Raw genomic sequence first — 72,089 nt, 5'->3', positions numbered from 1 at the left:
TTCTCTAGGAGCAGTCGAAGGTGGTGGACGTGCTGGTGACCCGACTGCTCTAGTGATATATATCATTTAGTATTACTGTGTACATAGTTGTGATTAGAATAGAAGTATTGAATATATGTTCTATTGAATTAAAATACAAATTTCTTTATAATATTTTTAAGGTTGAGCCAGTAAAACTTGCAAAAAATGTCTTCATAATAAGCGCTTTATTAGAATTTACAATTACTTCTCATATTACTTCACTTAATGTACGAATATGGTATTAAAAGGCAACCATGCCAGGCGTCTGTTGTACTGGCTTGCTGATCGTTTGTGTTAAACACGTTAGTAACCGATTGACAACTTACTGAACAAAGAGGAGGTTAAGTTGTCAGGAGGCAGATTAGAGAGAACCAACATTGTCAATGGAACTAAAGTAAAGTAGACTTATGGTTTTAATATTTGTAACAATATCCTATAGGCTTTTAGCGTATGAGAATATGAAAATAACTTGGCTACAGTACCTTAGTCAGAAAAACACCAATACTTTTTCACTAATTATAGTACGCCATAAATAGAAGTAGAATATAAAATATAAAGCACACAAATAGTAATAACTACATTATTCACACAATACAATATAATTATTTAGAAACTCAAATGAGTTTATGTATGTACAATAATTTTGTTACCTATACTATGTAATATGTTAATAAGAAATAAATAAATAAATAAATATGATTGATGATTCCTTGTTGATTAACAGCTATTGTTATTACCGAGTTATGTGTATAGTGTATTATGAATTTGATTAGTTTTCCAGTTGGTGTTCCAGATCAATAAGCCAACAATTCTCAGTAAAATATGAATTACTATCAGTTAGAAATGACAGGAATGTAATAATCTTGAAATTTAAAAATTTGTATGTTAAATTTCAGAATCGTATAATCTGGCAGGATGTAATAGTGACATAGATATTGAACAGGGAGCGTTCATTAAACAGGAGTGTAAAGATGAGATAGATGTGGAAGAGCATGAGTTACCAGGTAATGATGTTCAACGGAATATACTATTTAGTTGTTGATACAGGTTTTGTTGTTGTATAATTACTGTTGCTATTTCTTGATGGTAGCCATAAAAATAGGCCAAACAAGGAGGTGACGAGGTATAACAACACAACCATAACCACATAGCGTGATAAAAGTACACACATCAAAAAAGTCTAAGCAACATGTACTAATTTAAATTGTCGGATGGTTTTTCACATTGTAACATTGTATTTTATTTTTAAAATAATATTTTCAAGATCCCATGATGTAAAAATAACAGCTGTTGTCTTTATTAGTTCTTTTAATAACAGAAATTAACAATATTAGAATATACTGCAGAAACTAAGGTACATAAGCAACTAAACATTTTTTTAACATAATGAAATTTCTAAAATCGCTTTCGAAAATGAATTTATTGTGAAAGAATAGGATAATTTAATACATGTATGGGCTCCTCTGCTATTCAGAACTTGTCGGCAACGAATTTTCATTGAATTAATGAGACTGTTTATGTCATCTTGCGGTACTCGCTCCCAATGGAATTGTAGCAAATCCTTCAGCTGTTGGGTTGTTGTCACTCCGTCCAAGTCCTTCAAAACACGTCTCTGGAGCATGTCCCATGCGTGCTCGATGGGATTGAGGTCTGGCGATTGTTCAGGCCAAGGCAATACCCGGACGTTCTCCGTTAAAAAGTATTGTCTGGTTCGCCGAGCTGTATGTGAACGCGCATTGTCATGCATTAACGTAAAATCGGAGCCAAAGGTACAAGCAAATGGATGGACATAAGGTCTAAGAATATCCTCAACGTAATTTTCAGCGTTCATGTTTCCATTTACAAAAACGAGCTCAGTTCGCCTGTTCTTCATAATACCCGCCCATACCATAACTGTTGAGCCGCTGTATAGATGAACTTCCTGAATGCACCTGAGGATTCAGTATTTCCGGGCCGACGGTACACTCGCACCATTCTTGTATCAGGCCTAAACACGAATCGCGACTTATCGGAAAACACAACTTTACATTGTTCCTGGGTCCATGTTCTGCGTTCTCTACACCATTCATTTCGACGAGCGCGATTCCCGTATTGACGTATCAGTGGGCACCTAATTGGGCGTCGAGCTCGTAGGCCGTACTCATGCAGTCGATTTCGCACAGTTTGGGGACTTACATCAACACCACTTGAATTTTGTAGCCTCAAACTTATCTCTCGAGCGGTTAACATCGGCTGGCGTCTCGCAGTCAGTTGTATGTACCGGTCTTGGCGAGTGGTTGTACTCCTTTTTCGGCCTGAATGCTGTTCAGCGGGTTCCCTTGTGTTATTGTAGCACTGCTAAAATGACAGGAATGTATAAAACTTGAAATTTAAAAATTTGTATGTTAAATTTCAGAATCCTATAATCTGGCAGGATGTAATAGTGACATAGATATTGAACAGGGAGCGTTCATTAAACAGGAGTGTAAAGATGAGATAGATGTGGAAGAGCATGAGTTACCAGGTAATGATGTTCAACGGAATATACTATTTAGTTGTTGATACAGGTTTTGTTGTTGTATAATGACAGTTGCTATTTCTTGATGGCAGCCATAAAAATAGGCCAAACAAGCAGGTGACGAGGTATAACAACACAACCATCACAACATAGTGTGATAAAAGTATATTACTAATCATGGAAGGCAGCTTTAATGCACCCGATCCCTAAGAAAGGTGTACGCTCGGATCCAACTACCGCCCTTGTCATTACCTCCATTTTTTCCAAAGTAATGAAGTCGATCATCAACCGCCAGCTCTTGGGATACCTAGAGGAGCACCAGATTCTTGCATACCTCACCCATAAATGGGCGCAAGCGATTGAGTCGAAGGGAGAGGCGGTGGTTTGGACATAGCGAATTATAATAGCATTCGATCGGGTGTGGCATAAAGCGCCGATAGCGAAAGTGCAATCCTATGGCCATCCCGAGAGCTTGTGCATATGGGTCACTAGGTTTTTGGCCGATCGGAGCATCAAGGTTGTTATCAACGGTGCATGCTCCGACTTAAAACCTATAAAGGCTGGTGTCCCGCAAGGCTGCGTGCTATACCCTACATTGTTTCTTCTGAATATCAATGATATGCTGCAAATCAGCTGTATTCATTGCTATGCAGACGACAGCACAGGGTATGCTTCCTACACCGACCGTGCCAACATGTCCCGGGAAAGCGTCGACGAGAACCGGAACAAACTTGTGTCTAAAATCGAGACTATGATATGCAAAGTCGCGGAATGGGCCCGTCAAAATTTAGTCTAATTAAACTCCAACAAGACATAAGTTTGTGCGTTCACCTCTAAAAATTCTCCCTTCGTCGTATCCCCTCGATTCGAGATCACTCCTCTAACTACCACAGCCTGTATTGATATACTTGACCTCTACCTCTAAAAAGCTTGGCGTTCGCGAGACAGTACTTCACTAAAAGCCACCGCCTGCAACTATATTAGGCGGAAATTCGGTCTCACATAGACTACTGTTCTCACCTCTGGGCGGGTGCTCCCCTGTACCAGATTCTTCCATTTGACCGCATACAACGAAGAGCGGCTCGAATCATCGACGATCAAGTCATCTCCGATCGGCTTGATTCTTTGGCGTTGCGTAGAGATGTAGGCTCTCTCTGCATCTTCTACCGCATTTATCACGGGGAGTGCTCAGAGGAGCTGTTCGGGTTAATTCCACCACCGGACGTAACGTGCAAAGTACCTCCCGCATCACGTTGACGTCTGGCATTCCACAACCGCGCGGTTTGCAAGAAATTTCTTGCCTCGCACAGCCACTTTGTGGAATCAATTACCGGCTGCGGTTTTCCCGAACCCATCCTACTTAGGGACCTTCAAGAAAAGAGCATACTCACACCTTAAAAGCCGGCAACGCATCTCTTGACACCTGATGTTGCGGATGTCCATGGGCGGTTGCCTCACGTCTCCCCATCCCGTGAGCCTCTTGCCCGTTTGCCCCCTCACATATATATATAAAAAAATATATATCTTAAAATATCATTGGTTTTATCGTTATCTTCGGTTTTCAAGATTCAAAGTAACAATTATGGTAAAAAACATAAATTGTAATTCAGTTATATTTTATTGTTTATAAATTTTCAGTTAAGACTGAAAACTGGCAGTATGATATAACAGTACCTGTACAGGCAAACAATATATTATCAGTCAGGCAGATCTGTAGTAAAGAGCTAAGAGTGAGCTTAGTGCGATTAGAGGATGTTAATTATGATGGTGAGTCTATATTTAATATTGTACATAGTTAAAGTTGCCACATGTCCCATATATACGGGACTTTCACCGTATTTATATTATCCTAACCCATCCCATATTATTACTTGTCCCCTATTTCTCGCATTTTTCGATTTCCAAAAATATAGAGCCCTGTACTTTCTCCGGGGCGTAAAAATAATAGGGGAGTCCCAGGCCCATGAGTGTCGTAAGAGGCGACTAAGGGCTTTTTAGAAGTGGGAGAGTCACGCTGCCGTCTTATGACGTCAGCATAATCGGGCCAGACTCGTCCGGATTAACTACCACACTCGCACAGAATACCGGCGTGAAGTAGCGGCCTAGTGCCGCTATGTTTCGCATAGGTTAGTGTCGAGAACCGGAAGCCATCCCAACTTCCATCATTTGGGGTTCCCGAGAGCTTATACAAGTGGACCACCAGTTTCCTATGTAGGTGCAAAATATAGGTATTGCTCGAACCCGAATCCCTGAATGCTAGAGTTCCCCAATTCTTTGTGCTATCCCACACTGTTTCCTCTGCATGTAATAAAACGTTTGGGCTTCCCGAGAGCCTATGTAAATCTTTGCCTTCAACTTCCAAAGGGAATCGAAAACTAATTGAAACATATAAAACTCCTCATCGTCAAAAACTTCTTCAAGTGACATGAATATCATTTTTAAAGACGACAAACGGAGATGTGATGGTACTAACAAGTGAATGCATATAAAACATAGAAGCAGTTTCGCCATACTAATAACCATAACATGTGTATAATATTATATAACAAAGTGCCCCGAGGACTTAAAAATACTGTCAAATAAAATGTTTATACCAAGACTCTCCAAATGGCTGGTTGAAAATATTTTTTATAGTATTAATGAATATTTAAATAAGTGTTAAGTTTTTGCATGCTTTTTATTTAAGCTGGATAGAGGACACATTGTAATATTTAAGATCTGGACGTTCCCCATTCCAAAGCAAAATAAATAATTTAATTTCATTACATACTATCTACCGTTGATTATTAGCGCAAAATTGACATGTTACACAAAATAATCACAATACAGTAAACTGTCAATGCTTAAAAATAGACTGTTATTGGTATTGAGTCTAGGTCGATTAGGATTTTCTTTGTGAGTTTTGTTAATAAGATACGTAGAAGCTCAGTGATTGGTCCAGCGTAAAGTCATGCGCATTTGCCCATCGAAATTTATGGGGTTTTCTTCTCGGCATGACAATATAGGTATTGGTAAATAGGCTGCTGTTTGCGCAATTATACCATTCGGCGACAAATTTCGGTAATTGGTTCGCGCGGTTCATATATCTTCAATTGTTATATACGTGGACGATATATGCGTTAAGTATGAAGTCTCAGAAAAATACTCTATATTTAGACTATTTAATTTTAAAACAAATTTATAAATAAATTCACTGTCAATCAAGTTTTATTTTTCAATTTTTTTTTGGTACCTGCCTTTTTAGATATATTCCATTTTCCTTACAGCCAAACCTAGGAATGAGCTGTACCAAACAATGAATGCACAATTGACAATACCCTGTAACAAGAGTGAGATAACATCCAATCAATCTTGTGATCCTAAGAGACCAGAAAAAACTCATCTCGGTAAAAAGTCTTATTCAAACAATGTAAGTGAGACTACGTACTACCGTGCTGGTGATTTAAATAGACATAACTTTTTACATACGAATTCGAAAGTCAAGAATTCTCATTCCGTTGATATTAATAAAACAATTTCGCTAAATACCAAGAGGCTCAAAGATTCAAAACACATAACACAGACAGACGAAAAAGCTTACTCTAGTAATGTTAGTGGAAGAATTTCTAACCAATCCAATGATTTAAAGGGTCATAATATAATACATACTGGTGTAAAAGAATATTCATGCAATATTTGTGCAAAGAGTTTCAAACGATCTTGTCATTTGAAAGAACATAATAGAATACATACTGGTGAAAAACCCTATTCATGCAGTGTTTGTGGCAAGAGTTTTAATAATTCTTCTAATTTAACAAAACATAATAAAGTACATACCGGTGAAAAACCTTATTCATGCAATGTATGTGGCAAGAGTTTCAAACTATCTTGTCATTTGAAAGAACATATTAAAATACATACTGGTGAAAAATCTTATTCATGCAGTGTTTGTGGCAAGAGTTTTAATCAATCTTCTAATTTAACAAAACATAATAAAGTACATACCGGTGAAAAACCTTATTCATGCAATGTATGTGGCAAAAGTTTCAAACGATCTTATTATTTGAAAGAACATAGCAGAATACATACTGGTGTAAAGGCATATTCATGCAATGCATGTGGAAAGAGTTTCAAACGATCTTTTCATTTGAAAGAACATAATAGAATACATACTGGTGAAAAACCTTATCCATGCAGTGTTTGTGGCAAGAGTTTCAAACTATCTTGTCATTTGAAAGAACATTATAGAATACATACTGGTGAAAAACCTTATTCATGCAGTACTTGTGGCAAGAGTTTTAATCAATATTCTAATTTAATAAAACATAATACAATACATACTGGTGAAAAACTTTCTCCATGCAATGTATGTGGCAAGAGTTTAAAACGATCTTATATGAAAGAACATAGTAGAGTACATACTGGCGTAAAGGAATATTCTTGCATTATATGTGGAAAAAGTTTCAAACGATCTTTTCATTTGAAAGAACATAATAGAATACATACTGGTGAAAAACCGTATCAATGCAGTGTATGTGACAAGAGTTTTAATCGAATTTATCTTTTGAAATTACATAATAGAAAACATACTGGGTAAAAACATTATTCATGTAATGTTTGTGGTAAGAGTTTTAATCTATTATTATTTGAAATAATATCATGGGATATATACTGGTGAAAGAAGGAATCTTAAAAGCCGGCAACGCTCCTGTGATTCATCTGGCGTTGCAAGATAATGAGGGTGGTATTGATCACTTAACATACATGATGTATGGCATATTGCTTACTTTGTGCATTGCCTAGACCTATGTCAGCAGGATATAATACTCCGCGATTCTATTAATACAAGGGAGAGACTAGTCTACTTTCTAAGTTTTTATTATATTCTAATTCAATCATCATAAGTTTTACTAATTAAAGTGTTTTAAAGAAATAAAGTTTTTTATTAAAAAGCTAAACTCAGTGTACCAATGCTATACATTGGTGGCAGCTTAAGGGATTTTAAAAATCCAGGTTTCGCCTCTTGTGCAAAGTAAAAGTGCGTTAAGTGATAATACATTGAAAATTACCCATCACTGTAAAATCAGACACTTTGGGAAAAGTTACTATCATTGTTTCTAGTTATATCCACTTTCTACACTGTCTCTAATATTCTCTCCGTATCTTTTAAATACACTATATCACTGAGATTCGTCGTGCTTGCATGTATTATTTACACCATACCCAAATCAAAATCACCGGGAACCCGATGAATCCTGTGCATCCAGAAAGGAAAAACGCAGCTCATCAGACCTGAACCATCTTCTAATAATTTTCTAGGCCAAACTAACCAATCCACTGCATTAACTCATCCGATCCTGAAGGATTCATATTACATGATCATTTTTATTTAAACGGACAAGCTTTCCCATCCAGTATCGTGCGGGATAATTCAATAAGAACATGATACGAATGACAAATCGCTAAACCGTACTATTTCTTTCAAAAATATCACCGTATCGCAGCCTACTTATAATGCGAAAAAACATGCCAGCTCAGAACTTACAGTTGTGCTGTCACTGCATCCAGGCGTGTAAACAAACCCCAAAATCAAACCGGCCACTCACTGTATCTCTTAGTAGAATAAAACTACACTGTATTCGTGGTAAACCACAGTTGCCGCTATATCTCATCCCCGTTCTATCTCGGGCAGCCTATAAAGGCAAAAGAAACTGCAAAATTCTACTCCTGTTCATTCTGCCAGATCTTGTCTCTCATGCTCTGCTTCTGAGACAGGAGGAAATATCTGTAATAACAATCTTAAATATAAATCCTGAAGTCGGTGAAGGTGGTATTTTTGATCAAAACCCAAACAACCCTCAACTCGTACGAGGGCTGCACTAAAAGTATCGGGAATCAAGGAAGTGACACAACATTACTATTTAAAAATGTATTTATTGCATTTTTCCATACGATGGAACCAATCATTGAAGCAACCATTCCATTCGGAAGTTCTCCCGGGTCTCCAAAATGGCCGTTTTGTAGGCGTCCACAGCTTCTTCAGGTGATGAAAATCTCTGACCACGCAATTTATTCTTTATTTTAGGGAAAGTATAGAAATCATTAGGGCTTAGGTCGGGGCTGTACGGCGAATGGTCTAATAATTCTATGTTTTCTTGCTCTAAAAACTCTTTTGTTCTGTGCGTGGTGTGAGAACTCGCATTGTCATGATGGAGGATGATGCGGCGGTTGCAGTTCTCTTTACGGAGTTCAGAAACGACCTGTGGCAAACAAATGCTTGCATACCATTCTGCATTAACCGTTCTTTGTCCCTCAAAAGGAATAGTCGCAACATGGCCGGTTTTGGAGACGTGGCCACCATTTTTTTTGCAACACTCCGTGAACGAACAATTATTGTTGGCTTTAACTCATTTTCGAACACCCAACTCGTGACTGGTTTTTTGTTTCGGTTTCTTATGCGTATATCCAGGGGTCACCCGATACGATGTTGTATACAAATATTTGAGGATACTGCGTGGAATCTTTCGAGAGTTCTGACGCACCAAGTAAAGCGAGTCGCTTTTTGCTCTTCACAGAGCAAATGCGGTATCCATCGGGAAAACATCTTTTTTACACCTAATTGTTCATGCAAGATTATTTGTTTTAAGTGGACTCATGCCAATGTCTAAAGTTGCCTGAATTTCGCGTTATTCACATGTTGATCTTCCTCAATCAGCTTACGCACAGCATCAATGTTTTCTTTGGTGACTGCAGTTATTGGACGACCTTGACGGGGATCATCACTGAGCTTAACACGTCCACGTTGAAATTCAGCAAACCAGCGATAAATTGTGGTTTTGGATGGGGCTTCATCACCAAATGCCGAAATCATCCGGTCAACACACTGTTTTTGTATTAAACCACCTCGAACGTCATAATAAATCATCGCTCTAGAATTTTCTCGAGTCACTTCGATTTTCTCAAAGACTAAACAATTTTGAAAAGACCTTGTGACAAGACCAAGAATCTTTTTTTAAATAAATAAGTAGTATTCGATTTTTAAAACCAAGGAGTTTTCAATTAAAAAGATTTTAATATGACAGGAACAGTAGAAATATTCCATTCCCGATACTTTTAGTGCAGCCCTCGTAGCAGATTGCATTGTTAAGTAAAACTAAACGGCCGAGTCAACGTATGGTTCGTAAATATTTCTGAATCTCCTATGCAAATAAATTCCGATTTTAAAATTAAAATCATTCCTCTAGATAAAATTGATCATAAAATGATTTTTCACACACATAATACACAAACACAAATGACAAATGAATGCAATATACTACATTAGGTTACCAAAGAGTTCTAAAATTGAAATTCAAAAAAGTTTTCATTAGCAATGTTTCTAACTGGCCAGTTCTAAACATTTTCAGTGTGACCCACGTATTTAAAATAAACTTGTACTTTACCGTGTCCACTTGTCATCACTTTATTTACGTTAGCCAAAATCACTTCTAATAGCTATGAACAATCAAAACCAAACATCACGTATTTATTGTTGCACATTTGTTTGGTTGCACCTGAGTACCAAAGTAGAGGTGGATGTTAAAAGTTCATAACACATGTTATCTAAAACAAAATAAAAAGCATTATTATTAAGACTAGTGATTCGCCATCTTTACCAAAATAAAAGGGTTCTTAAAATATCGTAAAAATCTATATATATAAAAATGAATTGCTGTTCGTTAGTCTCGCTAAAACTCGAGAACGGCTGGACCGATTTGGCTAATTTTGGTCTTGAATTATTTGTGGAAGTACAGGGAAGGTTTAAAAGGTAAATAAATAGGAAAATGCTCGGAATTAAATAAAAACAACAAATTTGTTTTTCCTTTGATGCGTCGAATGATCCCGTTGAATTTATTGACGCAACGGTTTGACAGTTATGCTGTGAAACAATTTCATTACAACAACAGGGTGCATTTTTACGAAGCAATTCTTGATGTTACGAATAATATTGACAAATTCATAAAAAAAACATTAAGTATTTTATTTATTATATACAGAACGTCTGTCGGGTCAGCTAATGTAATATATAAAATTCTCATGTCATGGTGTTAAACTACTACGAAACGGCTTGACCGATTTCTGACCGTCTGAGAATCGGACAACATCTATTTTTCATCCCCCTAAATGTTAAGGGTGGTTACCACGAATTTTTTATTTTTTTGAAACTTTTTTAAATTTGTTTGATTATGAGTCAGCATTAAAAAATACACACAACTTCAAATTTTCACCCATCTACGATCAACAGTTACTTCTGTATCGCGATTTTAATATCGGCAATACAACGTTTGCTGGGTCAGCTAGTCATTTATAATGAAATTCACCGTCAACTAAGTTTTATTACTCAATTTTTATTTGTTTTGGTATCTGCTTTTTAGATATATTCCATTTTCCTTACAGTCAAGCCTAGGAATGCGCTGTACCATACAATGAACGCACAATTGACACATCCCTGTAAGAAGAGTGGGATAACATCCAATCGATCTTGTGATTCTAAGAGTCCAGAAGAAACTCATCTGGGTAAAAAGTCTTATTCAAGAAATGTAAGTGAGACAATGTACTATCGTTCTGGTGATTTAAACATACAGAATGTATTACATACAGTTAAGAAGTCTCATTCCATTGATATTAATAAAACAATTTCGCTATATACCAAGAGGCTCAAAGATACAAAACACAATATACAGACAGACGAAAAAGCTTACTCTGGTAATGTTAGTGGAAGAATTTCTAACCAATCCAATGATTTAAAGGGTCAAAATATAATACATACTGGTGTAAAAGAATATTCATGCAATATTTGTGGAAAGAGTTTCAAACGCTCTTTTCATTTGAAAGAACATAATAGAATACATACTGGTGAAAAACCTTATTCATGCAATATATGTGGACAGAGTTTCAAACGATCTTATTATTTGAAAGAACATAGCAGAATACATACTGGTATAAAAGAATATACATGCAATATTTGTGGAAAGAGTTTCAAACGATCTTGTCATTTGAAAGAACATAATGGTGAAAAACCTTATTCATGCAGTGTTTGTGGCAAGAGGTTTAATACTTCTTCTAATTTAACAAAACATAATAAAGAACATACCGGTGAAAAACTTTTTCCATGCAATGTATGTGGCAAAAGTTTCAAACTATCTTATTTGAAAGAACATAGTAGAGTACATACTGGTGTAAAGGAATATTCATGCAATATATGTGGGAAGAGTTTCAAACGATCTTTTCATTTGAAAGAACATAAAGGAATACATACTGGTGAAAAATCTTATTCATGCAGTGTTTGTGGCAAGAGTTTTAATCAATCATGTAATTTAAGAAAACATAATACAATACATACTGGTGAAAAACCTTATCCATGCAATATATGTGGAATGAGTTTCAAACGATCTTTTCATTTGAAAGAACATAATAGAATACATACTGGTGAAAAACCTTATTCATGCAGTGTTTGCGGCAAGAGTTTCAAACGATCTTTCCATTTAAAAGATCATAATGGAATACATACTGGTGAAAAACCGTATCAATGCAGTGTATGTGACAAGAGCTTTACTCGAATTTATCTTTTAAAAGTACATAATAGAAAACATACTGGGTAAAAACATTATTCATGTCATGTTTGTGGTAAGAGTTTTAATCTATTATTATTTGAAATAATGTCATAGAATACATACTGGTGAAAGAAGGAGACATGAAGGCCAGCAACGCTCCTGTGATTCATCTGGTGTTACAATATAATGTGGGCGGTATTGATCACTTAACACCTGGTGACCCGTACTCTCTGTTATACATACATGATGTATGGCATATTGCTTACTGTGTACATTGGCTAGACCTATGTCAGCAGGATATAATACTCTTGGATTCCATTAATACAAGGGAGCGACCAGTCTACTTCCAATTCCTCTGCTGTTCAGACTCATTTATTCTAAGTTTTTATTATATTCAAATTCAATCATTTTAAGTTTTATTAATTATAGTATTTTAAATAAATATAGTTATTTCATTAAAAAGCTAACCTCAGTGTACCGTATAGCATTGGTGGTATCTCAAGGGATTTTAAAAATCCCTGGTGTCATCTCTTGTGCAAAGTAAAAGTGCGTTAAGTGATAATCCATTGAAAATTACCCATCACTGTATCCAGAAAATCAGTCAGTTTGGGAAAAGTAACTATCACTGTTTCTCGTTATATCCACTTTCTACACTGTCTCTAATATTCTCTCCGTATCTTTAAAATACACTCTGAGATTAGTCGTGCGTGCACGTATTATATACACTATACCCAAATCAAAATCACCTGGAAGCCGCTGAATCCTGTGAATCCAGAAAGGAAAAACGCAGCTCATCGGACCTGAACCATCTTCTTATAATTTTCAAGGCCAAAACAACCGATCTAGTGCATTAACTCATCCGATCCTGACGGATTCATATTACATGATCATTTTAATTTAGACGTACAAGCTTTCCCGTCCAGTATCAATAAGAACATGATACGAATGACAAATCACTAACTCGTACTATTTCTTTCAAAAATATCACCGTATCGCAGCCTACTTACAATGCGAACCAGCTCCAAACTTACAGTGGTACTGTCACTGCATCCAGGATTGTAAACAAACAGGGTAACCAGCCCCAAAATAAAAACAGCCCACTCACTGTATCACATAGTAGAATAAAACCACACTGTATTCGTGGCGCAGTTGCCGCTGTAACTCATCCCCGTTCTATCTGGGGCAGCCTATAAAGGCAAAAGAAACTGCAAAATTCTACTCCTCTTCAATCTGCCATATCTTATCTCTGATGCTCTAAACTGGCGAGTCAATGTATCATTCCTAAATATTTCTGAATCTCCAATGCAAATAAATTCCGATTCTAAAATTAAAATCTTTCCTCTAGATAAAATTGATCATAAAATGATTTTCCACTCACATACTTCGACGTCCATATAAACGCTCGCACTGTTAAAAGTTCTTCCCACCTCAATAAAAAAGAATCCAACGCACTATATGACCTCTGTTCTAACTCCTCTAATATTTTTCATCTTCCTGACGACAAGCTGACGCTGTTAAACATGACATTACCTCTTCCCAAATTTCCTGCTTCCATGGTCGTCTCCTATTTGTATGTTCCTAAAACGCTGATACATCTGGAGGGCAAAGCCAAATTGTCTTCGAAGAAGCTGGGCGTCATTAATAGAACACGGCAATACTTCAAGCTGACCCACATTCTAGCGCTCTACAAAGCGCAGGTCCGGCCACACATAGAGTATTGCTGTCATCTCGAATCTGGCGCACCCCAGTATCAGCTTGACCGCGACGTAGAGCAGCCCGAATTGTCGAGGAACCAGTGCTCTGTGAACGGCTGGATCACTTGGCGTTACGTAGAGATGTCGCTTCATTCAAAGTCAAAGTTTTTATTTGCATAAACATGTTAGATTGATGTTACATAAATATTATAAAGTACATGTTTTATGACGTGCAAATTTTATAAAATACATTTCTAAATCATTAGTAACAATAATATCAATTTAACAAAAGATTAGTAGCAGTACTATATAATATATACTCAAGTTTTTAGTTGAAAATATTCGTCTAATGAATATAAGCAGTTTTTACTAAGGTATATTTTCAATTTAAATGAGAAATTCCTATTACCTCTCTTATTATTTTTGGGATGTGATTATAGATATTTATGCACATACAAAAACAGTTTCTCTGAAATAATGTAGTTCTATAGCAAGGTACTTGTAGTTTGGTGGGGTCCCTGGATGGGAACAGAGAAGTGTTTTCCTGTTTACTGAATTCGATAAAAATTTTTTCGAACAAACATACCGCACTCAAATATGTATAATTCAACAATTGTTAATAAGTTATATTTTTTAATACTGGTCTGCAGCTTTCAAGAGGTCCTTTTCCCGCTGCAGCCCTCAAACATTTTTTTTGCGCTATTAAGACTCTATTTATTACTGTTGAGTTACCCCATATTATAATACCATACCTAATTATAGATTCTACGTAAGCGTGGTAAGCCGTTTTTCCGATATAGTTTTTTTTATTCTCCTTATTGCAAAAACAAACTTATTAAGACGTTTGCATAATGATTCAACCTGAGCTTTCCAATTACAATAATTATCCATTATTATGCCTAAGAATTTGGTATTTTCAACCTCATCAATTTTAATTTCATTGTATGTTATGTTTCTAATGGGTGGATAAACGGTATTGTAATTTTTAAATTGTATAAGTTTTGTTTTTATTATTTTTATTATTATTTTATTATTTAAATTGTTACTTTCTAACTATTTGCCGATTTTCATGATTTCATCATTTATGACCGAGTCGAATGGTCTGTTTGAGTACAAACTCAAACCTGACACAAGTCAGGGATAATTATTATTTTAATGTTTTTTTTTTGTTGTCAGCAAATAACACACACTTATTTTCTGTAATTATTGGTAGGTCGTTGATATATAGTAGAAATAAGAATGGTCCAAGTACACTGCCCTTAGGTACCCCGGCTTTAGTTTGATTCCAACTTGATTCATATCGTACTATATTTGATCTTCCGTCAATCTTTTTAATCTGGACACACTCTTGCCTATTTTAAATATAACTTTCCAGCCGAGTAGGTTTATCAATGTATATTTGCAAGTTGTTTAGAATGTCAATATTAAGATTATTATTGTGAGATTTCTTCATAATGTCTATATTAAGGTCGCCACATATTGTTAGTCATAAGCTTATGCAAAATTAGCTGAAAACGTTCAAAGAATTCAGATATATTTGAGCTAGGAGTTCTATATAAGCAGATGATAATGTAATGAGTATCCAATATCTCTATGCCACAGCATTCAAATACCTTTTCTCTTAAGAGTTCATTACGAAACTTACCCAGTGGGGAATATCTAATATAATGTTGTGTCATTATACAGACTCCACCTCTCTTTTCTTTATGTCTACAGAACGCCCATATTAACTTATAATTTTTTATTTTTATATTTGTTTCATCCCCTGTTTTGACAAATGTCTCTGAGAAGCATAATATATTTATAGCCATAGATTTGTCTTCCAATTCATTGAGGTATAATTCTATTTGTTCCCTTTTGTTCAGGAGGCCTGCTATATTTTGATGTAACAAATATCCATTTATTATTTCACTTTGTAGTGGTTTGTTTTTTGATAAAAATCCTGATTAAAAGTACATGTTTGTTTCATTTTTATTTTTTGGAAATTAAATGGCATTGTTCCTTTGCATAGTGAAGATTTTTGGGTATTATTAACCACTGCTGTATATCGATTGTCAGCTGTTACTACGGGGAAATAATAAGGTATTGTACCTTTGGTTGGTTTGTTTTTTATATTATAACGAATTGTATGGATAGATTTTTGAGGGGCATTTGTTTTTTTTTACAATAATAATCACAATCAATCAAATAATTAATTTTAGAAAAAATTATTTTTAAATAATTATTTCGGCTTAAATTCCTTTCATTAACATGTAAATATTCACAATTTTGCTTACTTTTACAAAAATTATTCAGTAAATTATTTAACTTCTGCTCGTTTAAATATCTATTTTTTAACAAATTTAAAATTATAATTTTACATATTTTTATGTTAGATATCAGCATTTTATAAGGATTTGAGTCATTTTCACCTACGTTAAGTATAAAGTAATTATTCAAGATATCCTGAATATGTAAGCATGATTTCAATAAATTTTCTGACTGAGCATTTGGTTTTATAAATGAATTAATATAGTAGTCACCAAATTTGGTATTTTCTCTTGATTGTTGATTTTTCATTGTGTGTGTTCTACCGCATTTATGATGGGGAGTGTTCCAATGAGCTGTTTAACCTGATTCCTGCCGCTGAATTCCACCTTCCCACGACACGCCACAAGTTATACAAGAAGCATAACATCCCCACCATCTGGATGTGTGGCGGTTCTCCACAGTGCGGTTTTCAATGAGCTTTCTTCCACGTACTTCGAGGCTGTGGAATGACCTTCCTTGTGCGGTGTTTTCGGGACGATACGACATGGGTACCTTCAAAGCGCGTACTCCTTCCTTAGAGGCCGGCAAGGCTCTTGTGATTCCTCTGGTGTTGCAAGAGATTGTGGGCGGCGGTGATCACTTAACACCAGGTGACCCGTACGCTCGTTTGTCCTCCTATTCCATGAAAAAAAACATTTAAAACAAATTTTCTATCCCGAAATAATACTAGACGAATTAAAATCCCTCTTTATCATGTAAAAACCAGTTTTGCTCAACGTTTTGCTGCATATTTTGTCTTTCCTTATTTATTTAGTCAAGTAAATATATTACTCAATATATTACTCGCTCCAATATATTACTAATTTGTCTAAATATTAATTTTAAAAGACAACTAAGGATATACTGCATTCCCTAGACTACGACTCTACTTAAGCCTTGCTTAAATTAACCCACTAAGATTTTTCTAAACGCACACTCACAAAAACACATCACACACGTACACTCACACATACTCTACCAGATCACTACTAAAATCATAAATAAATATTATGTACGTGCTTAAACACATAGATAATGGTTACTTATAACATATTATATTCATTTAAGAAAGGAGTATTGAGAGCTCACTCATGAACCTGTTTTGTAACTCAATTGTATTTGTATGTTCACTTGTTTTCCGCGATACAGGCATGCCTAGTGCAGAAAGCGTTGCTAATTTTTTTTATTTGTATGTATTAATTTTGTCAATAAATATATTTTCTTTCTTTCTTTTCTCTGCGAAAGAGAGCTGTTCGTGCTATATATCAGCTTGGTTATAGACACTTGACAGTCACTTAAAGACAAGTTTGAAGAAATAATTATTATGACGGTTCATTGTCAGTACATTTATGAAAATTTAATACACGTTCACGAAAATTGTCACCTTTTCACTCTAAATAGTGATTTTCATTATTGTAACACTAGAAATAAGAGATTGCTAGTTGCTAGTTTTGGTAGGATACATAAGATACAACAGATTCAGCTTTAAGGGTTAATGTATACACTTTTATAATAAAATTCCAGCCACTGTTCAGGTATTATGTATAAATAAATATAAATGTTTTATTTTTTCCGACACCTCTAACAAATATCGTTAAAGTATACAATAACTTAACAAATCATATACTATATCGCCGACCGTTTATCTGAGTCCTCGCCTGCGGGGTACAGGGGCGCGGGGGTATGACGACAAAGGGGACTGAGACAGGTGCGGGCGGCGGGGGCGCTTAGTGAGATATACACGAAATGAGCGATTACAAAAATTTGCCCGCCGCCCGCACCTGTCTCAGTCCCCTTTGTCGTCATACCCCCGCGCCCCTGTACCGCGCAGGCGAGGTAGTTTTAGTCTACTTACTGTAATTATTAAGGTTGTCTGGCCACGCGTGTCTGTCCGCACAAGTATACGCACCCACCTCTAGCTCAACTGAACAAGAAATAGAATAACAATAAAGATCTAATAACAATTATCGAAAACAGCAAAAGAAACCTAATACTTTTAGGCGATATGAATGCGATAATCGGATCACGTAGAGATGGAGAAGTGAACATAATGGGTGAATACGGATATGGCAAGCGAAACAAAAGAGGTGAAAGGTTTGTCCAATTTTGTCTTCAAAACAACCTGAAAATAGCGAACACAATGTTTAAGAAACCACATAAGCTACGATGGACATGGAGATCACCTGATAATACAGTTAAAAATGAGATAGATTTCATTGCTACAAACAAGCCGCAAATTATACTAAACTGCAATGTCATCAGTAACTTAAAACATCCAAGTGACCACCGCTTAGTAAGGATTACTACCAACATAAATGTTAGAAAGCAGTCAAGATGTAAATTCAATACTAAACTTTCAAACAACTTTGACTGCAAAAACTACAGCTTACATCTTTCTAAATTCGAAGACACAGAGAGTACTTCAGTACAAACTTACTACGACAGTATTGAAAAAATGATTCTAGAGAGTGTGAAAATTACTTCACGCCCACAGAAAGTGCGAAATAGAAGGGAGGAAATAATGACACAAGAGGTAATGGAACTATATGAACGAAAACATATATTAAGGGAAAAAGAAAACAAAACAAAAGAAGAAAAACATGAACTAAGTAAAATACATAGAAGAATTAAAAAGAAAATAGAGAGAAATAGAAAAAAATATAGATGTGGCATTATAGAAAATTATTTGAAAAAAACAGGAGCAGTCAAGAAGGCAAACAAGCATTTAAGTAATAACAAACAACTGATGAATCAATTACGGGCAGAAACAGGAGCAGTAGTCACAAATAGGAAAGAATTAGTACAAGTTGCGACAAATTTCTTTAAAAAACTATACATGCCGACAGAATCTCCTGAGGAATATTTTGAATTGAAGCAAAATATATGCGAAGAAATTCCATTGTTCCTCGAAAGTGAAGTAGAAATGTCAATAAAAACGTTAAAACTGGATAAAAGCCCCGGACCAGATGGAATTACTAACGAGATGATCACTGCTGGAAAAGATACACTGATTAGGCCATTAACTAAGCTATTTTAATAACGAAAAAGATACCAAAACAATGGACAAGCACGGATATAGTACTACTATTCAAAAAAGGCGATTCAAAAGACATCTCCAATTATAGACCCATCAGCCTCAGTTCGTGTATATACAAATTATTCTCGAAAACAATATTAAGACGATTAACTAAAATATTGGACGAAAATCAGTCAGTGGAGCAGGCGGGATTTCTACAAAGTTTTTCGACATTAGACCATATCAACACAGTGAAAATTATCATAGAGAAATACTGTGAATACAATATACCACTATACATATGCTTCATAGATTACAGCAAAGCTTTTGACTCAATCTCTCATAACTCAATTTGGAAAGCTCTGTCCATGCAAGGCATAAATACAAATTACATTGACATAGTCAAAGAGATATATGAAAAAAGTACTTCCAAAATTAAATTAGATACTCCAGGACCATCATTCAAAATAGGAAGAGGAGTAAAACAAGGAGACCCGCTATCACCGAAGCTTTTTACGTCTGTTTTAGAGGAAGTCTTTAGAGCACTAAACTGGGAAGATAAAGGGCTCCAACTTCACGGCAAAGATCTCTCACATCTCAGGTTTGCAGATGATATTGTATTATTCTCAGAAGATGCAATAGAAATGCAATTTATGATAAACTCACTCTGCCAAGAAAGTAAGAAAGTGGGCCTCGAAATAAATCAAGACAAGACAAAAATAATGACTAACAGAGAACAGGTACCTATAAGTCTTAATGCAAAATTTATTGAATATGCTGACGATTACATTTACCTAGGGCATGTAATATCCTTCAAATCCTGCAATGAGAAAGAAATAGAACGTAGAACTAAAAGCACTTGGAATAAATACTGGTCGATGAAGGAAATTTTCAAATCAAATTTGCCAACGAAGCTTAAAACAAAAGCTATGGAGACCTGTTTAATGCCATGCCTCACTTACGCTTGTCAGACATGGCCTCTAACCTATAGAAACTTAGAAAAAATTAAAGTTTGTCAGAGAGGAATTGAGAGAAGTTATATGGGGCTAAGAATAAGAGACAAAATTAAAAATGTCACAATAAGAAATAAAACAAAATCAAAAAATGTAGCCTTATCTGTTCTGCGTTTAAAATGGAAATGGGCTGGACATATACAAAGAACAAAAGACGAAAGATGGTCCAAAGTAGTAACGAATTGGTACCCTATAAATAGGAAACGAAATCGAGGCAGGCCTAATAAGAGATGGAGCGATGACATAGTAGAAACAGCAGGAAAGATGTGGACAAGAATTGCAAGAGACAGGAACAAGTGGAAATCAATGGAGGAGGCTTTTACTGCTAAAGGCGGTCCTTATGTCGAAATTAATAACTAATTATAATAACAAAATTTATATTTTTATTTAAAATAGTGAATACTAACACATACTAACAAATACAATTTATAAGTAAATATCTTAATGTATAGATGTAAGGAAACAAAGCTATAAATAAATAAAAAAAAAAATATAATACATACTGGTATTAAAGAATATTCATGCAATATTTGTGGAAAGAGTTTCAAACGATCTTGTCATTTGAAAGAACATAATAGAATACATACAGGTGAGAAACCTTATTTATGCAGTGTTTGTGGCAAGAGGTTTAATACTTCTTCTAATTTAAGAAAACATAATAACGGACATACCGGTGAAAAACCTTATCCATGCAATGTGTGTGGCAAGAGTTTCAATCTGTCTTGTCTTTTAAAAGATCATAGTGTAATACATACTGATGTAAAGGAATATTCATGCAATATATGTGGAAAGAGTTTCAAACGATCTTTTCATTGGAGAGAACATAATAGAATACATACTGGTGAAAAATATTACTCATGCAGTGTTTGTGGCAAGACTTTCAAACGATCTTTTCATTTGAAAGAACATAATAGAATACATACTGGTGAAAAACCCTAGTCATGCAGTGTTTGAGGAAAGAGTTTTCATACTTCTTCTAATTTAACAAAACATAATAAAGAACATACCGGTGAAAAACCTTATCCATGCAATGTATGTGGAAAGAGTTTCAAACGATCTTTTCATTTGAAAGAACATAATAGAATACATACTGGTGAAAAACCGTATCGATGCAGTGTGTGTGACAAGAGTTTTAATCGAATTTATCATTTGAAAATACACAATAGGAAACATACTGGGTAAAAACATTATTCGTGTCATGTTTGTGGTAAAAGTTTTAATCTATTATTATTTGAAATAATGTCATAGAATAAATACTGGTGAATGAAGGTAACTTAAAGGCCGGCAACGCTCCTGTGATTCATCTGGTGTTACAATATAATGTGGGCGGTATTGATCACTTAACACCTGGTGACCCGTACGCTCTGTTATACATACATGATGTATGGCACATTGCTTACTGTGTACATTGGCTAGACCTATGTCAGCAGGAATTAATACTCATGGATTCTATTAATACAAGGGAGATACCAGTCTACTTCCAACTCCTCTGCTGTTCAGACTCATTTATTCTAAATTTTACTATATTCTCATTCAATCATTATAAGTTTTATTAATTAAACTGTTATAAATAAATATAGTTTCTTATTATAAAGCTAAACTCAGTACCGTATAGCATTGGTGGAAACTTTAGGGATTCTAAAACCCTGGTATCGCCTCTTGTGCAAAATAAAAGTGCGTTAAGTGATAATCGATTGAAAATTACCCATCGCTGTATCCAGAAAATCAGTCAGTTTGGGAAAAGTACCTATCGCTGTTTCTAGTTATATCCACTTTCTTCACTGTCTAATTCTCTACGTATCTTTTAAATACACTGCATTACTGAGATTCGTCGTGTTTGACACATACACCATACCCAAATCACCTGAAACCCGCTGTATCCTGTGCATCCAGAAAGGAAAAACGCAACTCATCGGACTTGAACCATCTTCTAATAATTTTCAAGGACAAACTAACCGATACAATGCTTTAACTCATCCGATCCTGAAGGATTCACATTACCTGATCGTTTTAATTTAAACAGACAAGCTTTCCCGATCATAATGTAAGAATAAGAGCATCGATACGAATGACAAATCGCTAAACCGAACTATTTCTATTAAAAATATGACCGTATCGCAGCCTACATACAAAGCGGACCTGACCATCTTCAAATCTACAGAAGTGCTGTCACTGCATCAGGGCGTGCAAGCAAACAGCAATTTTCCATATTTTGGCATAATTGACAATGATTTTCTCTACATATTATGATTGTAAGTTTGATTATTCTCAAGGAATCCTCACAGTAGATGTTCCTTCTCGGGAATGTATAAAAAAATAGTTCAAAACTGTATTGAATCTAGTGTATATTAAAAGACCTTTACAAATATGACTTGAGTGCCGCGGCCGATAGGTTTCTTCAATATGATGCGTGCGCGTCGGTTGACCGTCGATGGCAAACAGAATGGTGGGGACAGGAGGCTTCGTTCTCGCGCCTCACCCGAGGCACTAGTGATGTACCGCAACACTAGTGATGTGCCGCAACATTCTCCGGGGCCTTGGAAGCTCCTGCTTCCAAATTGGCAGCTGCTGATGGCTCCAATAATGGGCAGAGATACGAGACACCTCGATGGAAACTGCCATTAGTGGTTTTCACCTCTGCTACATGAGCTACTCCATCTTTACCTGGGAACAGACAAACTATTCGCCCCATCTTCTATTGCATCGGTGGAGCATTATCTTCTTTTAAAAGAACCAAATCGCCAGGCTGCATCGGTATACTTAGGACACGCCACTTATTTCTTTGTTGTAGGTGAGAAATATACTCTAGCTGCCACCCTTTCCAAAAACTTTGGCGCAGCGACTCCAGACGTCGAAAGTGGTCACTTTTATTGACACTAGTCAGCAGGTCCCGTGAGGGTAGGGACATCAATGGTCTTCCTATTAGAAAGTGCCCTGGGGTTAAAGGATGGAAGTCATCAGGGCTGGATGATAGGGAACAGATAGGACGACTGTTCAGGATCGCCTCTATCTGACTAAATAGAGTTGCCAATTCCTCAACTGTTAAATGCGTCTGCCCTAGAATGCGTTTCAGATGATGCTTAGCTGATCGAACACATGACTCTACAAGTCCACCAAAGTGTGGGGAATACGCTGACTGGAAGTTAAATTTAATACTCTCTCCGGATGAAAGCTCTATCATCAGCACTACGAGTGATAAGGTCTCCTACTTCTTTTGCGGCTCCAACGAAGTTACGACCGTTATCGCAAAATATTTCTATTGGTTTACCTCTGCGAGAGATAAAACGGCGCAAAGCCAAAATGAAAGCTTCCGTTGAAAGCTCACTGACAGCCTCCAAATGTAAACATTTATACCTAAGGCATACAAACAAACATAGATAACATTTCGTAATTTTACATCCCCTTCCTTTTGGTCGGTAATCAAAAATTGTCCAGGGAAATCGACAGCTACACTAGCAAAGGGAAAACCGGGATTTACACGCTGTTCTCGTAATGCACCCATGATAGGACCTTGTGTTTTACCGCAAGCCTTTCTTTACCAAACACATTGCCTCGCTGTTGTGCGAGCTAAGTCCCTGCCTGCAATAGGCCAAATGGATTATCTTATGGTATAAAGTAACAGCTGTGGGCCAGCGTGAAGAAGACTCAAGTGCTCTTGCTGAAACAATAATTTTGTAAGCCTATGTTTGGCATGAAGCAGTATTTGGTGACGTTTTTCATATGGCTAACAAGATAATGTCAAACGTCCACCGACTCTTAATATGTCTTCAGTATCCAGAAATGGATTCAATGAAATCAATGGATTTTTTGAATTAAGAACTCCTTTGGAGCGAAGAATTTTGATTTCTTTCGCAAAGCTTTCAGCTTGCGACAAATAAACAAGCTTTTTGAAGGATAGAGCGAGTTCTTTAGGCTGTAATACACCATATATTTTATTTTTAGTATTTCTACAATTATTAATAAATCGAAGCAAATAAGCGAATGCACGTTGAAGGAATCTTAACATTGAATATCGATAAAAATCGATCAATGTTTGTTCACTATTTTCACTTTTGTTTGTAATATTAACAAGGATTTTGACTTCCGGCAGTTTATTTATACTAACTCTATTTTGATCGAAGGTGCACAGTGATTCATCGGAAACAGTATTATTCAAATGAAATGCAAGATAGTGACATTGTACATTATTTATATGACAGTATTTGTTGGAAACGCAAGGTCCGGTTAGTATCCAACCAAGTTTAGATTTAAGTGCAATGGGTTGATTTGAACCAAGTACTAATTTATCATATTCAATCAGATGCCAAAACAAGTCAGCACCTATGAGCATATCAACTGGTGCACACTGATTGAATGAAGGGTCGGCTAGTTTAATGTTACTAGGCAATTTTATTAATGATGCATCAAATGTTTTGTTAGGCAAATTACTTGAAATTTGAGGCAGCACGAGACATGAAATATCTGTCTCGAAATCATTTTGCTTTGACCTCAATTTTAATGCACAACGTTGCAAAGAATTAGAAAGAGGTTGATTACCTACACCTACAATATCGACTCTGGTTGGCTGAGGAGTCAAGTTTAATTTATTTTTCACTTTAGTTGTTACTAGAGACGTTTGACTCCCGCTGTCTAGCAGAGCTCGGATTGTTAGACGCTGATTTGTGCTTGAATTACACACTTCATTTAAGGCAGTTGAAAGTAGCACATTATTGTTAGAGGAGACTGACATACTTATTACATTATTATCATGATCCCCCCAACCTCACTTTCTGCTGTAACTTTGAAAGCGTGGGTTCCTGAAGTGCTTACAGCCTGAGAACGCGCTCTGTGTAACAGAGAATTGTGTCGCTCTTTACAAGAAGAACATGGACCTAACCTACATTGACGAGAAGAGTGACGTTTGCGCAGACAGTTGATGCATAACTTCAACCGCAACACCTCGTCGATTCGTCAACAGGTTTGCTCAGGAAGGAGGTGCAGTCGTACAGACGATGGTGGCCGTTGCACAGAACACATGCAACGGAAGAGGGTGCAGGCGAGGCTGATAAGCAGAACTGCATAAGATTTAATGTGAGATTTATCAGACTTATGAAAAGATGAATGTGAGATTTATCAGACTTATGAAAAGATGAATGTGAGATTTATCAGACTTATGAAAAGATGAATGTGAGATTTATCAGAATTATGAAAAGATGAGTAAATTCTTTGAAACATGATCAATGATGAATCGTAAGCCTTTGGCAGAATCACGCTGTACCGGCTGGATGTTGACTAAAGAATGCAAATGGTTACTGATTAGCTGTTTGACATAGTTATATCTCTCACAGAGGAGACTCCAAGCTTCCTTATAATTGGCTGAGCTAACCTCCAAATTACTGGTGACACGAGACGCTTCTCCTTCAAGGTAGGAATTTAAATAATAGAATTTGTGTATTGGCTCAATTCTGTCATTGTTGTAAATTAGTGCTGAAAGTGTGTCTCGAAATTCTAGCCATTTATAATAAGAACCATCAAAGTTCGCAATTTTTATAGTTGGTAGTTGAGAAACCCCATAGTACTATAATTTTGATTGCATGAATTGCGACAGACCGAATGAGAATCTTCGCCTTCAGACTTGTTCGTTTTGAAATTATTCTCATGTTTTTCAAGAAAACATTGAGTTTGTGCAATAAGTAAATAAATGTAGGATTCAATATTTTCCTTAATATCTAGTTCACGGTCCAAGTTGTGATGGTTTATAGATTCTATTTCCGACTGCACTTCGTCAAACTGCGTCAGCATTTCACGTAAACGCTCAAATCTCTGGTTAATCATATAATAATAGCACACGTAATAGGTTCAGACTCACTGAATGCACTTATAAAATTTTTATATTTAGTGATACGACCTTTTATCGAACTTCGTTTCGCATTTAAATCTTTTATATCACGATTAACAATTGTTGGAGGAATATTTAATCTTAAGTGGTCACCTTCTAAAGGTGATTTAGAGGATTGTTCACCACTTCTTGACATATTTATTATTAAAAACTACAGTAATTGAAGCAAACAAGAAAAATAAAGTAGATCAAATAATAAAAAACATAAATAGAACGATACGTAAATTCAAGCCAGTTTACGCCCCAACACCTGGTGCTCGTGCAGACGCTGCTACTGATGTAGGTGATAATAAAAATAATGTAGTGAAATAGCTGATGCGCTCGAGAACAATAGCGGCGAGTAGACTACAAATTAATATTTTAGTTTCTTTATTGGGTGTTAGCCTCCTCCATATCTTTTGTTTTTATTTCTACTTTTGCGAGGTAATAGAGATGAAGCCAGTTGCCTCCTGCAATTTTTTTAGTGTCATCAGCCCACATTCAAATATTTCTCTTGTTGGCTATATCAAGTTTGAATCTAGAAATACTGCAGGAGAAAATTTATGCCACAGATAGGTTGTCACATTCTAAAATTCTCACTCTCTTGAATAGGAGTACATAGGGGTTAAGTATAAACTTGCTAAGCTGGAGTTGCAGTGCATTTAGATCACTTCCTCAAAGCATTTCTGCCCTCAAGAGACATATAATCTTCAGGGTATAAGTATTATGTCTAATAGCTCAATAACCACAACCAATATTTACCTATATTATCAATTTTTTACTTATTCCTTATCTGAAAGGTTCAGGTCCTATGAAAGTGAGGAGATCTTTTGTTATTTATTTTGAAGTTTATTAGTTAGTACCTTGAAGCATTGGTAGATCTGTTGAATCTAATCACCTTGCTTGCCATGGTAAAAGAGGATAAACGAGCGTACGGATCACCTGGTTTTAAGTGATCCGTCACCCACTCAAGTTATCTCTCTTATTAGCTATTGCTGGGTGAGATTTTTAGCTATTGCTGGATGACATTGTTAGCTATTGCTGGTTCATTTTGTTAGCTATTGCTGGTTCATTTTGTTAGCTATTGCTGGAGGACATTGTTAGCTATTGCTGGTTCATTTTGTTAGCTATTGCTGGATGACATTGTTAGCTATTGCTGGGTGAGATTATTAGGTATTGCTGGGTGACATTTTTAGCTAATGCTGGTTGAGATTGTTAGCTATAGAGCTTGGTGAGATTGTTAGCTATAGCTGGGTGAGATTGTTAGCTATTGCTGGATGACATTGTTAGCTATTGCTGGATGACATTGTTAGCTATTGCTGGGAGAGATTGTTAGCTATTGCTGGATGACATTGTTAGCTATTGCTGGGAGAGATTGTTAGCTATTGCTGGATGACATTGTTAGCTATTGCTGGGTGAGATTATTAGGTATTGCTGGGTGACATTTTTAGGCTAATGCTGGTTGAGATTGTTAGCTATAGAGCTTGGTGAGATTGTTAGCTATAGCTGGGTGAGATTGTTAGCTATTGCTGGATGACATTGTTAGCTATTGCTGGGAGAGATTGTTAGCTATAGCTGGGTGAGATTGTTAGCTATTGCTGGATGACATTGTTTGCTATTGCTGGGAGAGATTGTTAGCTATTGCTGGATGACATTGTTAGCTATTGCTGGGAGAGATTGTTAGCTATTGCTGGATGCCATTGTTAGCTATTGCTGGGAGAGATTGTTAGCTATTGCTGGATGACATTGTTAGCTATTGCTGGGAGAGATTGTTAGCTATTGCTGGATGACATTGTTAGCTATTGCTGGGTGAGATTATTAGGTATTGCTGGGTGACATTTTTAGGCTAATGCTGGTTGAGTTTGTTAGCTATAGAGCTTGGTGAGATTGTTAGCTATAGCTGGGTGAGATTGTTAGCTATTGCTGGATGACATTGTTAGCTATTGCTGGGAGAGATTGTTAGCTATAGCTGGGTGAGATTGTTAGCTATTGCTGGATGACATTGTTAGCTATTGCTGGTAGAGATTGTTAGCTATTGCTGGATGACATTGTTAGCTATTGCTGGATGACATTGTTAGCTATTGCTGGGAGAGATTGTTAGCTATTGCTGGGAGAGATTGTTAGCTATAGCTGGGTGAGATTGTTAGCTATTGCTGGATGACATTGTTAGCTATTGCTGGGAGAGATTGTTAGCTATTGCTGGATGACATTGTTAGCTATTGCTGGGAGAGTTTGTTAGCTATTGCTAGGTGACATTGTTAGCTATTGCTGGATGACATTGTTGGCTATTGCTGGGAGAGATTGTTAGCTATTGCTGGATGACATTGTTAGCTATTGCTGGGAGAGATTGTTAGCTATTGCTGGGTGACATTGTTAGCTATTGCTGGATGACATTGTTAGCTATTGCTGGGAGAGATTGTTAGCTATTGCTTTGAGAGATTGTTAGCTGTTGCTGGATGACATTGTTAGCTATTGCTGGGAGAGATTGTTAGCTATTGCTGGGTGACATTGTTAGCAATTGCTGGATGACATTGTTGGCTATTGCTGGGAGAGATTGTTAGCTATTGCTGGATGACATTGTTAGCTATTGCTGGGAGAGATTGTTAGCTATTGCTGGGTGACATTGTTAGCTATTGCTGGATGACATTGTTAGCTATTGCTGGGAGAGATTGTAAACTATTGCTGGATGACATTGTTACCTATTGCTGGGTGACATTGTTAGCAATTGCTGGAAGACATTGCTAGCTATTGCTGGTTCATTTTGTTAGCTATTGCTGGATGACATTGTTAGCTATTGCTGGTTCATTTTGTTAGCTATTGCTGGATGACATTGTTAGCTATTGCTGGGAGAGATTGTTAGCTATTGCTAGGTCACATTGTTAGCTATTGCTGGGAGAGATTGTTAGCTATTGCTGGGAGAGATTGTTAGCTATTGCTGGATGACATTGTTAGCTATTGCTGGGAGAGATTGTTAACTATTGCTGGATGACATTGTTAGCTATTGCTGGGTGACATTGTTAGCAATTGCTGGAAGACATTGCTAGCTATTGCTGGTTCATTTTGTTAGCTATTGCTGGATGACATTGTTAGCTATTGCTGGGTGACATTGTTAGCAATTGCTGGAAGACATTGCTAGCTATTGCTGGTTCATTTTGTTAGCTATTGCTGGATGACATTGTTAGCTATTGCTGGTTCATTTTGTTAGCTATTGCTGGATGACATTGTTAGCTATTGCTGGGAGAGATTGTTAGCTATTGCTGGGTGACATTGTTAGGTATTGCTGGGTGAGATTGTAAGCTATTGCTGGATGACATTGTTAGCTATTGCTGGGAGAGATTGTTAGCTATTGCTGGGTGACATTGTTAGCTATTGCTGGATGACATTGTTAGCTATTGCTGGGAGAGATTGTTAGCTATTGCTGGATGACATTGTTAGCTATTGCTGGGAGAGATTGTTAGCTATTGCTGGGTGACATTGTTAGCTATTGCTGGATGACATTGTTAGCTATTGATGGGAGAGATTGTTAGCTATTGCTGGGAGAGATTGTTAGCTATTGCTGGATGACATTGTTAGCTATTGCTGGGAGAGATTGTTAGCTATTGCTGGGTGACATTGTTAGGTATTGCTGGTTGAGATTGTTAGCTATTGCTGGGTCACATTGTTAGCTATTGCTGGATGAAATTGTTAGCTATTGCTGGTTGAGATTGTTAGCTATAGCTGGTTGAGATGTAAGCTATTTCTGGTTAACATTGTTAGCTATTGCTGGATGACATTGTTAGCTATTCTGGATGATATTGTTAGCTATAGCTGGTTGAGATGTAAGCTATTTCTGGTTGACATTGTTAGCTATTGCTGGGTGAGATTGTAAGCTATTGCTGGATGAAATTGTTAGCTATTGCTGGTTGAGATTATTAGGTATTGCTGGGGGACATTGTTAGCTATAGCTGGGTGAGATTGTTAGCTATTGCTCTCTTGAGTTATCTCTCTCACATTCTCTGCAACACCAGAGGAATCACAGGAGCGTTGCCGGCCTTTAGAGAAGGTGTACACGCTTTTTTTAAGGTACCCATGTTGTAACTGTTTAACCTACTCGCCATCTACCAATGTGCTTTCTGTTTTAGAACTAATGTGTATTATTTATATTATTATTTGAGTTTTTATAAGGTAGGCAAGTTTTTATGCAAGTTTATGTATTTTACGCTCCTAGGATTCCTTTGGTGTTGAAAGAGAGTACCTATGGTCGGCGGTGATACATATCTTCAATTACGTCCGTATGCTCTTATTCCATGAAATATTAAAATTACATTTTGGGTCAGTATAAACATAAATTAAAGCGCTTTTGATTTTCAGAATCCGTCAATTTTCAACAGCATCATACTGATGAGGGCACATGTCTGAATAAAGATGTCGCTCAAGACACAGTGTTTATTAAAGTCGAGGTAGAGATGGAGCATGAGTTAGCAGGTAAAATTTCGAGGAATCATTGTTGATTCCAACTAGTCTCCAGAAAGGTGGATTGACTAATAGACTCACTTCTGTAGCATAGGCAACTAACCAATCCTAAGTTATCCTTGATTTATTTAATTATTCAACCAATAAAGCCTCTATCCTGATACAGTAACCAACTGCAATACATCCTTCTTTCGGCTTCACATGGAGCCCATATAATAGCATTATATTCAAAAAATACCATTCAAAATTTCAAAATAAAAACTAAAAATTACCTACTTAATGACATTTATAAAACATGTTTAACTGCTTGTACCTCTTTTAAATTTTATATCATAACTAGCTGACCCAGCAAACGTTGTATTGCCGATATTAAAATCGCGATACAAAAGTAACTGTTGATCGTAGATGGGTGAAAATTTGAAGTTGTATGTATTTTTAATGCTGACTCATAATCAAACAAATTTAAAATAATGTCAAAAATTAAAAAAAACAATTTCGTGTGGACCCTTAACATTTAGGCACTCAAAATTTCATGAGAATCGGTCAAGCCGTTTCGAAGGAGTTTAACTATAAACACCGCGACATGAGAATTTTGTATATTAGATATTAGCATTTATATTAACACTTATTTATTATTAATAACCTCATATTTTTTGATTTTTCAATCGTTAAGATCTAAATGATCTTCTTTTAACGTTCAATTTCTTTTATTTAATTTTTTTTAGAGTTGAGTTAAATACGATAATTAGATCTATACTGCCTTTATTTATTTATATTCATAACTATAATTTAAAAATTACTAGTCGCTGCTACTCCCAATGCTATTCTCAATAATGTTGGGGCTACTGAAAACCAGTGCTACATTGGCGCCACGCCATTGCAGCTTATTACTGTTAGCTCCATTTAGTGACATTTACTGCCGCACAGTACCATTTTCGTTTTTTGCTATAAATCGTATTATTTAATTGGTTTTATTAGTTAGTTCTAAGAATTTATTACTCATTCTGTTTGTTATTTAATAATTGTGTGGGGGTGGTTTGTTATCAATAAATTTTTATTCTATTCTATTCTAAAATGAATTCTTACCAAAACCTCATATAATGCTCGTATCAAGTTGATATTAGTAAAATTTCTAACTTGTGTCATGACAAATTCAAGGTTTCGGTAATATTTTTCTGTTTTTTTTTGGGCTGGCATAACTTCTGAAGATCGCAAAGAGTTAATTGTCGTAATAAATGTTTCTCTAAATGCACAAAGCTAAATCACGGAACTCCTTATTCCCAAAGGACAACCAGCGTTAGGTTTTTTCTGTAACAGAAAGTGCTGCTATATTAATGGTGGACAATGCTCGAGCACATCGAGCAGGCTTTGTAGACGCTTACAAAAGTGACGTCGGGATGCGCCTTGACCTCAATCCCATCGAGCATCATTGGGAGATTTCTAAAACGACGAGCTGTACATCAGCCCCACAGACCATATTCTTAAGCAAAATAGAAAATACAATAATTTTTACTGTAATACGTTCTATTTTATACATTACAGATAAAACAAAAACAGTCAAAATCAAAAAAGAAATAAATAAAATGAAACAAGACATTAAAAAAGTCAACAATAAAAGCCTGAATAACAAAAGTAAGAAAAATTGTATCACAAGATGCGTGGAACGAAATATGATTGAAAAACAATATACTCCAGTTCTAAACATAGAAAACGACAGCTTAAACAGCAGGAGAAATACCTTGGTTAAAAAGATAATTCCAGCTACAATTACAATTAAAGAAGATAACTCTAGGCTTTATGAAAAGAATAACGATAAGAATTCCAGTACGGACAATAAAGATATTCAAGTCCAAAAGTTGATAGAGAATGATTTTCATAATTTAATGACCCCTAACAGAGTAAATACTGTTGAAAAGCCGTATTCATGTAATTTGTGCGGTAAGAGTTATAAGAAATCTAGTCAATTGAAGATACATACTAGACTACATACTGGTGAAAAGCCATACTCGTGTGAGGTATGTGATAAGAGTTTCAATCAAATAAGTGATTTAAAGAGACATAATTTAACACATACTGGTAAAAAGATGTACTCGTGTAATGTTTGTGGCAAGACTTTTAATGTATCTTATAATTTAAAGACACATAATAGAATCCATACTGGTGAAAAGCCCTATACATGTAATGTGTGTGGTAAGAGTTTTAATCAGTCAAAGTCTTTGAAGATACATATTAGGGTTCATACTGGTGAAAAGCCATACTCATGTGATAAATGTGGTATGAGTTTCAATCGCTCTGATGGATTGAAGAGACATGATACAATACATACAGGTGAAAAGCAGTACTCTTGTAATGTATGTGGTAAGAGTTTTAATACTTCTAGTAATTTGAAGAGACATAACACGATACACAACAAGGAAATGATCTATTCTTGTAAATTATGTGGTGAAAGTTTCAACAAATCTGCCGACTTGAAGTTACATAACACAAGAATACATGTCGGGGAAAAGCCCTAGGGTCCAAACAGTCTAGTGACTTGCGACTCATAGCACATGTACTTAGGCTATGGTCTCCTATTTTACGCCATACGCGACGTCTCGTTATGCCGTACGCTGCGTCACAATGCTTACTATATAAATGTACTGTAGTGATCTCTTCAACACGTTGACGCCGTACGCAGCATCCGAACACCGTGCGCCGCGTCTCTATCCATTTCGATCCATTGCAGCGTGAAGGTCGTCGCTCGCGACACACGAAATGATGAGGCGTGATAAAGGAAAAGACGAGTTGTTGACTGAATCAGTAAAATGTTATAATGCAGTGTGTGATAAAAGTGGCAAGAATCATAAATCAATATTTAGAAGCATCAATGTTGGGTAACGAGTAGCCACTGAGCCACCTGCGTCACAGCAGACGTATTGACCGCCGACCATTCTCGTGTGAGGTATGCGTCCAGGCGTTGGAAGCCACGGAATGGAACGTCGACGCCAACGCTAGGCAATTCAGCTGTATTTAAATATGACAAACAGAATATCTGTTCTAACTTGTCTTACACTTTTGGAAAATATCCATCGAAATTGTAATATTGTACAAAAGATGAAGAAAATGAAATCTTTAGCGAAAATCGAACAAACTTACAATGTGGATATCCTTAATATTTGTTTTTCGTCTTTCATTTTGATGCAGTGCATAAATAATTGTTATATAAAAAGGCAGTTTTTATTTGCTGGATATATGAACTATAGAAGATTCTGGAATTCCAGTTCCAATTGTTAGAATTTCCTTTTAAGATTGTGTATTTTAAAGTTTATTTTTTTAATATTTTATTATATATTTGTAATTTATTTTTTAATATTATTAAAGTACTTCGACTTGTATTCCTTTTCTTCAGCTTCTTGAGATAGAATATAACTGATAGACAATGTCACCCAAATATTTCTACCTTCCTTGTTAAAAGCTTACATTCAACGAGTGTGGTAGTTACTGTGTGTGAAACTTCAACTACAAGAAAATTGATTGAATTAGCCGTTATTTTGCGGGAATCTATAATTATCCAAATCTTGTGACTTAAGTGTAAATTCTGTTAAGATTAGTCTTCAATCAGATTTTCGAATTTCGCCGATTTCACACTTAAGAAAAGTCACAACATTTGGATACTTCAACCACCAGCAAAATAGACATTTAGTGAAGGATTGGTGGGCTTGCTTGCATCTGCGAAAAATTGTGAAGCTTACGAGTGTCGCGATAGGAACTATCGAAATTGATTCTATTGTGTAAAATCATGCCGCCAAGACGGGCACGGTGCGAGGTGCAACAATTTTGCTATTGGATAAGAAAAAAAGATCAATTTGGGTTCGAAAATGGATTTCTAAGGGATGTGAAGCTGCTTACTATAATTTATTACATGAAATACAACTGGAAGTGTTATTAATAAAAGTTGGTGACAATATAAAAACAAGTCACAAGACACACATTTCAGAGATTCGATATCACCGAAGGAAAGACTCGTTTAGACGCTGCGATTTTTCGAATTTCATTCTCAGTTGTAGAGAATTCTTTTATAGGCGGAGTTAAGCACAGAGTTTGTCGCGAGTCGATGCAGACATGTTTACACATGCTTTCGCAACTACTCGCGGGAAGCGCTTGACAAACTGTCGCGACAGCACTTGCAACGGGGCTAAACTTGCAAGCTGCTGTCAGACAGACTGTCGGACATTTCTCGCGGAAGTTATCTTGCAGGTGGCACCTGTCGGACGTTAGCATCACCGTACTTGCCCTCATGTTGCGGGCCTCTTATAGACATGGCAAGGCGTGTTGTTTGTCGGAGCGCTCACCGTTCACATGAAGGAGGTAATAGCAATAGGCGTGTAGTTTGCCGGATTTTATTGGATCTGATGACAAGGGAACTAACAGCTAACTTCTCTCAGTCCAAATTTTTCGTACTACAATAATCATTAAATTCGATTGCCATCTTGCAACTCTAGCTCGTATCTGTGGATGTAATAGAATAATATTAAAATCGCGATAGAAAAATCAATCAAAATCGTCGAACAATAGCATGCGAGTAACGTGGCCATGTGGCGCGGCGGCGCGGCGTAGGTACTGGAATGCACAGTAGAAAAATTATAAGTAACGAAAAAAACTGGGATTAAGCAAACGGATAGCTTCACCTTTGGTTTTGTCTGTGTTTAACAGTTAATTAAAGATTCGACATTCAATTGTTCTAAAGCAAAAAAATAAAAGTTGTCTTGCACTCGAATGAAGAAAGCAGAAAATGTATGGCTTTCTTGTACAATTATTAATGGCAAAATGTACGAGTAAATTGAATGTATCGTTAAGCTGATTTAAAAGCGTAATAATTAATAATTACTATGAATAACGTATGAAAGTGGGCTGCGCGGCTTTAGCTTGAATAGTGGCAATAAAAAAATAAAGAAGAATTGGCAATGCTATTCAGGCAAACAAGAAGGGAAAAATCACAGTAGGAAGAATTGAAAAGGTTGTAAGTATGTGAATGATTGGGCACTTTCCTGGCTATGTTGTGCACGTGGCGTATCTTCGCTGCAGTGTATTACGTCTTCGTAATGTCTGCATCACGTTGTCATCACGTCGGGGTCACCAATGTTCCTTCTCGGGAATGTATAAAAAAATACTTCAAAACTGTATTGAATCTAGTGTATATTAAATGACCTTTACAAATATGAGTTGAGTGCCGCGGCCGATAGGTTTCTTCAATATGATGCTTGCGCGTCGGTTGACCGTCGATGGCAAACAGAATGGTGGGGACAGGAGGCTTCGTTCTCGCCCCTCACCCGAGGCACTAGTGATGTGCCGCAACAGTAGACAAAATCCAATTCGACCTCAACTTCACAGAGCCAAATTTTGTTATTCCCCCTCGGACTGAAACAATAATTGAATGTTCCGTACTAAATCTTGAGGTCGGTGAATGTGCTACTTTCGATCATAACCCAAATAACTCTCTCCTAGTAGCAAATTTGCAATGTCAAAGTAAATCCAAACGGCCGAGTCAACGTATCCAATCCTGCAATCCAAATTTATTCTGATTCATGGAAAAGGAGGACAAACGAGCATATGAATCACTAAGTGATCACCGCTGCCCACATTCTCTTGCAACAACAGAGGATTCACAGGAGCGTTGCCGGCCTTTAAGGAAAGAGTTCGCGCTTTTTTTGAAGGCACCCATGTCGTATTGTCCCGGAAACACCGCACAAGGAAGTTCATTCCACAGTTTTGTAGAACATGGAAGAAAGCTCCTTGAAAACCGCACTGTAGAGGATCGCCACACATCCACAAGGTGGGGATGATATCCTAACTTGTGGCTTTCCAGTCTTAGGATATGCGTAGCATAGTGAGGATGCCAGACAACTGAACGATACTCAAAGGTACTCATAGACTAAATTTATTTAGCAATTTGGGGCATTTCCCTTCCCATGGACTTATCAACCTTTCGGTTATAAAGATCTACATCCCATTTGCGCCAAGCCACTACGACTCCGCCACCAATGGAGGGGCACTGATAACCAGTGAGCTCCCCTCCCCCATAGCACCCGTGTCGGTAAAGCTACCTCCACCACGTTTGACGGGTAACCGCCGACGAACCTATTTGCAATTGGGGCAGTCTATAAAGCCCATTATGAGTAAACAGAAGATCCAGAAGTTCTCTACGTTCATCCAAAATGGACATTTTAAAGAAGGCCAGCCTTATTTGTAAGAACAAATTTTCTTGGTTTTCTTCTTCTCAATCGTTCACTCTTGTCAGAGTGGTCATGGTTGCCAAGATGACGCAACATTAGTCGCCGTTGGTTTCCACAGGTTCTTCCACCGTTCTTGGTTTTACCGGCACTAAAAGCCACAAGCCACAGAAATCGCTTCTGAATTAGTTTGAGTTTTAGGATATGCGTAGCATAGTGAGGACGCCAGACATCTGAACAAACAGAACCAAGATACTTTTAACCAGACTGCAATAAAGGAGCTTTTTTATTTATAAACTTTAAAAAAAAATGTGTTACGTATAACAAACCCGAGCATTTTAGAAGCACGTTTTACTATGTTTTCTAAATGGGGAAGAAAAGTCATTTTTTATCGAAAGTCACACCAAGATCCTTAATAACTTCCAAAGTCTCTAAAGTATGTTCTTTTACATGGTATTTTTATGTAACATTGCTGGATTTTCAAGTAAAATTTTCTTGGTAACTTTTTTCTTAAATAAATTTACACCATTCATTTCACACTATTGCATAAGTCTTTCTTAGTCCTCCTGAAGAAGCCTACAATTAATGAGAGAATCAATAGTCTTTGCGAATTTTAAGTCATCAGCATATATGTACACAATAATAATATACCTTTAAAAATATGACTGTTCATTGTCAGTACATTTATGAAAATTTAATATACGTTTACGAAAATCGTCACCTTTTTCTCTAAATAGTTATTTTCATTGTTGTAACACTTAAAATAAGAGATTGCTTGTAACTAATTTTAGTAGGTTTCATAAAATACATAATCGCATAAAGGAAAAATGTATACACTTTTATAATAAAGTCCCAGCCACTGTTCAGGTATTATGCATAAATAAATTTAAATGTTTTATTTTTTCCGACACCTGTAACAAATATCGTTAATGTATACAATAACTTAGCAAATCATATACTAAAACTTTCCTCGAGAACCATGCTATCTATTAGTGAAAACAGTATTGTAATCAGTGCAGTAGTTTTTGAGCTTATTGCAAACAGGCAGACAGACGGGGCGGAGGATTTTCTTTTATAATATGTACTGATAGTTCAAGCCCTCGTCCCTACTCTGTGGTTGAACCATAATCTTATTATATTGCCGTAATAGACAAACACTGTCCTCATTACTGCGAGACTAAATTTGAAATGTTACTAAGTTTTACAGATGTATTAATCTCCAGTCTCCAGTCTCAAAAACTATAGGCCAATTTTGTTAGGTACAATTATAGGAAAAATACAAGAGAGATTAATTTACCCGGATGTAAACCGTAATTTAAAGATTGATGATGCGCAGTTTGGTTTTCGTCCCGGTCTCTCAACGGATTCTCCTATATTTGCTCTCAAATCGACAGTTAGCTACTACACACGTAGGGACACCGCTGTATACGCATGCTTCTTAGATCCGAGCCGAGCTTTTGATCTGGTAAACTACCAATTACTATGGCAAAAACTCGCCTGGTCGAATGTACCGCAAAAAACTGTAGATCTGTGAGCGGAGGGCTCTGGCTGTTCGATGCAATATGCTCGCACGCCGGTTTGCACGGTGCAGTCCTGAGGCGAAGCTGACACTGTTTAGAGCATATTGTCAATGCTTCTACACGAGTCAGCTTTGGGTCAACTGCACTAAAACTGCACGAAGCAGCATCAGAGTGCAGTATAATAATGCATACCGTATTCTGATGAGACTGCCCAAATATTGCAGTGGGTCGGGCATGTTTGCCGACGCCAGAGCCCTCATTATTTTGCAGTGATAAGATCACGAGTTGCTGCTTTTTGGTCTCGCATTCGCGAATCCGAACACGAAATTCTCAGTGTATGCTCTGAGCACCCAGAGAATCCTATACTCCATTACTGGCTTTCGGTGCATCGTGAAATCATTAACCGGAAATAGTATTATCAGTACAATACTTTTTGTACGAACCTCCCTTTGGGGCAATTTTAGTTTTAAGTTATTTAATTATTAAGTATTGTGATGTATACAATTTTATTTTTAAGTACATCTTATTCTCTTTTATTCAATTTATTGTAATGGGTTTAGAATACCTGAAATAAATGACATATTATTATTATTATTAGTGAGTTACTGAAGAGTGTAGTATTTTGCCTTTGGTCAATCCCTATTAGACCAGTGCTGAAGCCTTTGAAAATGATAAAAATTGAAAAAGATAATAGTAGGATGAAACCTATTGAAAACGGAAGACAATATAACAGAAATGAAATGAAAAATAAATTACGGGCGATTTGAGGTCAGGAATTGGAAAAGGTGAGGGTATTAAGGATAAAAAATGGTTTATCTTGATTTCCAGCAAAACTGCAAGTCTTATGGAAATAAGTCAAATAGCAAAGTTGCAGGTAATAAAAAGATCTACAACTTTTGTTTTACAATATTTCACATAACCTCAAAATTTATGTGAATAATTCAAATTCCCAAGTTTTTGGTTTTTTATTTTTATCTTTTCCAAAATATGTTTTTTTCACGAAATTTAATGAAAATTTACCTTTTTATCTCCAATTATTTATTAGAATTAGATTTGAAATATTTATTATTTCACCTTATTAAGAAGTTAATAAGGCTCAAAAACTTAACCTCAAAATCATCTTAAAAAAGAATCGGAGGTTTCCAACGGTATTTAAATTGAGTAAAGTACTAACTCCAAGAAAATTATATGTATAGCATTTAGCAAAATATATTGATGACTTTCCACTTGAGCAAGTTCATAGTCACCTTAGGCAAAGATAACAAAGATGTTTGGTTCCACTGCGAACGTCTGGATTCGCAAAAAGGCCCAAAATTATTCAACAACCTCCCTCCGGAGGTATCTAATGTAATTCTGTGTGCCCAAAACCTTTCTCGAAAAAAAAAATTAAAGTTGGATATAAAGAAATATTTGCTAGTATGCTCTTTTGAAAACTTTAAATGTCTTTATGACAAGATTTGTTGATGCTAATGCTATTTTATTTCACGGACACTTTATCATATTTACTATGTACAAGTAACTATACTTCAAACTTAATACAGTAACACTGTTGCACTAATATTACTTATGTTTTTATATATTATTCTTTTTTTTACTTTTCTTATTGTTTCTTAGATATTTATATCTATATATAGGATAATCCAAATAAAACTAATAATAATTATGTTTAGTTAGGTACATAATTCATAAGATTAAAATTTTAGATTAAATTAGTAAACTTTAATATTTAATTTTTTTGCCTTTAGGCCGAGGATATTTGGACAGCCCTAGCACAGGCTTAGGTCTAATTGGGCTGCCAGTCCAGCCTTAAGTTTTAGTCTAATGCTTTGGTCTATAAATTATGGTGTAAATGGTGCTCACTTATTTTAAGTCTCTAAATATTTAAATAATCATCATATATTATAATAATCTTAGATAATATATATAATGAAAATGGTCTTTGTTTGAGGCTCAATCAAGCCTGATCGTATCGACATGAAACTATCACCATTCAATGCGAAATTTATTTTTCGTATTCCAACGTTCCTTCACTAATTTATTTCCTTTTAAAATTCGCCCAGAGAAGCTGGCCGGAACGGCTAGTTATTAATATAATAGTTCTAGGTTTTTATTGAAAGCTCCTCAAGCAAAGATGAAATGGTTGATTTTATGCCAACACAAAAAAGTGCTCGATATTGAAAATGTTATATCAGAGTTTTGATTTATCTATTCAAAAAATATACAGTAGTAGCCACGGACTCGTATAAAAAGGACTCCGTGTCACCTTACATAACAGTATAGCACCAAAATAAGCCGATTAACGTGTAAGTACATAGCCCGCACACACTTACACTACTACAGGCCGATAGGCGGCCATTATGAGAATTGTCATCGTCTGTGACAGATCAGTTTGCGTCTCAATAAAATATTTTATAAATGCCGTCGTGCGTTGTGAATAAGTGTAAAAACGATACTATATATTCGTATGTATTTGTGGCCATATATGATTATTTAAAAATTAATTTAGGAGAAAAAATTGTGTAACTAGTATCCCCCGTAACCGCACACACACGACCATAATGGTGCTTCACTTGCTAATATGTAATATCACGGCGCGGAGTCCTTCTTTTTTTACTCGTCCGTGGTAGTAACATATGAATTGCGGACTTGCGTCATGTCCTTGAATTTCACGGTAACAATAAAATATTTGAATTATATGTAATAATTTTAAACTATATACCTACAACTAAATTAGACTCGTGACGTTTTTCCATTTGTTTATAATTTTTAGAGACAGCTACTTCACACGGGACTAATAATATTAAACGATGTTAATATAGTGAATATTAATACTAATCATAATTTTTAATTCTAAATTTCAATAAAAACTCCAGACATTTCCCACTCATTCTAATCCTCACTTTCTTTCAAAGAATCATTTTTGTTGTCTGTATTTTTTTCTAATTTTATATCTAAAGTCTCATCCGATCCTTGAAATTTCTCATAACTTTACCGTTATAACAAATATTATACACGATAAGAATAACCCACAAATAAAATCAATTCATTCATTTATTTACTAAAACCCAATAGTCAGTATTATTATTATTATTTTTTGGTATTATCCACAATGATATTTAATTGACTTTTGACTGTCAAGTGTCAAGTGTTTCAAATGCTTCTTCAAAGTGTAAACCTTTTCTGACTGAACAAGGAAAGTAAATATACAAATGCAAAAACGTCTCGAAAGTAATTTATTTACAAATTAAATGTCAGATCGCTAGGCAGACGAAGAAGCATGAAATAATCCATACCCATTGAAAATACATTTCAATGCTACATTTTTCTGCTGAGGGATAAGAAGCGCGTGATAAACATTTATAAAGAAAATATTAAGATATAATAATTTGTTACATAGGTAATTTATTTAATTAATATTATTTCTATTCAGTACTACCTTTAATTTTTTTGCTATTTTTTATTTATATTTGAAATATCGTGAGGGTGGACCATTCCCAAACTATGGTATAATTAAGATATTCATTCATACCTACCACATGAACAATGTTTAACAATTCTTTTGAATTTTGCAAAATACTTGTTTTCTACCTTATATCGGATCATGTAAAAGTATATACCCACATCGCCCAACAAATGACTTCTAACTCATGTACTTTGTACACCAGTAAGGTATTTTTCCACAAGATCTGAATGCTCCATTATACATTCTGTACATAATAAAGAGGATATAAAAAGATCGGCCTATCTCCGAAAAATCTTGCAAACAGAGCAAGCAAATTAACCTACATGTTCAATGTCCTACGATTGCGATATATAATTTATCAAGTTGATCTACATAACATGCATACCGTCAATTCTTCTGTACTGTATAGGAATCTGGGTTTGTACTATCAAAGATCGATTACTTTTGAGCATAGAACGACCACAGAGAGCAACAATCAAACATATTATGTTAAGTAAAAATCGTTTGTACGAAACAGTAAAATTACGTTATGTTGCGGATCAAAAAAATTGTAATATTTATTTCAATACATACAAATGCACATAAAAGTAAATCTAGTAAATCTTATGTTTGTTACCAAACTCCTCCGAAACGGCTGACCCGATATGTATAAATTTTCGTGTGCATATCGGGTAGGTTTGTGAATCGGCCAACATCTATTTTTCATACTCCTAAATGATTTTTTTGACAATTTTTTTTTGTTTTAATTTTATCATGATTAAGCATTGAAATTTCCATACAACTTCAAATTTTCACTCTTCTATGATTGGGTTAATCATAAAAGAATAATTATCATTTGATATTAATAAATAGATATATTTTAAAGTAAAACCAAAATAAGTTAAAAGTTAAGTTAAGTTTTTTTAGTTAAAATACTTATTTTAAATTATATTTTTTTCTGAATTTAAATTAATATTCAACCCTCACCGGTCTCTATCTGTCGATTGATATCTGATCTGGTGTCTATGAGAACAACAGAACACTTACTGATGAGAACGAAGCCGACCTCCTTTCTCACGCTCTCTATACAGTTTTCGTCCATTTTTTTTTTTGTTGTATTTGTGTCTCGAACGTAGCAGTTACTGTTATACGCCATATCATTCTAATAGCATCTATTCAAATTGAATAACGGCTAAAGATAGCCTATTCATTTTTAGTGTTTATTTACTTTGAAACATGTTGAAATATATCTTTGTTTACTTGACAAATTATCGTTAAATATGTTTCAGTTGTTATTTTGTCCCAATATATCCTAGTTTGACATAAAATCTATTCTAAACACGGGGCCTCCCAAAATCAACGCACACATTCAAATCGCTATCTTCTATGTGTGCGTGTCCGAAGGGAGTGGGGCTTAGTATATTGATCTGGGGTGCTACATTTTTGATCCAAATATTACAAATTTGTTCACACAAATTATATATATATATATATATATATATATATATATATATATATATATATATATATATATATATATATTAGGTCCTTACATATGAAATTGGCGTTTTGTGTGAGAGGAACAAAAAGTCGAATATTTTTAAGTATAATATATTTAATTAATCAAAGTATGAACCATTGTTTTCTATGCACTTTTGCCATCTCATTGGTAGTTCATTGATCCCTTTACTAAAAAAAACAGTCGGACGAGATTCGGGAATCAATGAAATCTGTGAAGGCGACTTGCACTGCCCCATCAGAGTTAAAGTTTTTCCCTTTCAAGAAGTTGTCCAAATTTCGAAAAAAAAGGTAATCTGTTGGAGCAAAGTCCGGGGAGTACGGAGGATGTCTTAGACATTCCAATTGAAGCTCTTCTAATTTGGTAGCCGTCTGTGGTGCAGTGTGTGGTCTAGCGTTGTCGTGAAGTAGCAGTGGCGTGGAGCGATTGACCAGCCTAGGTTTTTTAGCCGCTAGCTTTTCCATCATGGTTTGCAATTGCTGACAATAGACATCAGCCGTAATAGTCTGGCCAGATTTGAGAAAACTGCAATAAACCATACCGGCACTAGTCCACTAAACGCTTACAAGTAACTTTTTTGGGGTATTTTTTCGCTTGGGGCAGGATTTGGCTGGCCGGCCAGGATCCAACCATTGCGCTGAGCCCTTCCGATTATCGTAAAGAATCCATTTTTCATCACAGGTAATGATTCGGTTTAAAATACCTTCATTATTGTGCCGGTTCAGTAATGTAACGCAGTAGTCGACGCGCGTTTGCCGGTTTGCTTCAGGCAATTCGTGAGGTTTCACCTTTCAAGCTTTTTAATCTTCCCAATTTGCTTCAAGTGAATTAAAACAGTTTTATCACTAACACCGCAGCCTGCAGCTAACTCGGACTTGATTTGCGATGGATCCGCTTCCACAATAGCCTTCAATACTTCATTATCAACTTGGGTCTCAGGCCGTCCACGGGGCTTCCACGAAATTTCCAGAACGAAAACGTTGGAACCAAAAACGAACTGTGTTTTCTTTTGCAACATGACCGCCATACACATCATTCACCCTTCGAGTCGTTTCCGCAGCACTAGTGCCACGGCGGAACTCGTACTCGTAAGTAATGCGATACTTTAAGTTTTCCATTTTGTAAAATGAGTGACGCAAACAGAAAAGAACAGAAGAAAAAACAAATGAATGACGGTCATCGAAGCACAAATACATGAGTAAATAGCTGTACAAATTTGAATTTGGAATTCCTTACCAAAGAGGAGAACATCGTGATTAAAGTGGCCAGTACGAAATACGCCAATTTCATATGTAAGGATCTAATATATACTTCCCAATTCTCTTGCAACACGTATCGCTTTAGGTATTATATGTATCTGAAATATTTGATAGTAAATCTTAATATATATAAATCTCGTGTCTCAATGTTTGTCCTCAATGGACTCCTAAACTAATGAACGGATTTCAATGGGGATTACTTCATGGAGTGCAGTTTAGTCCAACTTAAGAGATAGGATAGTTTTTATTTCGATTTGGGACCCATAATTATTTTTATTTCCAATATTTGTTTTGTTTGGACATATTTTCTGTGAGAGTATTTTTGACGCGCGGTTTGACAGTTCTGCTGTGAAACAATTTCATTATAACAACAAGGAGCATATTATTATGTTACAATGAAAAATTATTGACAAATTCATCAAAAACGGTATTTTATTTATTATGTACAGAACAACGTCTGTCTGGTCAGCTAGTTATATTTTATATCTGAAATTTTTGATGGTTAAAATTATCACCGCAGCCCCCGTTCTCTTGCAACATCTGAGGAACCACAGGAGCGTTGCCGATCTTATAAAGCGTCGAATAAACGTATAATATAATTTAATTATAACGATGTTGTAGTTTTACTGACTTAAAAGAAAAAGGAAGTTGCCATTATTTTATTATTCTTTTATTTTACGTTTTCCACAGATATGTCCGAAGGAAATTTAGTATTTTCCTATGAAACAAGCCCGGGGTGGACTCTCCATCAAATTGGGAGCCCACGGAGAATTTCACGGACGACAGTCAGTGCAGGTCCAAGTGTAAGTCTAGTTTCTGTTTTTATTTTTATAATATAAAACGTATACACACTCACTATAACGAGAAGTTTTTTTTTAAATAAATTTTCTTTCTTAAGAATTTTCCAATTTTAGGACTGTAATCTGATGATGATATTTGTATTATTTTTGTTGACGAAATTTGGTAAATAAAAAAACAATTACCAAATTAGCCGAGAAAACATATCTCAAACTGCTTGCACGTGTCTTTCCAATCCTTCGAAAATGATTATTTTATTTTATGATTCATGGAAACAATTGTCGTTTCTGTGAAAGGTAATGTTAACTGTTTGACGGCACCGCAAACATCCCGGCAGCGATAAGCCGAAACAACTATTCAGTGGTGGATTTACAGATTTGCCGCCCGGAGGCTATAAAATTTTTGCCGCCTCAAAATTTTGATATCTTAGTCCACAAAATCATATCAATTTTCTATCAATAACTTTATGATTTGTGGTCCATCATCCTCGTTACATCAAACTTTTCCCATATGGTTAGTACTTAGTATCATTGAGAACTATGGTACCGTGTTAGATCATAAATTTTTAGAATAACGCAATAGCGATTCGACATTATTTCAGGGTTAACACATTTCTCGTTGTCATAGATATACTCATATCGGATTTAACGAGAAATTGTTATTTTAATTAATAAAGCGTTTATCAATTGTTTATGTAGAGATATTTATTATTTAGCATTGTTTATAGGACTATATTTCGATTTTTGTGAAATATTTTAATTTCTCTCCAATTTTCGAAAATCGTATTTTGTGTGTGTATAATTTTTTTTTACAATTTGTAAATCGAAATAAAAAATTTATGAACTAAATTTGCCGCTCCTTAAAATTTGCCGCCTTAGGCTCCAGCCTACTCAGCCTGCTGGTAAATCCGCCACTGCAACTATTGTTCTAAGCGGTGCAAGAACAACGCCGCCAAGATAAGCGATAAGTAGAAACTCGAAACCCTTCAATTGTTCTAAGTTTGGGTCCTAACATCTGCGCCGCGCCGGCGCAATAAATTATGCTGTGAACACTGCTTATTTGAAATCACTTTTTGTAGTTGTAAATATCTAAATAAATAAAATTTTTATGTTGCTGTACGTTTGAGTATTTTTATTGCATCACTTTGCATATATGACCATATATGACACATTTGTGAAAATCTATAAATAATTAGAGATTTTGAGCATAAATACATTCATCAGGTCATTATGTTTGTTGAAGTGTTGCTCAATTGTAAAAAAAATCTCATCCGTAAACAAAATTTATTGACTACCGCTTCAGTAGATGTTTCGATTTTACCACCCTATTCTTTTTTAAATTATCATTTAAGAAATGACCAGACCTCTTATAGGATGCAAGTGCTAAGTCATCTTCATCTCCCGAGATAAAGTCTTTTGCTTTCAGGCAGAATTTCTTCGAATTCTTTCCCTTACTACTGCTTTGACCACCTTTAACACTAAGTGGATGGCCAGATCTTTTTCTGTCACAATCAGGGGTCTCATATCTATTAATAGCCCGTTACACAAACATGTTACTAATACCAAGCGTATAGAGAGTTTTAAAAATTGCATTTGTCTCCATACCTGCTTTGTGTAAGGCAGTTACAGCTATTCGGTTCTCTTTATCACCCACTCCATTTTAATATGGCAAAATATTGTACAATGTGTTGGCGCCAAAATGAGAAAACTCAATGAAAAATCATATAAATATGACAGATTCAAAATTAAAATGTAATATTTTGTTTATTTTAAACAGTATTTATGGCCTGACTAAGTACATTCGTATCTATTGATCCTTTCAAACTATGCTGTTTATGATACCTAATAGTGAGATTACCATAAAAAATAGCTTCAAATTACATACATTACACAATAATCAATATAGTTGTTCGAACACTTATAACTGGAGACCGGCTGGACAATTTTCATGAATTTTAATTTGTTGGATTTGTCTCCGTTTCGAATACCAGAATAATTATTAAAAGATTGAAATATTGACGAAGAAATATTATACTCTCTATCATCATTATCACAATTCTCTAGGGGATAATCTCAGGATCTACTGCACTGATTTTGAAAATACTGATAAGTACTAATAGTCTAGAAAGCCAATTTTTTTGTGAGTTGCATAGGCTATAGGTATAATATCAATTCGAAAAATGAAAATACTTTTTCGTAGTAGTCGGATTTAAAAAGCAAGTCAGAGAAGAAACGGTCGGATTCTAAAAATAACTTATATGGCAATACAGCGTTTGCCGGGTCAGCTAGTGGCTTATAAAACCATAAATATTAATACAAAGACATTGAGGGAGACAGTATACATTTGTGTTATAAAATGGCTCAAACACTTGATTGTTAGAAATCAAAACCTTACTAAATTAATAAAATGAAAATAAGTGTTAGTGTGTGTTTTAATACTTAAGATAATTTGGTCACTAATTTGATTTTAGAATAGATAAAAACAATTTATTATTGTATAAAGTCTATATATTGCCTTAGTTTATAGTCACAGTGGACAATCCTGTAACGATATAATGTGTTGAAGATGCTACATGAATTGTTTGAAAAAATAAAATGTTTTGTTTATCATTATAGTTAGTAAGTTTTAGATAAGTTTAATTCATTTCGTTTTCACAATAATATGTCAGCATTTTTATTCGATGTAAAGAAAGGTCTTCCCTAAAATAAGTTCTGCGAACCTAAAATGTAAGTTCAATTTGTACGTAACTTAAATATGCCAAATAAATTAGCATTTAAAAAATATAACATAGAAAAACGACCCGTATGGTCAGCTGATGTTTAGAGGTCACCGCCATTACTGCAACAAAAGAGGAATCACAGGGTGAGTGTAAGTTTTTGAAATAAATGTCCACGCGGTTTTCGTCATCCGGGGCCGAATAGTTATTTACCAGTGGCTCCTTTGCACAGGAAGCCGGCTATATTATGGCTACCACAACGGCGCCTATTTATACCGTGAAGCAGTAATACGAAGCATTACTGTGTTTCGATCTGAAGGGCGTCGTAGCTTGTGAAATTACTGGGCAAATGAGACTTAACATCTTATATCTCAAGGTCACGAGCGCAATTGTAGGGCCGCTCAGAATTTTTGGGTTTTTTCAAGAATTCTGAGCGGCACTGCATTATAATGGGTAGGGCGTATCAATTAAAGCCAGCTGAACGTCCTGCTCGTCTCGTCCCTTATTTTCGTAAAAAAATAATGTATAATGCAATTTGTAAAGTAAAAAATATCTTTAATTAAGGCGCTTAACTCAATATCCACAAAAATTTCTTAGAGAGTTGATTACAACATAACGCAATTAAAATATTCCGACACAATAACTACAGTGCACCAAGTAGGACGGAAAGAAAATTTTGAAGCGAATAAAATCTAACATGTAAAATTCTCGTGTCGCGGTGTTTGTAGTTAAACTCCTCCGAAACGGCTTGACCAATTCTCATGAAATTTTGTGTGCATATTGGGTAGGTCTGAGAATCGGACAACATCTATTTTTCAGACCCCCTAAATGTTAAAAGAGGTCCACGCCATTTTTTTTTTAATTTTTTTTGACATTTTTTTTATAATTTGTTTGATTATGCGTCAGTATTAAAAGTACATACAACTTCAAATTTTCACCCATCTACGATCAACAGTTACTTTTGTATCGCGATTTTAATATCGGCAATACAACGTTTGCTGGGTTAGCTAGTTTAATATATATACTTTGAAAAATCAAACGAAAACCAGTAATAACATGCCCATTTGCAGCTTATCCACATGATCAACACAAATATTGTAGCGTTGGTAGTAGACTGTTGTATTTACAATCCTAGACAGTCCGCGCCTTAATTAAAAATTTGCTCTACCTACTTGTTATTTTCAAAGCAAAAACATTTATGAAACCGCCAATGTCAATATGTTTCATGTTCGATTGCTTGTAGGTAAGATATCGACATATAGTTTAGTTCGTCAGATAGGGGATATAGTTGGGGTAGTTGTCATCGTACCACCACGTACCGGTAGACGCAGTGTTCGTAGGCCCCCACGAGGTGAACCGACGATCTGGTCAAGATCGCCGGAATACGTTGGATGAGGGCAGCGTAGGACTGATCGTTATGGCGATCTTTGGGGTAGGCCTTTGTCCAGCAGTCATTCATTGCGTGTACTCTACCGCATTTATCATGGGGAGTGTTCCGAAGAGCTTTTTCACCTGATTCCTGCCGCCGAATTCCACTTTCCCACGACACGGCACAAGTTAGGATATCATCCCCACCATCTGAATGTGTGGCGGTCCTCCACAGTGCGGTTTTCAAGGAGCTTTCTTCTACGTACTACAAAGCTGTGAAATGAACTTCCATGTGCGGTGTTTCCGGGACGATACGACATGGGTACCTTCAAAAAAATCGCGTACACCTTCCTTAAAAGCCGGCAACACTCCTGTGATTTCTCTAGTGTTGCAAGAGAATTTGGGCAGTTATCAGTCGATCACTTAACACCACTCCTGGTGTCACCAACCGTACGCTCATTTGTCCTCCTTTTCTATAAAAAAAGCAGTGGACGAGTTCCGGCTGAAATGATGATACCTAACTTTGATGGTGTCAATGTAGACATAATAATTAGCTTTAACTGCTCAGTTTCTTCTTCTTAACTTCTCTAGAAGCTCCTCCCATAGCTGATATTACTAATAGCAGCTGTTGAGAATATTCTCAAAATAATTGTATTGTTTGTTAAGTCATCTTCAGTACAGGTATATTAGGGTAAATGCTCTCTTTCGAAAACCGCCTAATGCTACGCATCACGCCTATAGTCAAGGGAAATCAATTGAATCTGCCCTTTACTGTGTACGATGTCTTGTAAGTAAAGGTTTATTACGCAAACGAGCAAAACTTCGCCCGCCGCCCGCACCTGTCTCAGTCCCCTTTGTCGTACCCCCGCGCACCTGTTCCGCGCAGGCGAGGACTCAGATAAATTGAAGGCACCTTTGACTAAACTTCTTTACTAGCATAGGCCGAGCGCTAATCGAACTTAATGTAGATCCTACTTTAGGGACTGAGCGTTTGGAGGTTGAATAAAACAACTGCTTGAGTAGTATGAAGAATATATATTTCAAATCAGGTACACGATATACAAAATCCTTAAAACTAATTAACAATTACAGTTGTTATTATAAAAAATTTTTTTCTTTAGAAATTACACACAATTACCAAAGCTTACATTTTGACTAAGTTAAATGTTTCATTCAATTAGAATTCAGAATAATACAATGTGCTCTATGTCGCTCTAAAACTATTGCTATCTCAGTAAAATATATACAGTTGATTGTAGACAGTTGCCTGGTAGACTCGCGTCGAACAATGGCCACTGGTGTACCACATTCATTAAAGTTGATCGGTTGGAAGCTAAGCTCTTTTAGTAGCGTAAGCGCGGCCTCTGTAAGGTTGTGTAACGCGGAGCATACGACTGGTCACGTGAGTATAACTGCGGTCTTCGAGATGCCGAATACACGGGCCATGCAGGTCCCTCTCAGGAAATCATTGACCAGTGCCGGGAGAAACTTGTGTCTTCTATCCAGTCCTCTCTTGAGAAGATCGCGGAATGGGATTAATTGAACCTTGTCTAATTTCACCCCCAGAAGACTCAAGTTTACCACTAAAATACCCCCATTTCTCGTATCACCATTCTACGACAACGCTTCTCGTAAAGCCTCGCCTAGTATTAGAATATTGGGTCTCGAAATCTCGAGCGATTGCTAATTCCATGCCCATCTGAAGGGCAAAGCCAAATTGGCTTCGAAGAAGGTGGGGCGTCATTAATAGAGCACGGCAATACTTCATGCCGGCCCACATTCTAGCGCTCTACAAAGCGCAGGTCCGGCCATACATGGAGTATTGCTGTCATCTCTGGTCTGGCGTCCCAGTATCAGCTTGATCCATTTTACCGCGTGCAACGCATAGCAGCTCGAATTGTCGGGGACCCAATGCTCTGTGAACGGCTGGATCACTTGGCGTTGCATAGACACGTCGCTTCATAGTGTGTCTGCTACCGCATTTATCACGGGAGTTTTCCGAAAAACTGTTTCACCTAATTCCTGCCGCCGAATTTCACCTTCACCACGATCCGCCACTAATTAGGATATCAATCCCCACCTCTGGATGTGTGGCGGTCCTCCACAGTGTTGTTCTGAGGAGCTTTCTTCCACGTACTACAAAGCTGTGGAATAAGCTTCCTTATGCTGCGTTTCCGGGACGATACGACATGGGGTCCTTAAAAATAGCACGAACCGTGATTCCTCTGATGTTGCAAGATAATGTGGGCGGTGGTGATCACTTAACGTCACCAGGTGACCCGTACGCTCGCGAGTTAATAGCCAAAAACATGGTCGGATTTGGTACGGCCCGACCATAGGACATTCCGGTGGGCGTGAGTGGGCGCCTAGCACCAATTGGATTGCCGTCGTACTCAGACCGGACTTCGGAAGGTAATAATAATAAATTTGAGAGATGGACGATACAACATACCATCGAATATGGTCCGGTACCGGACCGCGTCCGATGGTTTATGGTTTGGCCGGACCAAACCAACCATGTGTTTACTATTCAAATTTTGCGCGGAAAACTGGCAATGCCGCGTTTTGAACAAATATTCAGTTCATTTAATCACTGACCCAATTCTACAGTACGTTCAAATTTGCTCAACATGAAAATTCTACTTTTTGACAACATTAATTGCACGGGTTTTGTTAGTTTTTTGTATACCGACAGCAAATGTGCTAACAAGTACATACCTACATTTATTTCATTTATTATATGCTTTTACAACAAGATCCCAGAAAATGTACAAAATAAAAGTATTACGTTCTTCAAAAGAATTGTTAAAAAACGTTTGTGTGGTAAAGGTTACTATAACATAAATGACTTTCTTAATGATACCACAGATTGGAATGGAGTGACCGCCCTCAGGCTATTAAATAATAAGTTTAATTGTACTATCTTCGCGCCTCAATAAGGCTACTGTAAGCCCAAGCGCTGGCAGCTATTTCGGTCAACGGATCAGCCTTGGTATCCAACGCGGTAATGCTGCCAGTATTCTTGGTACGCTTCCACGTAATGATAGTTTTAATTTTATGTAGTCGTAGAATTGTAAATATAGTTATAAGATTTGTTTTGTTTGAATAATAAACTAAGTTTAATTGTAAAATTTTACTTTGTAAACATATTTTTTCGATGATAAAAAAAAAGCCCGCTGAGTTTGTTGCGCCCGTTCTTATCAGGTCTGAGGCACTCATTTTGGAATGGGTGGTAGTTTATGACTTTCAATAAGTAATGTCACATCCTATTTTGAATAAAAATATTTGAATTTGAATTCATTAAAATTTTAAAAAACAACAGCAACAAATTTTTATTGTAACGATAACAAAGTAACTACTTATGCAATAAAATGGAATATTATGAATGAAATAAAGTATCTATATAACAATTAAATACTATAGCTATGTCTTTGTAAATGTTTACCGAGGGCTTCTTTTCCCTCCCATTTCAAAAGACAAATGTAGCAGGGATATGTATTTTCAATGGGTATGGGTAAGTTCATGCTTCTTCAAAGTACCAGATAAAATGAAACTCTTACCACAAACACGGCATGAGTAAGGTTTTTCACCGGTATGTTTTTTTATGTGATACTTTAAACCACTAGATTGATTGAAACTCTTACCGCAAATTTTGCATGAAAAAGGTTTTTCACCGGTATGTAAATTTTTATGTGAGAGCAAAGTACATAATCTACTGAATTTTTTTCCACAAATATAACATGAATGAGGTTTTTCACCAGTATGTATATTTTTATGTAAGACCAAAGTATCAGATCTATTGAAACTCTTACCACATATATTGCATAAATAAGGCTTTTCATCGGTATGTACTCTTTTATGCATCCTCAGAGTTGATGATGCATTGAAACTCTTACCACATACATTGCATGAGAAAGGTTTTTCACCGGTATGTATTCTTGTATGGTTCTTCAAATGAGTTGACCTAAGGAAACTCTTACCACAAATATTGCATGAATAAGGTTTTTTACCAGTATGTATTCTCATATGGATCTTCAAATTAGTATATGAATTGAATATCTTACCACAAATATAACATGAAATATCTTTTTCATCTGTGTGAATATGGATCTTCAAATTATAATATGAATTGAATATCTTACCACAAATATAACATAAAAAATCTTTTTCATCTGTGTGATGTTTTTTAGGTGGCTTTAAAACACTGGTTGGATCAGAAATTATTCCACTAAGACTTTTGGTGTCAGACATTTCATTTATATAGATTGTATTATGTTCCTTTGAACCAGTAGATTGATTGGGTGATATACCATTAATATTATTGAAATGAGATTTTTCGTCAGGAAAAATTGTGTTATGTTTTTTCAAATCAACATATTGATCGGACGTAGTTGCACTAACAATATTGCCACTAGTCTCCTTATCTGGGTATGTTATGTGTTGCTTCTTCAACCCACTACATTGATTGTGTGTTGGTCCATTAATATTACTCAGATGAGACTTTTTATGTGATTTTGTTTCTTTACTTCTCTTCGTATCTGTTGATTGCTTTAATGTAGGTTTACTCTTCTTACATGAATCGTTCAGCTCTGGATGAATCTTAGAGGAAATCACATCACTAGCTTCAAGTTGTTTAACTGAAAGAACCAAATTAAATTTAATTTAAATATATTTATCTATTCTTCTCACTTACATCACATAAATTCTTTTAGCGAGGATATTAAAAAAGATGTTTGCTAATTGAATTATGCCATCAACCGTAGCTGACACATGTGGTAGGTCATTACGTGATATTCTTTTCTTTTTACATTATTTCTATTCCATATAATTTTACTAGTTAAGACTTTTACTCTTTAAAAATGAAAATATGTAACTATAACAAGAACTAAAGTGGCACTTGATCAATTTACAAGGAAATGATTGTCTCCCTCGAGGTTTCCTGAGTCGACAGTTGTTCATGTACCTAAAGTGTTGAATGAAAAGCCTGCCTAGCGATCCGACATATAATTCGTATAGTACCTTCGAGACGTTTTTGCATTTGTATATTTACTTACAGGAACTTTAAACTTGAAATTTGAATTTCTTTGTACAGTCAGAAAACTGAGGTTCGTTTGACCTTTTTTTTTTATATGAGAGGGGGCAAACGGGCAAGAGGCTCACGGGATGGGGAGAGGTGAGGCAACCACCCATGGACATCCGCAACAACAGGTGTGTCAAGAAATGCGTTGCGGGCCTTTAAGGTGGGAGTATGCTTTCTTGAAGGTCCCAAGTCGTATCTGTTCGGGAAGACCAAGAGAGGCAAGAAATTTCGAACAAAACGCGCGGTTGTGGAATGCCAGACGTCTACGTGATGCGGATGGTACTTTGCACGTAATGTCCGATGGTGGAATTCGGCGAATGACTTTGAAGAAGAGCATATAGACAGTAAAAAGTCAATGGTGAAAGCAAAAAAATAAATATTATATTAATTATAGATATTGTCAATGGTTGTGAGGTCTGACTATTTGGTTTTAGTAAATAAATGAATGAATTGATTTAATTTGTGGCTTATTCTTATGGTTTATAATATTTGTTGTTCAATTATTTGTTATTATGGTAAAGTTATGAGAAATTTCAAGGATCGGATAAGAATTTAGATATGATATCAGAACAAAGTACAGTTAACACAAATGATTTTTCCGATGAAATTGAGCATGACTGCGAAATGTCTAGAGATGAAGAATTTTAGAATTAAAAATTATGTTAAGTATTAATATTCAGTATTTTAAAATTGTTTCATATTATTAGTCCCCTATGAAGTAGCTGTCGACAAAATAAGGAAAAGTTTTTTTATTTATTAAATTTATTTATTTATGTTGTGTCCCTACAGGTACACACACACAAATTCAAAAACGTCTTGAGAGTTATTTACCTGCAGGTATTTAATACCTGTATTTAGCTTAAAATTATTACATATTATTCAAATATTTTATTGTGCCCGTAGGCAATATACCTGGTATCTCATATTCTACCACATTTATCTCCACTTTACACTCCTGTTTGATGAGCAGTTCATGTTGGATGTCTTTGTCACTATTATGCTCTGCCAGATCAAAGGATTCTGAAATTTAACATACATTCAACTATCATATTTGTGTGGCAAATTCCCAATGTGGATCAGCAAAAATATATTGATAATGGCGGTAGCCATTTCAGACTCAGTGGAGCACTTAATTCTAGAAAGTGCTTTTTAGAAAAACTGTAATTGAACAGCTTTTTTGTATGAGACCAAAGTACATATGTTATATTTTCTGAATCATGTAAAATACCCTATTTGATTCTACACAGGCATTATGTGTAAGGTGTAAAAATAAAAATAACAATTCAAGTCAAATGACAAAGTTGACTCTATGTCAAAGATTTTTTCCAATAATTGTCAGTATAAAAACTTACAGAATTATTAAATAAAACCATTTTCTGTTAATATTTGCATTTTATTAATAATAATCTACAATATTTGTGTTGGACTTAGTATTCTGTAGCATGAATTAGGAGGTAAAAAATATTTTTGTTGAGGGATTTTTCATACATGAGTATAATCATTTTTTTTATTGGCTTTACAACTCTTACTCTTGAGTTCTAGCCTTTTTTATGAAGTGAAATTATTATTTATGAAGCCGTCAAGTCTATCCCAGGCTATTTTTTACATTTCATTTTACTGTTTTTTATTTACAATTGACAGTTTTTAGCCTCCCACCGCCATGCCATTGCTTTACCGTTTTAATTACCTGATTTTCCATTTTAGGATAGAGTTTTTGTCGATATTTTCTTGAAAACGGAGCTATGCATTATAATGCATCATGGACTAAAGCGATATCAACTATAAAAAAAATTACCACATAATTCCTAGCACGGGATACTAAGTTTTAACGAATTATTCATTAACATATATTTATAAACGAGAAAATATGTTCGTTTGCTGATCTAAATAATATAATAAATCATAAATACACTATACACATAACTACAAGAGGATCATCAATCTTCGAAGACTAGATAATTGAGAAGGGAGAATGTTGGAAATATCACCTGTTAATTCGGGATCTTTATCTTCGATTTCCACTTTCAACTCCTGTTTGATAAACTGTTTGCTGTCCATCTTACTGTTGATCAGTTCTCAGTTTCGGTTGTTCTATTAAATTGTGAAGCGTAACACTGCCTTCTTAAGTTCTAAATCTATCTATGAAATCAAGTAAAAATATTTATAACCTTAGAATAACCAAACAACCCCATATCTAACCTCAAATCAGGACAGAGTAAAAGTTTTCTATGAATCAGGGTCTTTTTTTTTTAAATACCACTCAGTGTTACCAACAGGCAAAACCAAAATTATCCCAAATCACATACAAATTTTTCATATTTTATCGCTTATTATATTTTTTCAAGTAACACATACATAATATGAAAAAAGTAAGCTTTATTTTTATTTTACATTTTTTGGAAAACTTACAGCTAGGTTAAAAAATATAAGTTACATACATAATTACAGAAGGACAATTAAAAGTTTTCACAGATAGAAATCGATATATGATGTAAGAGTTAAGTGGACAACAAATACGAAAATTATATAAAATGATAAAGACACAAAAATAAATTAACAAAATAACTCAAATTTACAATTACACCTGATTGAAAAAGTTCTCGGTAAGGAGCTGTTTTATCTGCCTAATTGGAGTGGTGAATAAATCCAGGTCTAATATCTTAGACAAGTCGTTGAAAGACCGACCAGCCCGCAGTAGATAACTATTTTGTCTATAATTAGTTCTAGCTCCGGGAACATGCAGGCAGCATGGTCTCCGGAGTGAAGCAAACGGAACCTGAAGACCAATGCGCGCGAGCAGTTCAGGACAGTCGACCGAACCCCTCGCTATATTCATTAAGTAAATGAGATCGGCTATACGTCTCCTCTCTTCCAATGGCAGAATATGGAATTTTTGACAGCGCTGATTGTAGTTCGGAAGATATGCTTTTATTTTAAATTGAAGATGACGCAGAAACCGTTTTTGTAACGCTTCAATACGTCTATTGTATATATTGTAGACGGGGTTCCACACTTGTGAGGCGTATTCTAAGTATAATATTTTTATGGCTTTAATGGATTTAAATTCTGAAGACATACGTAAGATAAAACCTAAGGATTTCGATGCCTTACATATGATCGAGTTAATGTGATCGTCAAAAATTAATTTATTATCAAATACAATTCCTAGGTCGCGACTCGAGTGGACTCTTTTTAGAAACGAATATTTTAATCTATAATTGAATGTGATGGGAGTAGATTTTCTAGTATATGAAGTTATATAACATTTACTAACATTTAAATCTAATTTATTTTCTAAGCAATATATCTAAAGGATTACCTTCTATTTTGAGTACATAAAAAGGAAGAGTGGGAGGTTCCTTTGCACCAGATGCCGGCTAGATTAAGGGTACCACAACGGCGCCTATTTCTGCTGTGAAGAAATAATGTGTAAGCATTACTGTGTTTCAGTGTGAAGGGTGCCCTAACTAGTGAAATTAATGGGCAAATGAGACTTGACAACTTATGTCTCAAGGTGACGAGCGCAATTGTAGTACCGACTTTTGGGTTTTTCAGTAAATCTTGAGCGGCACTGCATTGTAATGGGCAGGGTGTATCAATTACCAATAGCTGAACGTCCTGCTTGGCTCATCCCTTATTTTCATTAGTCACCCGTGTTAGCGTTGTTATCATCTTACGGACATCGGAATGCTTCCACCATAGACAAAATCACCATATCTAAATGCTATCGATTTTGTTGATTGTGTAGTATATAAAATATAGTAGCGGTCATTTTCATATGCTGCGTTATCTTTTGGCTCACATTGTGGACTCTATATTAGGATCTCAAAAATATCGTGAGATTCAATAAATATTCGTATGAAACAGGTAAAGTATCGTGCGATACCCCGTTGTTATTTTTATCCCTTAGGACATAAAACTATCGTATGCGTACGATAATTATCGCATGGTTGGCAAAGCTGACACAACAACTTACTAGTCATAATAAAATATGTGTCGTTTGCGAATGATCGAATCAATAGACCCGGGTCGCTAGACCCGCGTGATCGAACGAGTCGCCGTGGCAAAAACGATTCGTTCTCTCGCAAAAGGTCGATCGTATGATCCACTAATCCTCAATCGTTTAATCGAGCGTTGCGTATCATCCACCCGCGCACCCACGCTAAACGATTGAGCCATTGATTGATTGTAGTTCTATTTTCTAATACAAACAGCAATTAGTGTTAATGTCATTTTTTACAATTATGTCAATATGATCCCAGAAATATACTAATGATAACTGATAAATCGTTGTCATTATTTGTTTTTGGCAAAGTCCAGATTTAATTTAATTCCATCGTAATTATAAAATATGGTTGTATCCACGGTACTTACAAAATACAATACGTGTCATCCTTTTTTTTAGCTTAAATTAAACTATAGAAGGAAGAGGTATGAAAATATAACGGTTACTTAAATCAGACATAGAAGTTATAAAGAAGGTAAAGTGATAAGTAAGTAACGTAAGTTTAATCTATTATATATTTTGTGTAGAAAAATCTGTACTTAGGTATTTCTTTTAACTTTTGCATTCAGCATTATCGAAAGTGCAGAGTTCTTCTTCTATTTAAAACCCTCATAATATTGACTTAAAAAACATTTAATTACAAGCGCTGATGAATCTTGAAATGTAAGTGATAATAACATTCAGGTATGGTATAAAATTTTCTAATTCAATATATTTTTGGTATGTGTTAATATTTTTGCACAGTAACTTAATTTATTTTACTTATTTTAGCGTACCTATTGAAGTTTCCTATGATGGAAACTCATCTGAATGTGACTTCTGAAACTGATGATGCCGAGTCACATAGTTTGGATAGCAGTCATTGGAATCTGACTGAAACTAATACCACTCAAAATATCAACAAAGAGTGCAGAACAATATAACGAAGAAGGAAACGTACTCGCGATTAGTGAATTCTGGCTAGTGACATACTTCTTTAATAACTGGTTAAAGCAGATATAATTATTGTTCAAATAAATGCCGATTGTCTTGTTCGTCAATATTTTCTACAGAATAGAGAACTTTACCAGTGTGAGACTCATTTACACAGAATGCCATGGCTAAATTACGGGTATCACAACGGCGCTTTTTTCTGGTGTGAAGCAGTAATGTGTATGCATTATTGTGTTTCGGTCTGAAAGGCCGTAGCTAGCTAGCAAATTAAACTTAACATATTATGTCTCAAGGTGACAAACGCAATTGTAGTGCGCTCAGAATTTATTTAATATTTCAAGAATCATAAGCGACACGAGAAGCTTCCCGAACAGTGCGGGAAGTTCCTAAAAATATAGTCGTCCCAAATACCACAGTGTCTAAAGACGAAGGTTTTCAACCAGTGTGTGTTGCCAGTGATGACTTTCGGTACGCATACGTGGTCGCCACCTATGGGCCTTTTAAGAAAGCTCATGGTCGCTCAGAGGGCAATGGAGAGGGCTATACTCGCAGTTTCCCTGCGAGATTTAATCAGAAATGAGGAGAATCCCAGGAGTACCAAAGTCACCGACATAGCCCAAATTAATGCGAAACTGAAGTTGCAGTGGGCAGGGCACATAGTTCGACGGATAGATGGCCGTTAGGACAGTAAAGTCCTCGAATGGCGACCATGTACCGGAAGACGCAGTGTTGGTAGGCCCCCCAAAAGATGGACCGACGATCTGGTCAAAATCGCGGAAATACGCTGGATGACTGCGCTGGCAGCGCAAGACCGATCGTCGTGGAAATCTTTGGGGAAGGCCTTTCTCCAACAGTGGACGTCTTCCGGCTGATGATGATGAGTGTATCAATTACCATCAGCTGAATGACTTGCTCGTCTCATCCCTTATTGTCATACAAAAAAGTTAGATAGAAACACGGCTATTTATTTATTCAATGAAGGAAGTGAAATTAGAGTATGCAAACATTTTTTATAAATACTTACGACATTTTACGTAAAATTATAGAATGCAGGCATAACAATGAAGGCCTTCACATTATGAAACAAGATAGATGAGGAAGACACGGCAAATGAATCAGAAATACAACAATCAGTGAAAGATAACAATCATGAAAAGTCATTAAATTGTTAGAGTAATTAAGTACAACAACAAAAAACATTAAGAATATTTCAACTGTTACAAACTAGTACAGTTAAGTACAATAATGCGAGTTCTTTAAAGAAAGCCCTTTATTGCTTTCCTACAAATTTTATTTCTAGCTTGTTTGTTCATTAGTTGGTTAAAACTTAAGAAATTATTCATCAATTTGTTAGATTTTTGAATACCATTTATTTAAATTATAATTTTATTTATTGCTATTCACTGTAAAGTTAAGTGAACCTATGTGCTATTTTTTATTAGGCGTGTTGATATTTTGTTTAGTTCAGCTTTTATGACGCTATTGCACAGCAAAGTTCTACTTTTAATTTAACTTTCTGCGCAACAACGTCATAAATGTAGGTACCGTAATTTAAAAAAAAATGTTGAATTTATCTTACTATTCTATTTCTGTAACAACCTCTATTCTCTTTGGTAGACCCTGATTTTATGTTTTGTTACCAGGTCATAAAATCCCAAAAAAAAAGTATGTTAGTGTTAGAAATATTTTTATTATTTTTTTGATTTCATAGATATTTCATAATTAATTTAGATTTCGTTAGAGTAAAAGTGTTCTGTGATTTAGATCTTAGGAAGGCCGTCACGCAGTGTTACTTCACAAATTAATAGAACAACAGTAAGATGGACAGCAAACAGTTTATCAAACAGGAGTTGAAAGTGGAAATCGAGGATACAGATCCAGAAATAACAGGTGATATTTCCAACACTCTTCCTGCCCAATTATCTAATCTTAAATGATTGATGATCCTCGTTTAGTTACGTGTATACTATAGTGTATTTAATATTTATGGTTAGTTTCCAGTTGGTACTTGTTTTCCAGATCAGTAAACCAAAATATTTTCTCAATCAAAATATACTCAAAAATATGAATAGTTATCGGTTTAAAAATAACAAAAATTTAATAATTTATGCTTGCCTAGTCTAGATATGTATAATGGAAATGGTTTTTGTTTGAGGCTCAATCATGCCTAAACCACTGATCGTATCGATATGAAACTTCAATGCGAACCATTCAATGCGAAATTTATCCTTATTTTTGGAATTCCAACGTTCCTTCATTAATTTATTTCCTATTAAAATTCGCCCAGCGAAGCGGGTGGGAAGGGCTAGATTATAATAAAATGAACACAGAAATGGTCAATGTTAAAATTTTAAAAATCAAGAAAAAATATAAGATAGTTGAGTGTATGTTAAATTTCAGAATCCTATAATCTGGCAGAGTACAATAGTGACAGAGGCATGCAACACGAAGTGTTCATCAAACAGGAATGTAAAGTGGAGATAAATGTGGTAGAACATGAGTTACCAGGTAATGATGTTCAACGGAATATGTTATTTATTTGTTAATACAGGTTTTGTTGTTGTATAATGACAGTTGCTATTTCGTCATTAGAGCCAAACAAGGTGATGATACCTCATCACAACATAGTGTGATAAAAGAATATTACATAAATTATACATCTTATAATATTATTGATCTTATCATTATCTTCGGTTTTCAAGATTCAATGTAACTATTATGGTAAAAGACAAAAATTGTAATTCAGTTTTCCCGGACCGATATGACTTAGGGACCTTCAAGAAAAGAGCATACTCCCACCTTAAAGGCGAGCAACGCATCTCTTACCCTTTCTTATATATAAAAAAAACATAAATTATATATCTTAACATATCATTGATTTTATCGTTATCTTTGGTTTTCAAGATTCAAAGTAACAATTATGGTAAAAGACATAATATATTGTAATTCAGTCACATTTTATTGCTTATAAATTTTCAGTTAAGGCTGAAAACTGGCAGTTGGATACAACAGTACCGAAACAGGAGAACAATGCATTATCAGTCAACCAGACCTGTAGTAATGAGCTAAAAGTGAGATTGGAGGATGGTGAGTATATATATTTTATATTATGCATACTGTGAGACTCATCGGTATAGCATCAAGTATCACTCATAACTTGTTGAGGTATTTAATACACTTATTAGGTTGTTATGGAGAGCCAGACACAACACAATTAAAAAGAAAGTCAACAACTATAAGATAAGAGCATTCTCCTAACTTAAAAGCAGGCAATACATACCTTCACCCTTTTTGTTATGAATGTCCAAATAAACAAATTGAAATGTTTTAAAAATTGGCTCTGTCGTAAATCCTATTACTCCATCTATCTATCTGAGTGATTGGACAGCCTGGGACTAGATTATGATTATTTTATAGCAATAGCAATGACAGTACAGTATACAGTATTGTATATTTTTATTAAAAAGTGTGCAAAAAAGAATGCTGGGAGAGTTTCTTGCATCGCTTCTTCACTCTCAGAGCGCCATTTGTTTCCAAAGCGGTAGTAGTATCTAGTATATTAGAAATGACATAAAAAAGAATTCAATTTTGATAAAAATAAATGTCTTTTTATGTCAGCATGTGAACCTCTTATCTTTTATTGCGAAAAATATCAAATAATATATTGTGATAAACAACATGGCTTTCCAAAATAATAATTCTCCTACTACTGTATTTTACTATAACTAAACTAATAAAATTTTAAACACAAAGAATAATCAATAATTTGTTATTGCAATATAATTTGATATGACTAAAACTACAGTTTGATTCCTAATCTCTTACAAAATCTTGCTCAGAATACTCTGATGATTATGGAGTACGAAATACTGGTAGTTTGGGTCTTTGTATATCAAACTAAATTACAACAATTAATACAAAAAGCATTATTGGATTACACACTGTCCCACTTACCATTGGGAAGCTCCCTTGACCAGGATGCCGGCTAGATTATGGTTAGCTCCTATTTCTGCCATTAAGCAGTAATGTGTAAACATTGTGTTTCGGTCTAAATCTAAGAATAAGTGACATATAAAATCAATTCATTTATTTATTTACTAAAGCCAAATAATACAAAATCGCAACTTATTAATATAATAATTATTTTTTTGGCGTTCACCATTAACTTTTGCCTGTCAATATATTTTTTTTTTCAAAGTGTAACCTCTATTTTCTGGCCTTTCCGTCCATTAAGTAAATATACAAACGCAGAAATGTATCGAAAGTAATTTACAAATTATATGTCAGATCGCTAGGCAGGCTTTTCATTCTACACTTTATTTATCAGCTTGAGGAAGTTAATCATTTCATTGTAAATTGATCACCGTGATGTGAATGCTACTTAAATTCTTGTTATAGTTACATATTTTCATTTTCAAAGAGTAAAAGTCTTAACTAGTAAAATTATGTGGAAAAGAAAAGAATATCACATAATGACCTACCCCATGTGTCAGCTACGGTTGATGGCATAATTCAATTAGCAAACAATTTTTTTACTATCCTCGCTAAAAGAATTTATGTGATGTAAGTGAGAAGAATAGCCAAATATTTTTAATTTAATTTAAGTTGGTTCTTTACAGTTAAACAACTTGAAGCTAGTGATATAGTTTCCAATAACATGCATGCAGAGCCGAACAATTCATGTAAGAAGAGTAAACCTACATTCAAGCAATCAACAGATATGAAGAGAAGTAAAGAAACAATATCACACAAAAAGTCTCATCTGAATCATAATAATGGAGCAACACACAATCAATCTACTGGTTCAAAGGAACATAATACAATTTGTATAAATGAAATGTCTGACTCCAAAAGTCTTAGCGGAAAAATATCTACTCAAAGCAGTGTTTTAAACTCACATAAAAGTGATGAAACAGATGTAAAACATTTTTCATGTAATATTTGTGGTAAGGTTTTCAATACAAATACTAATTTGAAGGTCCACATAAGGAGACATACTGGTGAAAAACCCTATTCATGCAATATTTGTGGCAGGAGTTTCGGTAGATCTTTTCATTTAAAGAACCATATCAGAATACATACCGGTGAAAAACCTTTCTCATGTGATGTTTGTGATAAGAGTTTTAATGCATCATCTACTCTGACAATTCATAAAAGAATACATACTGGTGAAAAGCCTTATTCATGCAACATTTGTGGTAAGAGTTTCAATAGATCCGGCACTTTGCTCTTACATAAACAAATACATACCGGTGAAAAACCTCATTCATGTTATATTTGTGGAAAAAGTTTCAATCAAATTGGTCATTTAAAGGGGCACATTAGTATACATAATGGTGAAAAACCTTTTTCATGCCATATTTGCGGTGAGAGTTTCAATCAATCTGGTAGTTTAAAGTATCACATAAAAAAACATACCGGTGATAAACCTTACTCATGTAGTGTTTGTGGTAAGAGTTTCATTTTAGCTGGTACTTTGAAGAAGCATGAGAAAATCCACACCCGTTAAAAATAGATATCCATGCTACATTTGTGTGCTAAAATTTTATGAAAAAGAAGCTTTCCCTCCATTAGGGTATTTTTCCACAAGATCTGAATGCTCCATTATACATCCTGTACATAATAAAGAGGTTGTGAATAATTATCGGCTAATCTCCACTCTAATTGTTGTCTATGAAATATTAGAAAAAACTATAAATACTAAAGGTAATAATAAAACTCTATGCATATTTCTGGACTTTAAAAGGCTTTTGACACCATTCCTATGCTCATACTTTTGCGTTAAATTGAAAAAATGGGCATAAGATGTAATTAAAATTAATGACTAATTATGTACATTCTATATAATCAGACTCGAAGTGTTTAAATTTACAATGACATTTTTGGTTGTGTTGAATAGTCAAGCATTCCCCAGAGTAGTGTTCTTGGACCCACACTATTGTTATGGATATAAACAACCTTACAAACTTGAAACTAATATTCTATTCTATTCTTTATATTATGGCTTTTGTGGAAAGGTCAACAAAACTGAGCCAATGTCAGGTTGAGGTAGGCTACCAAGTAATGAGTAAAGGTACAGTGTTGAAGAGCATTCCAGTTTTTATGGTTATGATCAGTGTTTATATACAACAATTATTTTATGTTAAATTTGAAAGAAATACACCAGCTATTATTAGTAAAATTACAAAATGACTTTAAAAAAAACACACACAGACATCTTACAATATATAAATATTAATGTATTAAGAATGTTATTTAAAACTTTTTCTTATTTTTCTAATATATTTGTATAAAATATTTACAAATGGTGTAAACGCCAGGGAAAGGACTTAAATGAAGTAGGACTGGGAAATTCAGGAGGTATAAAATTGTATTGGGATCAATGCAATAAAGGACAACTAAAGAATATATGGTCCACATTTCCCTCATCTAGGCCACAATCACACAGAGAGTGATCCACACACAGACATTGAGGGAGATAGTATAAATTTGTGTTGTAAAACACTTGATTGCTAAAAAACCAAAACCTTTTTAAATTTATAAAATTAAAATAAGTGTTAATGGGTGTTTTAATACTTATAAGATAATTTTGGTCACTAATTTGATTTTAGAATAGATAAAAACAAATTATTGTATTAATGTATTGCCTTAGTTTATAGTCACAGTGGACAATCCCGTATACAATATAACGTGTTGAAGATGCTACATGAATTGTTTGTAAGTTTAGTGCACTCAACACAAATATAAAAATTTTGTTAATAATAAGTAGTTTAGGTAATAATAATATTTTGTAAGTTTTCGATAAGTTAATTTCATTTCGTTTTCACAATATGTCAGCATTTATATTCGATGTACAGATAGGTCTTTCCTATTACATGTTCTGCAAACTGAAAACGAAAGACCTTCAACTTGTATGTAACTAGAATAGGCTAAATTGCATTTATAATAATAAATATAAGTAATATGTAACAGCAACTGAATAAAATATGGAAGAAAGAAGGTTCATGTTTTATTATTATTCCTTTATGGAATTTTGCCCTGTACTTTTCCCGGGGCGTAAAAAGAATAGGGGAGTCCCAGGCCCATGGGTGTGGTAAGAGGCGACTAAGGGCTTTTTAGAAGTGGGAGAGTCACGCTGCCGTATTTTGACGTCAGCACAATCGGGCCAGACTCGTCCGGGTTAATTACCACACTCGCACAGAATACCGGCGTGAAGTAGCGGCCTGGTGCCGCTATGTTTCGCATAGGTTAGTGTCGAGGACCGGTGGCCATATCTCGACCTAGCTATACGTCATATTTAACGTACCCCGGGTACAAAATTGAGCACAATTTTTGCCTCATGCCGGGGTATGTGTGTACGTTAGGGAGGATATCTGCTGTCGCCGTCTCGGCAATTTTGAGGGTAGGGACCTGTCCACTCTCTGGCTCCGCGTAGATTTAGAGGACCGCGTCCGCATCTATACGTGTGTCTATAGGTCCCATAGTGGTAACGCAGAAACCGATCATCTCTTTGGCTGCGTTCAAGCGGCAATTGACGACGTGCTTGCACAGATCCCCTCCGCTGAAATGGTAGTCTTGGGTGATTTCAACGGGCACAATGTCGAATGGCTTGGATCACGTACCTCAGACTACGCAGGGCGATCTGTGCATAATTTTGCATTGGCGTATGGTCTGTCCCAATTGGTTGAGTCGCCAACGCGGCTCCCGGATGTGGATAGCCACATGCCGTCCTTATTGGATCTTCTGTTGACTACACATCCCGATGGTTACCAGGTCTTTGTCGACGCCCCTCTCGGAACGTCCGACCATTGCCTGGTCAGGAGTGTAGTGCCTATCCGACGCCAACGTCGCAGACCACCAGCGACCCGCCGCGTTTGGCACTACAAGTCAGCAGATTGGGATGGGATGCGTTCCTTTTTTGCATCCTACCCTTGGGGCAGGGTTTGTTTCCCTTCGGATGATCCTATTGCCTGCGCCGTTGCAGTAGCCGATGTGATACTACAGGGTATGGATATTTTTATACCAAGCTCTGTAGTACCGATCGGTGGCAGATCACAGCCCTGGTTCGATGCGTCAGTTAAAGCAGCATCTGACTGCAAAACACAGGCGTATCGAACTTGGGTTGCGGCGCTGGGCACAAAGGATCCGAACTGCACAATTTTTAAGAGGAAATACAACCGTGCCTCCAGATTTTTAAAGCGGCAAATCGCCCGTGCAAAGTCAAAATCGGCGAGCAGCTTTCCCGTTACCCGACCGGAACACGATTCGCAAAAGTTCTGGTCGTTGTCGAAAGCTGCTCTTGGTAACTTCAGCCAGCCGTCCATGCCGCCGTTGCACATGAGGAATGACACCCTGGCCCATACGGCAAAAGAGAAAGCCGATCTCTTGTGCACTCTTTTCGCCTCCAACTCGACTCTTGACGACAACGGAAAAACACCGCCGACCATCCCGCGGTGTCAGAGCTCTATGCCTGAAGTACAGTTCAGACAGAAAACTGTTAGGCGAGCTCTGTTTTCGTTGGACGTCAGGAAGTCGAGCGGGCCGGATGGCATTTCTCCAATCGTGCTTAGAACGTGTGCCCCTGAGTTGACGCCGGTGCTAACGCGTTTATTCCGGCAACGACCGACAATACGGGTTTCGCCATGGTCGGTCGTTAGGTGATCTTCTGGTATACCTGACACATAGATGGGCTGCGGCCATTGAAAGCAAGGGGGAAAGGCCTGGCAGTTAGCCTGGATATAACGAAGGCCTTTGATCGTGTATGGCACAAGGCGCTCCTCTCCAAACTTCCATCATTTGGGCTTCCCGAGAGCTTGTGCAAGTGGACCTCCAGCTTCCTCACTGGGCGTAGCATACAGGTCGTTGTCGACGGATATTGCTCGAACCCGAAGCCCGTGAATTCTGGAGTGCCTCAAGGCTGTGTGCTGTCTCCCACGCTGTTTCTTCTGCATATCAATGATATGTTGGACACCTCCAACCTGCATTGCTATGCAGACGACAGCACTGGTGATGCCATATACACGGGCCATGCAGGTCTCTCTCGGGAAATCGTCGACCAGTGCCGGGAGAAACTTGTGTCTTCTACCGAGTCCTCTCTTGAGAAGGTCGCGAAATGGGGAAAATTGAACCTTATCCAATTTAACCCCCAGAAGACTCAAGTTTGCGCGTTTACCACTAAAAAAACCCCATTTGTCGTATCACCGCTCTTCGACAACACTTCCCTCAAAGCCTCGCCTAGTATCGGAATACTGGGTCTCGAAATCTCAAGCGATTGCCAATTTCGGGGTCATCTGGAAGGCAAAGCCAAATTGGCTTCAAAGAAACTGGGCGTCATTAATAGAGCACGGCAATACTTCAAGCCGGCCCACATACTAGCGCTCTACAAAGCGCAGGTCCGGCCACACATGGAGTATTGCTGTCATCTCTGGTCTGGCGCACCCCAGTATCAGCTCGATCCATTTGACCGCGTGCAACGCAGAGCAGCTCGAATTTTCGGGGACCCAGTGCTCTGTGAACGGCTGGATCATTTGGCGTTGCGTAGAGACGTCGCTTCATTGTGTGTCTTCTACCGCATTTATCACGGGGAGTGTTCTGAAGAGCTGCTTAACCTGATTCCTGCCGCCGAATTCCACCTTCGCACGACACGCCACAAGTTAGGATATCATCCTCACCATCTGGATGTGTGGCGATCCTCCACAGTGCGGTTTTCAAGGAGCTTTCTTCCACGTACTACAAAGCTGTGGAATAAGCTTCCTTTTGCGGTGTTTCAGGGACTATACGACATGGGTACCTTCAAAAAAAAGCGCGTACACCTTCCTTAAAGGCCGGCAACGCTCCTGTGATTTCTCTGGTGTTGCAAGAGATTGTGGGTGACCCGTACGCTCGTTTGTCCTCCTATTCCATAAAAAAAAAATGGAAGAGGTGGAAAAACGGGCATATGGGTCATCTAATGTTTAGTTGTTTTTTTTTTCACCAACACCATTCCATTCTCTTGCAAGAAATTCTTTTCTGAATTCACAGGGCAAGTGTAATAAATGTATACTGTCAACATAATTATAATGTTTGATAAGCCATTTTCAGTACAGGTATATTATGGTAAATCGTCTCTTTCAAAAGCCGCTACATGCTAACCAACATACCTGTAGTCAAGGCAATTCAAGTGAATCTGCCCTATATTATGCAACATTTCTTGCAGGTAAAAGTTTATCACGCAAACAATAGGGTAACTCCTTTACCACTTCTTTGGGACCTTGTGGTGGATCATCGCGGAGTTAAACAAAAAAAAAGCGCGGATAATTCTAATAAAGGGTCCATTTGAGAATGTTTCGTGCAACCTCATGAGATCCGCCTTTAAGATCATTGAAGAATGGTGCGCGCAACATCGGCTTACCACTAATACGTCAAAGACGGAGCTAATACTTTTTACCAATCTGTTCAAAACACCTGCGGATTATACTGGTCAGTAAGCTGCTTTGGTATAAGCACACTGAACTTAAGCTAGAAAAAGTATGTATTATCTCTTGGCAGAAGACTCATAGGGAACACCTTCGGAGTTGCTCCTAGGCTAATATAAGTAGATGGCTTTACACAGAAGTCATAAGACCAATTATCTCTTACGGAGCGATAGTTTGGTGGCCCAGGACTGAGCTTGCTAGCGTACAAATCAAGCTGAAGCTATTTCAGTGGCTCGCTTGCACAGCCATAACAAGGGCAGGACGCTAACGTCCGCCCTAGAGACCATCCTATGGTTAACACTGCTTAACACACACATTCAACATGAGGCGACAATAACGCTTCTACGCCCGAAGCTGTTGGGTGCATGGAAAAATGTAGACTCCCTTACAGCAAATTAATGGAGAATTGATGGAGCACAGTAAAAAGGAATATCCACTGTGTGAGGCATCTTGTGTAATGATAAGTAAAACATATATAGTTCAAGGAGGAAGTAGACCAGTCTTGTGTAAATAAATTAACAATATACAGACGTTTCTAAAATGGCAGATGGAACTGTGTGTGAACTGAACATACACCAATACCCTTGGGTACACCCAGCTCCATCCATGAAGCTGCTACTCTAGTATTTAGACGAAAGTACATGGCCACAATACCGAAATCTCTCAGTATTGCGGTACTAACTGCGCTAAAGAGCAACACCTAAAATTCATCGCTAATATTTGAGTGTCATCGAATCCAGGAACAAGTTGCTTATAACAACTGGATAACTTCGCAATGGTTCAAGGGATACAGTGATTCGTTGGGAAATGACGCAGTGAATGAACTTGCATGCAGGGCTCAGTGACCCAAGTGGCTGGTACATTGCCACACCTGCCTCTCCCAAACCAAGTGCGTTCTTGGAGGATGCTCTCTCACCAACTATATACAGAACACCCGACGGATAAGTGTCTCACTCTGTAAACAGTCGAAAGTAGCGATACCTGCACTGACACGCCGATATCCTAATCATGGTGGGCATCCTAACGGGTCACACATAACTAAATAAGCTCCTTTTCACAACCGGTGTAACGAACAGCCCTAAGTACAGAGAATGTCTGGCTGATGACGAAACGGTCACTCGCGTAATTCTGGAATAAGCACGTGTGGCTAACGGGCAAAACCCTAAAATACGGGGTAGCTCCGAAAAGTTTGAGACCAACCTGGGAGTGTTCTGCAACTCGGGAAGGAGCTGGGTTGGTTCGAATGACTGGCCAACACTGCATGCTAAACGGATCGAACTAATTGGTCTGGTCTTATGGGAACTGGAGCCCTTTTACCATATCATACCATACCGCTTAATGTCTTGGCATTGCCAAAGCATTATAATATATTTTACTTTGTTAACAAAATGATTGTATTATTTTAACTGATTCCAGGAGAGCTTTACAGGCTCTTTTGAGATTTCCCTTCAAATCGAATTCCTTTTTTCCTATTATAGCAGGTCTTTCAGTCACTTTAGTCTGGATACCTTAGCCACTGCGGCATAAGTTGCGGTGTGTGGTAAAAAAAAACCCCTTTAAGATATATACCTAATCAGGATTTAGCTTTTCTATCTGGTCTATATCTCAAGAACTCCTGAATGGGCAGAAAGTAGCCAATCTAAATGCAAATGATGTTTAGAAATTCCTAAATTTTAGTTTTCTGGTTTACTGTCATAAATTAATAACCAACACATTGATGAGAATGCGCCTTGGACAAACCAACATGCAAGGTTTCGCACCATAGATTCCAATGTAAATGTGGTATAATTTATCACATCACTTATTTTTTTCCTGTCCTAAATATGACCAAACTTCCTTTTTAGATACTTTGATATCCATCCGTGCCCTTTCCATAGGTACATCTAAAAGACCATTCTGAATTCTTTCGATCCGATATTAAGTAAATAGTAAACATGCTAAGTGTATTTATAGCAAAAGTATTAAATTGTAAATAATGTATAAAGTACCTGATGTATTCAGGCAGATAATAGTAGTTTTACTTACTTAATTTTTGTATCTATGTATTTATTTACCTGCATTTATCTTAGTAATAGCAAATATCAAAATTCTCGTGTTATACATATTATAACGCGATTCGCTTCCTTACCTTGAAAGTTGGAATAAATAAGAACACTCCGAAGTATATATATATGTATATAACATGCAAGAGAACTTCCAATATGGATTAAATAATAAAAGAAAACTTGAAGACAGCAGATACACGAAATATGCGAGCCAAAATCACTATACTACCTTTCCGGATCGGCGCTCTCGGCCGCAAAATGTTCGCCTTAGATCGGCATGCGTTCGTCGCTCGCGCAGCGTTCTCCCCGTGCGTATTATTTTACGTGTA

The 72,089-nt window shown here is 36.1% G+C and overlaps 6 protein-coding genes and 1 pseudogene across 6 annotated transcripts; 5 read left to right on the top strand and 2 right to left on the bottom strand.

The window, feature by feature from the left end:
* Nucleotides 1-5,793: 5,793 nt before the first annotated feature.
* Nucleotides 5,794-7,434, top strand: LOC126974098 (zinc finger protein 501-like). The gene has a single exon (XM_050821509.1). The coding sequence runs from the start codon at nt 5,814-5,816 to the stop codon at nt 7,092-7,094; it is 1,281 nt and encodes a 426-aa protein (XP_050677466.1). The 5' UTR covers nt 5,794-5,813; the 3' UTR covers nt 7,095-7,434.
* A 10,661-nt stretch (nt 7,435-18,095) lies between these two features.
* Nucleotides 18,096-20,549, top strand: LOC126974126 (uncharacterized). Its single transcript, XM_050821560.1, has one exon. The coding sequence runs from the start codon at nt 18,124-18,126 to the stop codon at nt 19,108-19,110; it is 987 nt and encodes a 328-aa protein (XP_050677517.1). The 5' UTR covers nt 18,096-18,123; the 3' UTR covers nt 19,111-20,549.
* LOC126974349 (zinc finger protein 883-like) lies at nt 19,734-21,593 on the top strand. The gene is made up of 3 exons (XM_050821814.1): nt 19,734-19,767; nt 20,617-21,027; nt 21,103-21,593. Exons 1-3 carry the CDS (start codon nt 19,734-19,736, stop codon nt 21,282-21,284), a joined length of 627 nt encoding a protein of 208 aa, XP_050677771.1. The 3' UTR covers nt 21,285-21,593.
* Nucleotides 21,594-22,492: 899 nt separating this feature from the next.
* Nucleotides 22,493-26,116, bottom strand: LOC126974103 (uncharacterized; annotated as a pseudogene).
* Nucleotides 26,117-31,961: 5,845 nt separating this feature from the next.
* Nucleotides 31,962-33,631, top strand: LOC126974135 (zinc finger protein 239-like). The gene has a single exon (XM_050821572.1). It carries the CDS (start codon nt 31,995-31,997, stop codon nt 32,922-32,924), a length of 930 nt encoding a protein of 309 aa, XP_050677529.1. The 5' UTR covers nt 31,962-31,994; the 3' UTR covers nt 32,925-33,631.
* Nucleotides 33,632-50,257: 16,626 nt separating this feature from the next.
* LOC126974144 (gastrula zinc finger protein XlCGF67.1-like) lies at nt 50,258-53,876 on the bottom strand. The gene has a single exon (XM_050821584.1). The coding sequence runs from the start codon at nt 53,491-53,493 to the stop codon at nt 52,744-52,746; it is 750 nt and encodes a 249-aa protein (XP_050677541.1). The 5' UTR covers nt 53,494-53,876; the 3' UTR covers nt 50,258-52,743.
* A 9,813-nt stretch (nt 53,877-63,689) lies between these two features.
* LOC126974154 (zinc finger protein 239-like) lies at nt 63,690-66,260 on the top strand. The gene has a single exon (XM_050821594.1). It carries the CDS (start codon nt 63,919-63,921, stop codon nt 64,768-64,770), a length of 852 nt encoding a protein of 283 aa, XP_050677551.1. The 5' UTR covers nt 63,690-63,918; the 3' UTR covers nt 64,771-66,260.
* The last annotated feature ends 5,829 nt before the right edge of the window (nt 66,261-72,089 follow it).

The sequence above is a fragment of the Leptidea sinapis genome, chromosome 2 (assembly GCF_905404315.1).
Source record: "Leptidea sinapis chromosome 2, ilLepSina1.1, whole genome shotgun sequence".
NCBI lineage: Eukaryota > Metazoa > Arthropoda > Insecta > Lepidoptera > Pieridae > Leptidea > Leptidea sinapis.
The sequence above is the reverse complement of the archived record's forward strand: the minus strand, read 5'-3'. Positions and strand labels throughout refer to the sequence as shown.

What these genes read in the sequence shown, in the direction of transcription:
- LOC126974098 (XM_050821509.1), top strand. Translation starts at nt 5,814, where the DNA reads ATGAATGCACAATTGACAATACCCTGTAACAAGAGTGAGATAACATCC.
- LOC126974126 (XM_050821560.1), top strand. Translation starts at nt 18,124, where the DNA reads ATGGGTGAATACGGATATGGCAAGCGAAACAAAAGAGGTGAAAGGTTT.
- LOC126974144 (XM_050821584.1), bottom strand. Translation starts at nt 53,493, where the DNA reads ATGTCTGACACCAAAAGTCTTAGTGGAATAATTTCTGATCCAACCAGT.
- LOC126974154 (XM_050821594.1), top strand. Translation starts at nt 63,919, where the DNA reads ATGCATGCAGAGCCGAACAATTCATGTAAGAAGAGTAAACCTACATTC.
- LOC126974349 (XM_050821814.1), top strand. Translation starts at nt 19,734, where the DNA reads ATGCAATTTATGATAAACTCACTCTGCCAAGAAA. An exon ending in AAACTCACTCTGCCAAGAAA is followed by an intron (nt 19,768 to 20,616) that starts GTAAGAAAGTGG and finishes CTGGTATTAAAG; the next exon opens with AATATTCATGCAATATTTGT. An exon ending in ACATAATAGAATACATACTG is followed by an intron (nt 21,028 to 21,102) that starts GTGAAAAACCCT and finishes AACATAATAAAG; the next exon opens with AACATACCGGTGAAAAACCT.
- LOC126974135 (XM_050821572.1), top strand. Translation starts at nt 31,995, where the DNA reads ATGAAACAAGACATTAAAAAAGTCAACAATAAAAGCCTGAATAACAAA.